Source organism: Prunus dulcis, chromosome 4 (genome assembly GCF_902201215.1).
Source record: "Prunus dulcis chromosome 4, ALMONDv2, whole genome shotgun sequence".
Classification (NCBI taxonomy): domain Eukaryota; kingdom Viridiplantae; phylum Streptophyta; class Magnoliopsida; order Rosales; family Rosaceae; genus Prunus; species Prunus dulcis.
The window spans coordinates 13,973,206-14,034,153 of NC_047653.1; the positions used below are offsets into that span (position 1 = coordinate 13,973,206).

Genomic DNA, 60,948 nt, shown 5'->3' on the forward strand with positions numbered 1-60,948 from the left:
GTGTCCCAGACTCTGACATTTGGTTTTAGTGGATTGTGTGTGCAATATAGCTTTCATCTTTTGATCAAGGTTTAGTAACCCACTTTGATCCATTTCATCAACTCCATCCAAAACTTTGTTAAATTTGATGACGTGGCATGGGCTTTATGGTAATTTCATCCATGTGGCCAAATAAGACCCACTGTTTTGTTCGAGTGGTTGCCACGTCAGTGCCATGTAAAAATCAATAAAATATTTTATTTTAAGAAAAAATAATAATAACTTATCTCTCTCCCTTGTTTTTTTCCTTGATTTTTTATATTTAAACCTCGCACTTCTCTTTGTTTACCCCCTATTCTAAGTTCACACCAACTTCTAATTCAAAATTTCACAATTTCTAAGAAAACCCCACTACTTCCCTAACTACCCCTAAATACACACCTGGCGGGAAAAAAAAAAAAAAATTTCATCAACCTCACACCCCACACCCCATTATATTGCTCTTCACCACTCTAAGTTTACGTCAACCTCACATTATTTAAAAGAGATAAAAACACTTTTGTCAAATGTGTAGCATCATTAATTTTTTTAATTTTTTAATATTTTCTTGTTGAACAAAGCAAACCTATGTGGCAATTTTCAGATTGGGTATTTAGGTCTAATGGTCCCCAAATTTTGACATGATTCGCATTTTGGTCTCTCAATTTCCAAAATCATTCCTGTGATCCTTCAACTTCAGTTTCGTTAGGACAAATGGTCCAGCCGTCAATTTTGCTAACTTTTTATGTTAAATGCAAGGTCAAAATGGTATTTTTGTATTTTAAAAAAAACCATATTAAGTCAAAATTTTATTTGAGCTCTTACATCCTTGTTATGGCAAGATATCACACACTTTGATGTCAGAGAAGGGCTCTCTTAACAACAAAGGAAATCGGGGAAAGGGGAGGAGGGGTTCTGGGTTCGTTGGGGGTTGGATGTAACGACCCGATCCTAAATAAATTTTTAATTATTAATTTATTCAGATAAAAGACCATTTTGCCCCTAGAATATTTTATTAGGTTTAAAGTTGACTTTTTAATCGGGAAGGAATTTGGGAATTTCAACTGTATCGTTGCATAGAGCACGGTGAGATGAGTCTGTAAACACGAAGTGAGCTAGAATCGGAGTTGTAACGAAAAAGATACGATCAAAATACTGTTAGTGGCATAACCGTAATTTTTACAAAAAAAGGTTTGATAAAAATAAGAAAAACCCTCATTTCTCTCTCTCTCTCTCTCTCTCTCTCTCTCTCTCTCTCTCTCCTTCCTGTCGCGAAACACCCCCCACCCCCCGACTGTAGCAGCCATGAGTTCCACCGGCTGCCACCGCCACGTCTGGCCATCAATTGGGCCAAGACCGGTCCCAAAATGACCGGCCAGACTCCGCCGTCCTTCCCCACCTCTTCTCCGACGCCAGCCGCCAGCGACACCACTGGATTTTGCAGAAAACTGAATGGTTTCAGGAGAAAAATTCTAGTCGCTCGTTCTCCCTCCTCCGGCCACATTTTCAGGTGAGTGAGGTATGCTTTCTCACCTATTTTTCATGATCTAGCTGTTGGTTGGGTAGGAATCTATCAATTTTGAGCCTAGATAGTTCGATTTTCGAATTGGATTTCGGTCGATTTTGGGATCGCAATTTTGGCCACTTCCGGCCATTTTTCGGGGTATGTCCAAGAACAAAAGTGACTCCAAATGAGGTTTTACACGTAGGGTAGGAAGCTTCGCCGGTAGTTTGAAGATTTTTCGGCCACCGAAAATTACTCAAGGCACCCACACGCTGCCCGCGCGTGGACCAGGTAATGGACCAATATTATGTCCTAAAGTGACCTCCTAGTCTTCACGAGTGCATAGGTACTTCCGGATTCCAATTTAGTTGACATTGGACCCTGAACGGATTTCGCCTATTGTTTGTTGTCTGGGTTGGATAGGTTTAAACCATTGGATTGTTTCGAATTTAATATATGTTAATATAGACATTCTTAGGATCGTGTAGTAATCCACGGATTGAGAATCGGAGCCTCGGATGTTCCGATTCGATAACTTAAAGTTTGTGTTTTACAATAACCGTCCGATTGCGAGCGATCCAACGGTTCAATCTGGACCAAACTTGCAGGACGTGTATCCTAAAACATGTAGAACCCATAGGAATTTTCAGTTCAGAATTTGGAGGTCATGGGCCCGTTTGACCATGTTTGAGTAGTTTGACCCTTGGTTGACCTTGAGTCTTCCGAGGTAGTTTCACCTTTCTAGGAGGATTAAAATGACCTAATTGATAGGTCTTGACCGTTATGTGAGTTATATAAAAGGTCAAGTTATTTGTGATTAAGTCTTGGATGGATTTTTGGGGAAAATTGGGAATTGAATATTACGATTTAGTGTGGGAAGTTATATGATTACATTATGTAAAAGTACACACTTCCCATACGTGAGGTTGGAATTTCCAGCGTATGGGAAGATTATGTGATTATTAGGTCTCACGCGTGGCGTTGGAATTTCCGGCGTGAGAGACACTTCTCATACATGGCGTTGAAATTTCCGGCGTATGAGAAGATTATGTGATTATTAAGTCTCACACATGGCGTTGGAATTTCCTGCTTCTGAGACACTTCCCATATGTAGCTTTGGAATTTTCGGCGTATGGGAATATTATGTGATGATTAGGTCTCACACGTGGCGTTAGAATTCCGGCGTGTGAGACACTTCCCATACGTGGAGTTGGAATTTCTGAATTTTGGGAAGATTATGTAATTATTAGGTCTCACACGTGGCGTTGAAATTTTCAGCGTGTGAGACATTTCCCATACGTGGCTTTGAAATTTCCGGCGTATGGGAAGATTATGTGATTATTAGGTCTCACATATAGCGGTGGAATATTCCGGCATGTGAGACCCTGTAATTTGTTATGAATTATCACACGTGGAGTTGGAGAATTCCGGCGTGTGGTAAAAGAACAGGGAGAGGAAAAAGGGATTATTTTACTAATTTGGGGAAAGATTGATGCTTAACACAATAATGTCTGATGTGTTGATATTTAAGGAAAAAGGGAAAGGAATAATTCTAGAATTTACTATTTTGTATTGCTGTAATGGATGTATGTTATTGGAACTGGGATTTTTGTAGAAAGAACTACGTGTGGCTTGACCCCTCAATAAGGGTACGTAGGTAGCCTGGGGTCCCACTCGGACGCAGCCGTGAACTAAAGTTATTTTGGTCTTTGGATGAGTTTGGTGTCGTGGTTTTAAGACTCGATCGAAAGCGAGGCTTGATTGAATAAATATTTATTATTCCGTTGGACTAAGTGAATGTTGTTAATTTGTAGTTGTGGTCAAGTTAGGTTTGAAACCATTTCGGATTGTTGGACTACTTGGGCTGAGTAGATTCGATTTGTGTTGGTTTGTCAAATATCACATGGATGGACTTTGGGTAGTGGTTTGGTGTTAATTACGGTGGGTATGCATAAATTATTTTGAGTTCATTAAATGCATGGTTTATTTTCATTATTTGACTTAAGAGCTTGGTAGGTGGTTTTGCTTCAGATTATTTGAAGACCGGAGGCCGATTATGTGAATTGCATGCAACTATTTTGTGCATGCTGTTGGTTGGTGATATTAAATATGTTTTAACAGGTTGAGAAGTTTTGGGAAATGTCCATTTTTTAGGGGAGACTCTGCTGAAATTTTGGCAGAAAGTCTTGTACCCTTCTTCTTTATTTTTAGAAAATAGGTTATAGTAATTGAAGTGGGCCGACATCGGGGTGATGTTGGGATTTCCACGGGATTCATTCCGGGTTCTGAGGAATTCGGGGCGAGTCCTGTCATTGGAGGTTGGTGGTCATGGAGGAAAAGAAAATCGAAGGGGGGGGGGGGGGGGGGGGGGAGAAGAAATATGGGAAAGAAATCGTGATAGAGGGAGAGGAGAGAGAGAGAGAGAGATTTAGTTTTAATACAAAAATACCATTTTGCCCCTGCATTTAACAAAAAAGATAACAAAATTGACGACAGGACCATTTGTCCTAATGAAATTGAAGTTGAAGGACCTGGGGAACGATTTTGGAAATTGAGGGACCAAAATGCGAATTGGGTCAAAGTTCAGGAACCATTAAACCTAAAAACTATATATAAATCAAAGGCTTAGGCCGACATTGTTTCTTTGCTACATAGTCACAGTCTAGTTTTTTTTACCTCCAGTTTTGTTTCTTTGATTATGATGATGATGATGATTATTATTATTATTATTATTATTTCTGATTTGTTTGTTTGATTATAATTTGTCGTATTTAAGGTTTGTGAAGAGAAGATGAGAGTGTAGTAGGTTTTTTAGATTGAAAGAGAAGAGTAATATGGCAATAGGGTGTAGATGAGTTTGTGTTTTTCTAAAACTTAATATGAAGAGTGGTTGGGTGTATGGGGTGTGTGTACAGATGTACTAGGGTTAAGTATTAAGTTGGATGACCTTTTTTGTTTTTTTACAGAATAATAAAACTTAAGAGTTTAATGATTTAAGTATTGTGATAAATAAAGAAAAGTGTGGGATTTAAATATAAAAACTATTTTTTCTATGTACCCGACGACCTCCTCCCCATTAACCCACTTGGGGCAGCAATCACTGCCACCGCCCCTGCCCACGAGCTCCTTCCCTGCTTCTAAATGATCCCTCCTTCATCGACAAATAGGTCCAAGCCAACATTGCCCCTACCACCTCCAAACCGAAATCGAAGCAATTTTCATCAACAACAAAGTCTTCGCCGACCCAAACAACAACACCCAATTCCTCCATGAACCTCCACGAAAATGAAATCCAATGCAATAACAGAGCTATATCAACAAGACTTGAGAGCAATTCAGTTGAAAAGATGAGTTGCTCGAGACGCACCTGTAGGGAACGAGGTAAACCTTATCAAAGGCATTGTGCGAAACATCGTCGTTGGAGTGGTCATGGTCGTCGTAGTCGTTTTGGAGGAAAGGGCCTAGAAGTGGAAACTAGGGCGAAAATCGAGGTCTGAGTAGGGGTCATCCATGGCGAAGGAGGAGGATAGGAAGAAGGCTAGGGTTTGAGGCAACCATCTTGTTCGAACTGAAAATGAAAAAAGGCCCATTGAGGGGTTTTTAAGTCTAAATGGGTTTTGGGATGTTCATTTCATAAAAATAAAAACCCAAAGGATGAGACTAAGGTCAAGCATGCACAATATTTCTTACTTTCAAAAAATAAAGTCGTTTGTATTTCAAAATTTATTTTACCCGATTAATGGTGCGATTATCCAAGTTAGAACTTATAGTTGACTTCGACAGCTAGGGAAAGTCAAACGATGAAAGGAAAGGCTGAGCGGCCGCATTAAATGCAAATGGAACCATGAAGCTATTCTACACCAACTCACCGAAGAAAAGCCATGTTGGGACAAGTCACTATCGACTGTGCATAAATAGATGTACTGGTTCACCAGTTTCAATTGCAAAGAAAGCACTTACACAAACTCAACCATCTCTTCACCAAGCGTGCAAATTCAAAAACCAAGGAATCTATAAATAGAGCCAAAGCCCAAAGCTCAAGGGACTGACAATTGACACAACTTTTTTTCTCAGAAAAAGACTTCAAACTTGATCAATCCTTGATCTCGTTGAACTCAACAAACCTCTCTTGAACCGAGATATCTAGTTGACAACTCTTGAGTTATCTTTTTAGTTTATTGCTCTGTCAACACATGGTATCAATTCCTAGTTACTAGGCTTTATTCATTTTTAACATCAATACTTCAATTTATCAGACTTGTTGGTTACATTTAAAGTTTATGAGTGCAATGAACTGAATCGAGAAATCTTTAGTTCTAAATTCTTTTCTGTCATTTTATAAAGCCAAGTTATTTGGGACTTGAATATGGAAATCAGAAGATGAAGAAGGGGGAGAAGATGACGATTTGGACAACACCATGCTGGTGCCAATTTACACTCACAGAATCTCATTCCAGAGGAAAAAAAAAAAAAGAAAAAAAAGAAAAAAGAAAAAAGAAAAAACAAGCTCTATAGGTTGTAGTAGGAATAGAGAGAATCAGGGATTGAATTTTGTATTAATGCTAATCTTTTTTCCTTTTTCTTTTAATTTTTCATTGCAGGGTAGTTATAATACCAAGCAATGTAGATTTTGGTGAGTGAAACTTGTAAGGAAAATGGATACGGCTTAACTGCTTCTTAGTTGGGAGCAGAGACTAAACCCAGTTAAGAAAAAGAAAAAAGAAAAATAAGGAGTAATGATAGCATTCTTTTACTAATATAATCTTTTTAGTACATAAATTTTGGATGCACAAAAGGAATCAAACACTAATTAATTTTCTGCACATCACAAAACATCTGTCTTGCATCATCATGCACACCCTTCAGAACAGAGGAACTCTGCACATCACAATAGTAAAAAGAACACATTAATCTAACAAAATCATAAATATCATAGGGAAATTTGCATAAATATCATCTAAACTTTTAGGCCTGCGCTATTACCCACATGAACTTTTATTTTATTATTTTTAACCACTTGAAATTTGTAAAGTATTGCAATTCACCATCTATATCTAACTTCGTTAAAATTTTCGTTAAGTTAAAGGGTATTTTCGTCTATTCCTTATAACTTAAAATATATGTAAAAAACATATGTTTATATATGTAAGAACCCAAAACAAAATATCTAAAAAAAAAGAAAATATCTAAAAAGTAAGGAAAATATCTTTTAGCAAAAAAGACCAATTTGCCCTCGCATATTTTAATGGAGGAAAATTTGACTTTTTAATCGAGAAAGAATTTGGGAATTCCGCTTACGCCATTGCGTAGAGCGTGGCGAAATGAGTTCGTAGACACGGAGTAGACCCGAATCGGAGCCGTAAAGAAGAAGATATGGTCTAAAAACTGCGAAGGGTAAAATGGTAATTTGGCCAAAAAGTCAGACTTTTTATCTCTCTCTCTCTTCTCCCCCGCCACTTTCTCTCTCTTCCCTCTCTCTCTCTCTCCCTCGCGTCGCACCCAGCCGTGCGCCCGTTCGACTTCCAGGCGACGGCCCGGCCACCACAGGCCGAGCCGATCTCCGCCGTGGGTACCATCTGGTCCGCCTCTGTCTCGCCGTCAAAACCTGACCGATCTCCACCCTGGGGCCACCCTGAGTTGGCCGGAAAACCATGTTTTCCGACGGAGGTTCCTTCGAAGCCACCCGAACTTCCAGCTCAAAATTCTCCTTCGTTTCTCCACCAAATCGATCGAGTAAGGTATGGTTTCTCAGCTATTTACCGTGTTCTAGCTGATGGATATATAGGTTTCGATCGATTTTAGCTCTAAGGGGTTTGATTTTCGACTTGAAATCTGGCTGGAACTTCGGCCGCTCAAAACTACTGTTTCTGGTCACTTTTTGGGGTATGCCCAAGAACAAAAGTGACTCCAAATGGGGTGTTTTACCTAGGGTAGGAGTTTGGAGTCTTGGTTCAGAGATTGTTCGGCCACCCGAAATGGCTTTGGACACCCAAAGCTGCCCGCGCGTGCTGGAGTGCGTGGGTGAGGGTAGTGAGGTAATTCTATGCAGTTTTGTGACCCTCGTGTCGTCACGAGCATGTGGGATTTCGCGGATCTCGATTCGGAGTCCGTTTGAGCCCCGAACGGATTTTCCATATCGTGCGATCCATGGGTGCAGTGTCGTTAAATCGTCGGATCGCGCTGAATTTTGGATATGTCGGTCTACACGATATCAAGATCGTGTAGGATTCGACGGATTGCGAATCGGAGTCCCGGATACTCCAGAATCACGAACCCTGTGGCTAGGGTTTGGATTTTAAGCGATAACGTGATTTTGGCCAATCCGACCGTCCGTTTTGGACCAAACTCGCAGAACATGGTTCCCTCTCTGTAAGGAACCTTCAGGGAAGCCCAGATTGGCCATCGGAGGTCGGGGACCCACGGGGTCCCGGGTCGGCCGATCTGGCAGTTTATCGCTTAGTTAAGCGTCGGACCTTCCAAAACTGGTCCAAGTGTCTGAGAGGGCTAACGTGGGCATAAGAGTAACTGGGAATGAGATGCACGTATTTCTAGGAGCCGGGAGCAGGGTGTTTAGTTGAAATTCTTTTTATTCAACGGTTTATTAATTTAATCTTTATGGGTAATCAGGCACCAGGAGCCCGACAGGACACATAAGAGAACTTCAAGAGGTCCAACTAGCTCGGACCATCAGTGAGTTGACTTCCTTTCATAAATTATTTTATATAAATATGTTATATAGAGGATTTCTATAAGTAAGATTTCATAAGTGATTTTATATAGATTTTATCTAAATGAGTTTTATAAATGAGTTTATTTGAATAAATTTCTTTATTTGATCTTGAGTAAACCTTATTGTGGTTTCGAACATGATTAGTACAGTAATAGTTTTATAAATCTGTGCTGCTTATTTACCAGTTATAGAAACAGAGTTTGAGATTGGAATCAGTTGAAATAGCAGCACAATTTGAGATTTCAGTTATTAATCAGATTTTCTTTTTCTAAAGGAATTTATTTTAAACCCACCTCGTACCCATTTTCTTTGGTGATTACCCACAGGTGGACCGATGTCTACGGACATCCAGTCCGATTTCAGTTTATGTCAGTGCACTCGACTTTGCCTCACGAGTTTCGGGGATGCTCGGACTGTGAGTGCCAGGATTTGCGGCTCGGCAAACTTGGTGTCCCGAGACCTGCCAGGATTGCGGCTCGGCTGACTCTGTGTCCCCGAGACCTGCCAGGATTGCGGATCAGGCTGACTTCGGTCCCCTGCATCCTGCCAGAGCGACTCGAGCTGACTTGGTGTCATCGAGGAATCTGCCGGCGGGACAGGCTGATCATAGTCCCCTGATTTCGCCAGTTTGCGGCTCGGGTAGACTGCGTGGCGCCCGAGACCTGCCAGGGAATTGACGGATATGACAGGGGTACAAATAGGTGGTATTTTCAAAGGATTTTGAGTTTTCTTTTATTCAAGGATGACTTTCAGTTATTTTATATCGGTTTCTTAGTATTTGCACATTTATATCTTTATATCTTTATTCGGTTATACTAGTTCTTTGATTTCTCCAGGCAGTGATGACAGGACCCGACCCAATTTTCACTTTGGAATTCGAGCCAAGTCCTGTGCGTGTCCGACACTTGGCAATGTCGGGCACAAATGACCTTTTTACCCTTCTTGTCTCAAATTCTTTTTAACTTCCCTTAGACTTCTGCCGAAACAATACACGAAACCTTTTTTTCGTATCCTGATCCAGTCATTATCTCTTATTCTACTACAAAAACTGCTACATTCACGCCTTCTGTAGACTTGTGGATAGGACTAACTATCACATCTGGCTCTGAAATACTTGTTCAGTACGAATCAAAGAATTCTAGTATCGTTCTTAACCAAATTCCATCAATTCTCTACTCCTTTGTAAAACAACCAGAACTTCCCAAATCTACTCTTCTCCTTTAATTTAATCCTCTTTTTTTTTTTTTTTTACTCCTCGGTACCACCATTATCCCAATTTATAACTCTCACTCCTTTTTACTTGGTCCACCTATCTCACGGGTGGACTTCTTAGCTATTCAATCTCTATTAAAGTTAAAATTAATGACTTCAAGGTCTAGTATACGTTAGGGTCTCCTTGTTTACTGAGTACAGTAGGTACAACTTCTAACAAGCCTCTAACAAAGGATTTCTCTGCCGGTTCAGATACCGGTGCAATTCCTGTCTGACTTGGAAATTTCATTACCTTACGTAGGGATAACTATCTAATTTTCCTACGGATACCACCACCATTTGGGCCCAACTTGAAAAGAGAACAAGGATGCACAGAGTGCGTAGTCTACAGGAAGTAAAACCTACGCTCTGATACCAAATTGACAGGACCCGACCCAATTTCCACTTTGGAATTCGAGCCAAGTCCTGTGCGTGTCCGACACCTGGCAATGTCGGGCACAAATGACCTTTTTACCCTTCTTGTCTCAAATTCTTTTTAACTTCCCTTAGACTTCTGCCGAAATTTCGGCAGAGTCTCCCCTGTATTTTGACTAATCCCAAAAATTTTCACCTGTTAAACAACCCATAAATTCACACCAACTGCCAGAATGTTTCCAGTAATCAATTTCAACTCTAATCACTAAATTTTCAACTAGATATCAGAGCGTTTTCTAGGTCCTTCAGGGTTGTGAGGATTTCTTACAACATCATACCTGGCTTTGAGGCACGGAAGCTATGAATGGCTCGGTGGTGGATTCCGCATACTTCTACGGCCTGGGGGCGAAAAACAGGTTGAAAATGTGAGTGGACAAAAATAATGTTCTTCAAAACAATTTTCATAAACATAATATCCCCCATGAAAAAAAATAGTTAAATAAAACTGAATACGTACTCTTTTGCATCAAGCATATTCAACTCAAGGCATTCTACATCAGTCATATTCAAGCTCGAAAGTTTCATACAAAACCACTGAAATCAAAGCTTGCATAAAAATGCTGAAATCAAACGTGTATAAAAACTCTGTACTCAAACCTTGCATAACTGAACAAATATAAAGGTATCTATGCCTGAAAAATCAGAAAAGCTGATATAAAATAACTAAAAATCATCATTAAATAAAAGAAACTCAAAATTCTTTGAAAATACCACCAATTTGTACCCCTGTCATATCCGTCAATTCCCTGGCAGGTCTCGGGCGTCACACAGGCTACCCGAGCCGCAAACTGGCGAAATCAGGGGACTATGATCGGCCTGTCCCGCCGGCAGATTCCTCGATGACACCAAGTCAACTCGAGTCGCTCTGGCAGGATGCAGGGGACCGTAGTCAGCCTGATCCGCAATCCTGGCAGGTCTCGGGGACACAGAGTCAGCCGAGCCGCAATCCTGGCAGGTCTCGGGACACCAAGTCTGCCGAGCCGCAAATCCTGGCACTCACGGTCCGAGCGTCCCCGAAACTCGTGAGGCAAAGTCAAGTGCACTGACTGAACTATAATCAGACTGGATGTCCGTAGACATCGGTCCGACTCTGGGTAATCACCATAAAAAAAAAACGGGTACGAGGTGGTTTTAAAATAAATTCCTTTAAAAAGAAATATCTGAATAATAACTGTAAAACTCAAGTCGTGCTGCGGTCTCAACTGATTCGAAACTCAAACTCTGTTTCTATAACTGGTAAATAAGCAGCACCGACTTATAGAACTATTACTGTAATAATCGTGTTCGGAACCATAATAAAACGTACTCAAGATCAAATAAGGAAATTTATTCGAATAAACTCATTTATAAAAACTCATTTATATAAAATCAAAATAAAATCACTTATAAAATCTTATTTATGGAAATCCTCTATATAACTCATTTATAAAATAATTTACAAAAGAAAGTCCACTCACAGATGGTCCGAGCTAAATCGACCCTTTGAAGGTTTCTCCTGCTAGTCGGCTGGACCTCTGATGCCTTGCTCGATCGATTTGGTGGAGAAACGAAGGAGAATTTCGAGCTGGAAGTTCGGGTGGTTTCGAAGGAACCTCCGCCGGAAAACATGGTTTTCCGGCCATCTCAAGGCGGCCCCGGGGTTGAGGTCGGTCAGGTTGTGACGGCGACACGGAGGCGGACCCGTAGGTACCCACGGCGGAGATCGGCTCGGCCTGTGGTGGCCGGGCCGTCGCTTGGAAGCTGAACGGTCGCAAGGCAGGGGTGCGACGCGAGGGAGAGAGAGGGAAGAGAGAGAAAGTGACGGGGAGAAGAGAGAGGGTATAAAATCTGACTTTTTGGCCAAATTACCATTTTACTCTTCGCGGTTTTTAGACCATAACTTCTTCGTTACGGCTCTGATTCGGATCTACTCCGTGTCTACGAGCTCCTTTCGTCGCGCTCTACGCAATGCCTTAAGCGGAATTCCCAAATTCTTTCTCGATCAAAAAGTCAAAATTTCCCCCATTAAAATATGCAAGGGCAATTTGGTCTTTTTGCTAAAAGATATTTTCCTTACTTTTTAGATATTTTCTTTCTTTTTAGATATTTTGTTTTGAGTTCTTACAAGTGATGTCTTTATATATTTGATCGATTATGTAAGTTTATTCATCAGCATACTGATTCATGCTTATAGAATTTCTTATATTGAAATATAGTTAAATTATCGATATCTATATATATATCCTTAGTTATTTCAAAACGGGGGTATTATATTCTGGCTTGTTTTTAAGAATTTTATTTTGTCCACTCACAGTTTAAAACTTGTTTTTCGCCCCCAGGTCGTAGAAGTGCACAGGATCCACCACCGGGCCACTCATAGCCTCCGCGCTTCAAAGTCAGGTAGAGTTTGTAGAAAAATCCCTGAAAACCCCATGAACTTTAGAAAATTGCTCTGATATCGAGTTTTAGTGGAAAAACTGAAACTGGCAAATATTGGTTTATCCTATTCTGGCAGTTGGTGTGGATTTGTTGAATGTTTAACAGGTGAAAAGTTTTGGGATTGGTCAAAATACAGGAGAGACTCTGCCGAAGTTTCGGCAGAAGTCTAAAGGAATTTTAAAGGGAAGTTGACGTAAGAAGGGTAAAAAGGTCCCTTGTGCCCGACATTCGCCAGGTGTCGGACACGCACAGGACTTGGCTCGAATTCCAAAGTGGAAATTGGGTCGGGTCCTGTCAATATATATAAAGTTAACCTAATTATACCACACCTTCCCTAACCCCTACCCTACCGTACTCTATATTTCTTTGTCTCTTGGAATCTTGACGTGGGTTGTTGAAATTGAATTGCAAATACAATTATAGACCAACCACGCTCTAGCTTGCTAATGGAATCACAACAATTTTTCTATGACAACCCACATAACAAGGAAATTTAGGCTTAAGTCTCCAGCTAAGATGACAAAGACTTATAGATCATAAAAAGCTTAACTGCTTGGTTATTTTTATGTTTTTTTTTAATTAACTTGCAGTTTATTATAGGCATGTCCATTATAAGGACCGCACTTATTTTAGAACTTGTTTGCCAATGGCAGGTGTTTATGAACTTTTTGGGATATTTAGCAGAACTAGTATGTGTTAGGAAGAAAACTGATTCCTTCCCAAAACTGTGATGAAGTTATAAAATTCATAGGGGAAGAGAGAGTAATTGCAATTTAAAATTATTTTTTTTCATAATGAAAACCTTCATAGGATTGAACGACAAACCAAGAAATGCAGGAAGGCAAAAGATTTAATTGATAGGACCATGGCAATTTGATATTCAGTGGAAGAGAAGTGTTTAAATTTTCTATCTTATAAATTCTACATCATCATACATTGTTTAAGTATATCCATATTATTTTGTGTAAAAAAAATAATAATAAAGAAGAAGGCAGTGGCGAAGCCAAAAACTTTATATAGAAGGAAGACCTTAAATATTGAAATGATATTTGTAATATGGAATTTCTTAGGTGCCATTTATAATAGAGTAGATAGTCATTTCAATACAGAAACTTTTATAATAGATATTGATTCTTAGGTGACATTTATAATAGAGTAGATAGTCATTTCAATACAGAAACTTCCTACTCATCATTAATACTAGCAAAAAGATATTGATTCAAATTACATGTACTTTGTTAAATACACACTAAGAAATTTCAATTGTAATTTATTACTACAAAATTTAGAGTCAAAATAAGACAAAAGGAGATATAAAAAGGATAGTAATAAAATAGTGAAAAGAGAGATAAGAAAAACATAAAAAGGTCCTCAATAAAATTTGATAAAAGATTGGTCATTGTGTTAAGAAAACAAAGGCCTCAATAAAATTGAGAGGGGGCATAGGAGCCCCTGGGCCTTAGCTCCCTCCACCCCTGGAAGAAGGTATATTCTTATTATTATGCAAATAATAAAGGAGAATCATACATTATGGAATGAGAGGGGGTGGCTGCTGGTGACGTGTTCCAAAATAAATTTTGCTTGAACACTAATACATAGGGTGGATTAGCGGTAATGACATATTTCTTTCCTTTTTCTAAATTTTATTTTTGGTTATACGGAACATACGAAAATACCTTGAAACTTAACGGAAACTTTAAGGGGATTAGACATAGATGGTGGATTGCAATACTTTACAAAATTCAGGTGGTTAAAAATAAAAATAAAAAGTTGAAGTAGTAATGGCGCACTTACCTAAAAGTTGAGATGATATTTATGTAAATTTCCCTATCATATGAACCAAAATCTACGTGATATTTGTAGATACATAAATAAGAGAGAGAGAGAGAGAGAGAGAGAGTTTAGATTCCCAATTTTAGTTTAGAAGCTGATGTACAGATTAGATTCAAGGGTCAACTGCAACCATCGTAAGTGATTACGTCAGCATCTTGGTCCACTCGTTTGTTTCTAAGCATGCTGATTGCGAAAAGGTTGTATACCACATTTCTAATAGCGGTGGAATCCACCAATACAATGAAGTCCATCTCTATTAGAGACGTAATACATAATGTAGTATAAAAATGTGGTAAATTTAGCATTTTTCTTGCTAAAAATGCTCATGACTGACGTGTACTAAATTCTATTGGTTGGTGATGACGTCAAAAAATTTCAAGTGTAACCGGTTGTATATAATTAATCTTAGGATACATTCCTTATCATATATAATCACGTAATAAAAAAAATAAACTCATAATCTCACACACATTATCAAAATGTTATAAGGATAGATCCCATTTGCGATAAACTCGTAATTGTACAGACGACGAGTGATGATCGCCAGTTTTCTCCAGCGGTAGACAACAGACAATCCGAGCCACGAAGTTATTTTGCTTGCAAATTGCAATGTATTATATGCTTACCGACCAAAGCACAAAACGCATGTGATACTGTATAATTAATGGAGTTGAAAAATTGACTCTCTCCAACTTAATGAGTCAAAAGTACAATTTGTCTCTTCCGGGGTAAATGGTCAGAGGTATAATAAATATTAAACAAAGACTAAGATGAATTAGTCTACGTAAAACGTTGAAATTAAAAAACCAAGTCTCTAACACACGCCTGTTTCGCGTCTTTCCTCCTGTAGCTCCTTCTGTATAAATCTGAATCAAATTCTCATCCATCTCACTCACTAAAACACCTTCAATCTGAATTCTGAAGTTCGAAACAAATTTGCAGCAGTTGTTCATGAACCATGGCTACTCTTCAAGCTTCATTTTGCTCTTCTTCTTTTTCTTCAGCTTCATTTAAAAAAACCAAAACCACTTTCCACACCCCAAAATTCCAAAAATCATCCCATCTCTCAGTTCCTAGGCTGGATGAACTGAGTCAACCCAATGGGTTACTAAATCTAACAGCAACTTCAACTCATATAGAAATGAACCCAAATTTTAAAAACACTAGGAGATCAAAGGGTAGTGAAGCAATTTCAGATTCAAAGTTGGTGCAAGAGCTATATGCAATAAAGGAAATTGTCTCTGACAGAGTAGAAATGCACAAGAACATTTGTGCCCAGAGGGACAATTGGAATGGCCTGCTTCTCAACTCTCTGAATGGAATGACAGCCACTGCTGCAATCATGGCTGGACTTGCAGCTGTGAGTGGATCTGGAGGAGCACCCATTTTGGCTCTCAAGCTCTCTTCCAGTCTCCTATACATGGCTGTCACTGGGATTTTGCTGGTGATGAATAAGATCCAGCCTTCTCAGCTAGCAGAGGAGCAGAGAAATGCTTCAAGGCTTTTTAAGAGGCTTCATGAAGAGATCAAAACCACTCTGGCTTTAAAAACCCCAACTTCAAATGATGTGAAGGTTGCAATGGAAAAGGTTTTGGCTTTAGATAAGGCCTACCCACTGCCCTTGCTTGGGACCATGATTGAGAAATTTCCCTCCCTTGTGAAGCCTGCTGTGTGGTGGCCAGAAGAATCCAAGCCTCAACATGAAGAGACGAGTGAGACGGTTGAGAGGAATGGGTGGGATGAGAAGCTGGAAGAGGAAATGAAGGAGATTTTGGGTGTGGTGAGAGGAAAAGATGCTGCAGAATATGTGAGGCTAAGCAATGTGGTGTTGAAGGTTAACAAAATACTAGCATTCTGTGGCCCTTTGCTCACTGGTTTTGCTGCAGCTGGGGCAGGGCTTGTTGGGTTGACTGGTTTTGGTTCATGGGGTGCAGTTTTGGCTGTGGTGTTTGGGGCTTTGGCCAGCGTGGTCAATACTTTGGAGCATGGTGGGCAAGTGGGAATGGTGTTTGAGATGTATAGGAGTTCTGCAGGGTTTTTTAAGCTCATGGAGGAGACCATAGAATCAACTCTCAAGGAAGGAGAGGTTGGAGAGAGAGAGAATGGGGAGCTGTTTGAAGTGAAAGTGGCTCTTCAGCTTGGCAGGAGCCTTGCAGAACTCAGAGACCTTGCAAGTTCTTCATCTTTGTCTTCAAGATTTAAACAGGCTAAAGAAGAATTTGCAAGCAAGCTTTTTTGATTGATTTCCCTTGGGTCTCCTGACTTTGTTAGATATATTCTTCTTCTTCTTCTTTGTCTTTTGTTTTGTTTTTGTATATTTAAGTAGAAGAAATCTGGACAAACTAGTCTTTTGAATAATACGCAATTCAATTAAGATTTTAAAAGAGTTAAATGAAGTTATAAAGTTTATAGAGTTTAATGTATTTCAACTGATTTCTATAAACTCCACATAGAGTTTGATTGAATTCCTAGATTGATTTTAATGGTGTTTGGTAGATTTTAACTGAGGCTCACGTGGTCGTGGGTTCGATTCCTACAGACGGCGTCAAACTGTTGATGCTCAAAATGGCCCGGCCAATATTGAGTCCAACTTAGTGATGGGATATGTGGGGTCTTCAGCAGGGAAGAGGACTGAGGCCCTTGGTGAAATAGGCTGGTGGGAGACCTGCATAAGACAAAATGGTAGAAGCAATCGTTAAGCTTCGAATACCGGTGTGGTGCCGGCCGAAGACTCTCCGATGCCTAAGTCAGCTACAAGTGGTAACTTTGGCAGAGTAACAGTAAAAGTGAGAGAGTAGTTACCCTTTTTACTTGGGTACTGTTCCCTATTTATAGGGAGGTGAAAGTAGGAGGTTTGCATAAAGTTTCAATGTGGGACTTTGTGCAAGTCGTCGTGGTGGCGACACGTGTCCTAGGGATTAGGTTTGGCAGTTGGGAGCTTCGGCAGGTGTCTGGCACCTCGGAAGTGTGTCTTCCTTCGGCAGGGGAGAAGGCGTGGCTGCCTTGGTGCTAGTCGCTTTGATGCTGGGTCTGCTCGGTTCACTATGGTGTAAACAGATTTTAAAAGAGTTAATTAGAGTTCTAATTAGTTCATAAGAATATATATATATATATATATATATATATATATGAAGATAATTTTTTCCTTTTTGTTTTGGCATGGACTAGATATGTACAGATATTGTACATTAATAAAGATAAAGAAGGAAAACGCAGAACCAAAAAAAAAAGGATGACAATAGATCGATGAAGAAGGCTATCATATATAATATGATGTACAGGAACAAAACAAAAATTAACAACAACAAAAATAAAATAATAATAATCACAGCAACCAAAAAAAGAAAAGAAGGAAAGGTTGAAAAAACGTAGAAAACTAAAACTTGTTTGATGTACAGTAATATTTACAGCAACAAATATGTTGGTGTTCATCTATAAATGATGATGGCAACAACAACAACTATTCAAGCAGCAACTATTCATATTATGATGTACATCAATATATATGCTACTGTTCATCGATATATGGTGATGGACAACAACAACAACTATTCAAACACATGATGAAAGATCATACATATATGAAAACGTAGAAAAAGAGAAGAGATTTTCTACCTCCAATTGACAAGCACACACGTTCAAGGACTGGAAAGCGTAGAGCACGTTCAAAGTTTCTAGGGTTGACATAAGATTTGTTAGGGCCTTTTGTATTTATACTTACCACTTTAATTTCTAACGAAATTGGGCAACTCATTAATTCTTTCAAAATAAATTACTTTTTGAATATACCTAAATTTTGTTTGACTTTTAAAAAGTAATTATTGAATACACTTGTATTTTTTAAATGTCAATTGAAATCTGAATTGAATACACCCAAACTTTTACAAACTCTTTTAAAATGTGTATTCAATTATTGAATACACCTGTATTTTTTAAATGTCAATTGAAATCTGAATTGAATACGCCCAAACTTTTACAAATTAAAATGTGTATTCAATTATTGAATACACCTGTATTTTTTAAATGTCAATTGAAATCTGAATTGAATACGCCCAAACTTTTACAAATTAAAATGTGTATTCAATTATTGAATACACCTGTATTTTTTAAATGTCAATTGAAATCTGAATTGAATACGCCCAAACTTTTACAAACTCTTTTAAAATCTGAATTGAATACACCTAAACTTTTAAACTCTCTTAAAAACTTTTAAAATCTTAATTGAATATACCCCCCCTAAATCAAAACTGAGTTTACTTGACCTACTTTTTAATGACATCATCAATTTTAGGATGGAAAAGTAAATGAAGGGTTTCCTACAAACCATCTGAAACCTGAGAAGGTATTAGAGTAATTTCCGAAACCTTTGAGGTATTATGAAAACACAAAAAACTTCAGTATAAATCGAAAACAAATCACCAATTCTGCAAGCATTACAGAATGTGGGGAAAAAGCTGTAGGATAGGTTGTGTAATAACCCAAAACAAAATATCTAAAAAGTAGGATTAATATCTTCTAGCAAAAAGACAATTTTGCCCTCACATAATTTAATAGAGAAAAAGTTGACTTTTTGATCGAGAAAAAATTTGGGAATTCCGCTTGCGCCGTTGCGTAGAGCACGGCGAAACGAGTCCGTAGACATGGAGTAGACCCAAATCGGAATTGTAACGAAAGAGTTATGGTCAAAATAGTCTCAGTGGCATAACCGCAAATATTTCAAAGTTGCATCTATAAAACCCAGCAGCTCCCTCTCTCTGCACGAAAACGGGCAGCCGCCTTCCAGAGATTACTGGCACCGCCTCCGAGCACCAATGGCCGCGGGACCGGTGGCGTTGGAACCGCCATCGAGTCCCCTACCTTTTCCGACCGACCTCCACCCTTGGGCCGCCCGGAGCTGGTCGGAAAGTCATGATTTCCGACGGATGTTCACCCAAGTTTCACCGATTTTCCAGCTCGATTTTCTCCTTCGTTTCTCCACCAAATCATTCGAGTGAGGCACCAGAGGTCCAGTCGACCCGCAGGAGGGACCTTCGAATGGTCCAATTAGCTCGGACCATCTGTGAGTGGACTTTCTTTTATAAATGATTTTATCTAAATGAGTTATATAAATGATTTATATAACTGAGTTTACTTAATGATTTTATCGTGATTTTATATAAATAAGTTTTATAAATGAGTTTATCTGAATAAGTTTTGTTATGTTTCCGAGCATGATTAGTACATAAATAATTCCATAGTTTTGTGCTGCTTACTTACACATGCTAAAGAGTTATAGAAAACAGAGTTTGAGGTTTATGGCAGATGAAATAGCAGCACAATTTGAGATTTCAGTTATTAATCAGATTTTTCTAAAGGAATTTATTTTAAAACCACCTAGTACCCATTTTCTTTGGTGATTACCCACAGTTGGACCGATGTCTGCGGACATCCAGTCCGATTTCAGTTTATGTCAGTGCACTTGACTTTGCCTCACGAGTTTCGGGGACGCTCGGACCGTGAGTGCCAGAATTTGCGGCTCGACAGACTTGGTGTCCCGAGACCTGCCAGGATTGCGGCTCGGCTGACTCTGTGTCCCCGAGACCTGCCAGGATTGCGGATCAGGCTGACTCTGTGCGCCCGAGGCCTGCCAGGGGAATTGACGGATATGACAGGGGTACAAATAAGTGGTATTTTCAAAGGATTTTGAGTTTTCTCTTATTTAATTATGACTTTCAGTTATTTTATACCAGCTTATCTGATTTCTCAGGCATTGATATCTTTATATTTGATCAGTTATGCAAGTATATTCATCAGCATACTTATTCATGCTTATTGAATTTCTTATATTGGAATATAGTTAAATTATCGATTTATATCCTTAGCTATTTCAAAAAGGGGGTTATTATGTTCTAACTTGTTTCTAAGAACTGTATTTTTGTCCACTCACAATTTTAAACTTGTTTTTCGCCCCTAGGCCGTAGATGAGAGCAGGCACCCACCACCGGGCCATCCCTAGCTTCCGCGCCACCAAATAAGGTAAAGTTTTGCGAAAAAATCCCTGAAACTTTGTGAACCTTAGAAAATGCTCTGATATCTAGTTTTAGTGGAAAACTGGAATTGAGACCTATAATTTGAGATATTCTGGCAGTTGGTGTGAATTTATTTGATTGTTTGACAGGTGGAAAAATTTAGGTTTGGTCAAAATACAGGGGAGACTCTGCCGAATTTTCGGCAGAAGTCGAAGGGAAAATTAGAAAAAAGAATTTGAAACAAGAAGGGTAAAAAGGTCCTTTGTGCCCGACATTCGCCAGGTGTCGGACACGCACAGGACTTAGCTCGAATTTCAAAGTGGAAATTGGGTCGGGTCCTGTCAGGTTGGGTGTAAGTGAAGAGTTGTTTCAGGGTGTTTAAGTCGATGCCCATCAGTTTTTGGCTAGGGATATACGAAACCAAACTTTCCCTAATTCTATGGCCCCGTTTGGTTCATGGGAAAGGAGGCGTGGGAATGAGAATTCAATTGCTTTCCCATGTTTGGTAATTTCAGGCATGGGAAATGGTTGTCTGGCACATGGGAAAGTAAGGGGGGAAAGTGAAGCCCTCCTCTTAACTTCAGTTTTGTTTTCCCTCCTTATGGGAAAGTTTGGAAAAATAAGCCAACATTCAATGCACAATTTTCATGACTATTTTGTCCCTATGAACAATTTATAATTACAATGTATCATTAAATGCATCCTTTTTTTTAATTTGATTTAATATGGATTTAATTGAAAAATTATACAAACTTTGTTTTCCATTCCTACTCAAAACAAACATGGGAAAGAAAACAAAGTGAAATCTCCCAATTACTTTCTCGACATTACCGAACGTGGGAAATGAATCTTTCATTCCCATTCCTTGAGAAATGACATGGGAAATAATTTTCCCTCAAATCCATTCCGTGAACCAAACGGGACCTAAAGGTTTTGAAGTGCATTAAAAAAGGAGTAGTTTTCAAAATTTCCCTCATTCTGAAACACGCATGATATGGATTTGCTTTCTTTACCAGTATTTCTACCACTTGTGCTGCAATAAATCACGAGTTACCGTACTTTTGAGTGTTCTGAACCTTTAGTACGATGTAAGCAACAACCCAAACAGTACAACTGGTTAATAGAGGACTCCGGTTAACTGGGGGTGGTGGTTCGGTGTTTGCGCTAGAAAATGCTCCACCGAGGGCTACGGTTCAGTGTGCGGTTTGGGCTCAAACCCAAACCAAGCGACACCAAGCCCACCCCTACCTCTAGGTATTTGTTAAGCATGAGAATATTTGCCGCTAACTCCTTCCCAATATCGGCTCAAATGATATGACACTAGGCAGCTTGATCATGATTCATTACACATCTTAAAATGCTCAAAAGATAATCAATTACACAGGAAAGCTTTTGCCATCGGATGTAATGGTATAGGATGGAAAATTGGCAAGAAATTATTATCTAGGTTGAACCAACTAAATGTGAAAATCCCAGTTGCCAAGCAATATGTTACATCATACTGTCAAATATAGGAAAGCAAACAACTGCATTCTATAAGTTCTGCCTAGGGCGATAAATTTTAAGGTTCTCCCGTTTAGATAACTTGAAATAATTTTAGAATCATTTTTTGCCACAAAATCAATGCGATTCAACAGTACTGAACTGATGAATTTAACGGCTCTCACAACCTTTTCTTTTCGATATAAAAAAGTCTCTCTTGGCTTACAAGTTGGAAAGCTTTTGGAGCAACTGATGTGTTCAGATTCTGACTTCTATGCCTTCATTTAACAAGTGCTCCTTTACAGATTGTATAGGCACCTGCAACCATTATAATCAGGGTATTAATTAATAAGATAATGATAATCAGCACTGAGATGCTCACAAGTTTTATAAAAGGTTCTCAAGTTGTACCTCCTTCCGATGGAAAATGCCCGCAGCAAGGGCAGCAGATGCATTTGTTTTCCTAAACACCTCTGAGAAGTGTTCAGCAGAACCAGCACCACTACTAGCAATCACAGGAATGCTCACAGCATCTGAGATCAGCTTTATTAAATCTATATCAAATCCCTTCTTTTGACCTGAAAAGCATCAAGGAGTCGGCATCAGCATGAGAAGCCAATAGAAACAACAAACCAGTTTGAGAATGAATTTTTTAAAAATGCAAATAGATAACTCCAAACATTCTTGCGTTTTTCTCTGAATGCCATGTTAGTTTGAGAAACTAACACTTACAGGGGGAATAACTTAGCATTCATTGTAAATATCATTAACTTTATGTATTCTCTTCCCAAAAAAGAGCTATGCTCAAAAGAGAAATTGACTTGTAATGGGTGAGGAACACCAAAGTATTCTTTACCATCACAATCAATGCAGTTTAGCAGTATTTCTCCAGCTCCAAGCTCCTCAACTGCTTTTGCAAGCTCATAAGCTCCAATTGGTCGGCCTTCTCGGCCACCGCTAACCTTCAGAACAAACAACAGACAGTTTCAAGATACAATAGGGAAAATCTTCTTTCCTAAAAAAAAGGGGGGGAAATCTTCTAATGATGTAACCGGTCAAAGAAAGGATCTTTAGTTGGTGCATCTGACAAACAAGTCGATCCCATCATCCTACAAATTATTTATTTCAACATACAATTGAAGCACAGAAATATCTTACAGGAGTATGATAAATTGATAATGAGTTAAATTTGAAAAAGAACGAATTCACAAGCACACACAGATATAGCTCTCTTTGTATGTGTGTGTGTGTGGTAAGATGACATAAGTCTCTAAGCTCCTTTCTCTCTTATGAAAAAACTGAAACTCTACCCACATGAAATGTTATCTTAAATTAACAATATATAATCCTAATTATGTCTTTAGATCTGATAGTTAATGCCAGGCTAAGGAACTACCCAGACATGGAGGTTCAGGGAATTCTTATTACTATTTTATTTTCTGCGGGCAAATTAAATGAAGCAAATCCATGTAATATGCATGCTTCAGAATATATATCATGTTTTAACTTTGAATGGTAGTGCACAGGTAAAGAAAGCAAAAGAAAAGAATGCTTACTGTACACTGATACCATGCAAATTCTTCTCCGTTTGGACCTGAATTCAATAATAAACATTTTTTGACCTTTCTACAAAATTTTAACATGAAACATGAAGATGAACGAATTATCCAAGCAAGAAAAAGAAGCAAAAACTGAAGTTATGCCCCCTTTACCTGGGTTTGTTACCCTAATAGTCTTGAACCCTGCATCCTCTGGATTTTTAAGGTACACTCTGCAAGGATCAATGCTTACAACCACAGCCTGCAACATATATATTAAATAAACTAAATAAGGAACTTGAAAAACTGAGACACAATAGCAGACTGGATTACAGCCGTCCAGGACTCCAGGCAGAAAAAGACCATGATCAATTAATCAGTCAAGACAATAGTCCTAAACCCTCAACAAATTCAGAACACGTAACAGCAAAAACAACAGTTGTTTGCAAATTCAAAACCACAGTTAAGCAGGAGAAAAGCCTCTTTATTTAATTCTAGTTTCCAACTTTATGCTACTACAAGAACTATAATGAATTCTCGTCAGTCAAAATAAATACTACAGAAACTAGAAGCTGGGACAATATAAAAAAAAAAAAGAAGCACAAGAATGCAATGTCAACGATTAATTAGAACCATAAGAATGTATACTAAGACTTTGTATAATATGTCTTGAAATTGTGCAAATCAACTCAAAAGAATGTAATGGATGAAACTACTGGACAAGTTATTACCTGATTTCCATAAACTCTAGATATCTGCTCTAAGCTACTATTTCCACTTTTTACCTAAAAGATCAGTAGAAGAACCATTAGAGAGGCATACACAGAGTCATGTGCATTGCACAGATCTGAATTTGAAACAATGAAAATTATTGCATACTCCAGTTCTTAAATATTCTTCTGCAGCATAAACTGCATCACTCCCAATGGAAATCTTATCAGCCCCACATCTGAAATATTCTGAAGCAACTTCCAAACTAGAATACTTCCTGAAAAACAAAATGAACTTAAATCCATGTCCATACTCCTACACTTAATCAACGCACATAATATGAGTGGAAGCTATTGAATTCAATTTCTATAGGGAAAAATATAAGAAGGAAAGTTGAAACATGTAAAGAAAAGACAATATTGGCTCATCAAAATAGAACACCCAAGAGTATACCTGCCATTAGCATCTGTAAAATCTCTAATGCCACCTCCAACTGTTAATGGTACAAAAACATTTTCTGATGTGTATCTCAGTACCTACAAAGCATGGAAAGTAAACAAGAATTAAGAAATTAGTTAAAATATAACAACGCAAGTATTTATTTTTTTTGGTCGAAACAACACCACAAATTCAAAATAGGAAAACTCACTATTTTGTCAAAATTGACAGATTTAAGTGTAACAGTTCTATCACAAACCTGTAACATGGGCAAGTCGCCCAAAGGGAAGTCGCGGAAACCGGTAATATTTAAAAAACTGACCTGAAAATTCAAGATCAAGACTTTAAGCAGATTATCACAGCACTTTGATGATGCATAAGCAGTGAAATTTGTTCAAACTTAAGGAGGCATACCTCATCCGCCCCATCTTTGTAATACTGTCGAGCCAGCTCCACAGGCTTGCCAAGTTCTCTCACCTACCAAAGTTTCTGATTAGTAGACATAGAAGCAATTTTATGCCATAATGAAAAGAATTTGGACCATCATCAAGATTACAAAAATATGTCACACATTATTTTGAATAGGAATGATACATACATTATTTTGAATAGGAATGATACATAGATACCACGATAAATAGAAAAAGTAAACCTTTTCATTAAGTGACAACATTAATCCGCCAAGACAAAGATACACTTTCTCCTGGTGCTCTTATGATCCTTTTACAAGAAGGTCGCTTACTCAAATTGGAAAAAATCACCAAAATCACGGAAGGCAGGAGTCAAGAATTATAGAAATACCTCATTCTCTTTTGTATGCTCTCTTACATCGTATTGGTCGCCTTTGGTTACAACAAGATCTCCTTTGTCATTCGTCCTCACATCAAGACAAGCAATCACCTAAGTAATAGAAATTATGGTGAACCTTCGCAGTCAGCATATGAAAGACAATGAGATAAGTACTGATCAGACCCACAATATTGTAAGTTGGACGAATGTGTTAAGCAGGTTAAAATTCAATCCCTCTCCTTCCACCCAAAAACACAAAAAAGAAGGTAAATATAAAAATAAGTGAATAGGAATTACCCTCTTTGCAAGTTTCAAAGCCTTCCTTTCAGTGGGCTTCTGTCTTCACAAGAACATCTCAGATTGTTAGATGGTTGAACAGAGTAGTCAACATATGAGAAGCATATTTCTCAGAGGTCAGAGGTTACCTTTGTCAACTGTGCCTTTGGATACAAAAATCTTCTCAATATTGAAAGACCAACATCTAAACATTCATTTTCAGATAATATTTTGTCAGTAACAGGGCTTTAATATAAAAAATAAAAGAAAACAGAGCGCCAAAAATTACACACAAAAGCAGGTTGGAAAAGAACCACTGCATAAACCTTAAACAAAATTTTTACCCTCTTCACTCTAGTAAATAATGGGGGAAAGGAGAGGAGAACTTTTAAAATGCCACAGAAAGGAAGCTCATTTCTGAAATTTTCAACAGTTAAGTTTCATTTCTCATTACTTTAGAGAGTTGAGTGATTTTGCATTTAATATTTGGTTTGCTGCTTCAGTTCCTTGCTATAGGGGTTTACAAATTCAAAATGTCAGAAGGAACTCCAAGGTCAAGTCATGTGAGATAAAATCTGCTTCCTTCTTACCAAAAGAAACAAGACATGGAAGTTTACTGCAATTCCTGTACACTTTCAGCTACCATTAAAAATCTACAAACAGACAGGAGAGAGCAAATGGTATCTTACCTCCACTCTTTTCCGGGTGAAATTGAACTGCATGCACATTTCCCCTTCTAACGGACGCAATAAAATTGTCACCATAGTTGCAAGTAGATGAAACCCATTCTTTGTTTTCATCTGACTGAAAATTGGATAGAAATATGTCAACCCAATAAACATACAGAATCACCGTATTTTAGTGAAAGTAAGCAGCAGATAAATGAACTTCAAATTACTTTCTGTAATAGAGGAAAATAAGACATACTGGCATGGCTCTGTAAGAATGAACAAAATAGACATGATTGCTTCCAACATCATCCAAAATTAATGAGTCTTTTCTAATCTGCAAAGCATTCCATCCAATGTGTGGAACTTGGAAACCATTTGATGAATCAAAACGCCCAACCACTCCGGGTATCAAGCCAAGACCTTTCACTGAGACATATATAACGTCAGAAATAACATAAATTTGTTTAAGCACACCGATACTATCTCCTCTCCTCTCTCTCTCTCTCTCTCTCTCTCTCTCTCTCTCTCTCTCTCTCTCTCATTATAATTATAATAACAATAACAACTTCACAAATGGATTGCTGCACCCTCAGTAGTTGCTAAAAGAAATACTTTTATATGGGAAGAGTGATTTCTATTCTAGGGATTTTAGTTACTATTATATAATTAAATTTCTTAAACGTACTATTACAATACATAATACTTATATTTGCATGGGAAGAAAGAATAAACACATGGATGTCAAACGAATCATTGTATATAGTCATTGCAAATCCATCTCAAATATATTGTATAAGTTATTTCAAATCCTTTTCAATACGTGATATTTAGTAATTTTATACTAATCTAGCCTTATTGTCAAATCCAATTCCTTTCTTTTCAATCATTCAATCCAAATTGTTACAGGTGAATACTCCATGACTGAGATCCATGCAGATTATGATGAGTTACCAAATCCCAACAAAAAGAATTAATGACAAAATGAGGCATCAAGCACTGACCTGGTCCTTTCTCTTCACTGGATTCAAAAAGGAGCTGAAGTCCCAGACAAATGCCTAGAAATGGTCGGTCCTTCTCAATATATGAACAGAGTGCTTCAGCCATCCTGAAAAACATTAAAGGGCTGAAAATTCTCCACAATATAAAAAAGTAAATAATTGGAATTACATTGGTAATATTATAAGATTAGTTAACAAAGGAGAAATATTCAAATCCATCTTATATTCGGATTTGATATTCAAGCCCGCTACCAATCATTGTTGCGATTAACTTTACTTAACCACATTTCGGCATTCTCTGAATAGGCACTCCTTATCACCAATATCCCTTCTTTGTCACTAATCTATTTTAATGGAACAAACATGCAATTGATCCTTATAGAATCTGATATAAAAGAAAAGAGACACACACCCATTCTTATTCAGCACATCCATGGCCGCAGCAAAAGCCCCCACTCCAGGAAAAACTAGGCGGTTGGCGTTGAGAATGTCTTCTGGAGTTTGAACCTACATTTTGAATTTGTGTTAAAACTTTATTCATTGATTTACCAAATTTTATATGAATCGATTTTCTACATCTTTCTTTTCTTTTTTCATAAAATCTGTAACATATAAAAATTAAAATTTAAAATTTAAAAAAACAGCAAAATTTACCCATCATTACAAAGAAACCACTTAGAAGTATAAAACTTTGGAACAAAGCACAAATGAGGCATAGCAGAATGGAAACAATTCAAAATATATATGGAATTGTTAGCGAAGGAATTGAATGGTTAAGTATGAGAAGCTCAATGTAAGGAACTATGAGAATGAATTCAAATAAAAAGAAAGCAAAGCATAGATAGATAGATATATATTGAGAAAAGAAAAGAAAAAGAATTACATCTTTAACGTCGAAGCCGAGGTGGCGAATGGCATTCCTCACACTACGAACATTGCCGGCACCGTAGTCAAGCAGAGTCACCACTGATTGAATATCAAAAACAAAATCATTTGAAATTTATCATTAAATAAATAAATTTAACAGGAAAATAGCGAGAGAGAGAGAGAGAGAGATATATACCGGAGTCTCCGGCAGAGGAGGCACGGACGTAGAAGTTTCTGGAAGGTCGGAAATTGAGGCGATTTTTGCGAAGAAAAAGAAGAGACGAGGGGGACGATGATCGAAACGACAGCGTTTTGGTAGTAGAAGCAAATGGCGTCGCCTCCATTGCAGGCTCTGGGAAGTGAGAAAAACAGCTTTCCCCGCCTCAGCCTGAGTGACTCCAAAGTCCAAACTGCAGCTGTGAGAGAGAGAGAGAGAGAGAGAGTCTTTTCAGTGTATAACTTTACCTAGAGGCTGAATTTACAGTCTTGCTCGTGGTTTGTGGCGAGTGTCTTAAAAGAGACAAAACGCACCGCATTGGGGAATTCATTATTTATTTTAGAGTGCTGCTAAACGAAACTACTGCCAAAGTATTTATTGAATTACTAATTTATCATAATATAAAATAACCAAAAAGGATATATGAAATTGTAAAACAAATATAATTTTAATAAGTACATCCTACTTATTATATTCAATCCTAATCAAACGTAGAGAAATTTTCTTATAATTTTAAGGGTCTTTGATGCTTCAAAGGCTTAGAGCTTCCTTACAAACACGGCGAAAGACAAGTGTCAGAGTTTCTCCATGTACTTAATTCTTCCTGATGCGAAAGATGGGCAGCCATATTTGGATGAAGAAGTTTGTTCCAGTCTGACTTCTTAGCTCAACATCATCCATACAATAAAGTTGAAGTGGATGACTTAAAAATCCCAGGGTTTAAACTTTTCTTCTAACTTGGAAGCATCCAAAATTCTCAAGGATTTCAGACTGATGATGATGCATTTCACTAGTAATTTGATAGAGATGTTTGAGTCTCCCTCCACATATTTTGAAGAAAATCACAAGGATTTACAAGAATCAAGCTTTGAATTGAATGAGCTAGCGAATCTACTCCCACAATAACTTATGAAATTAAAGATTTTGATGCGAAACCAAAATCTGAAAAGATGGCATGAATTCATGTAAAAAGTGAAACCTGGTTTATGATTGGCACTAGAGTGTTGTGTGATAGAGTGTATTAGGGTGTACCAGAGGTATTTTTGGTAATTAAATAAGGTGTAATTAGTTAATTTTACATTTTGATTAAAATATTAGGGTGTACTCAGATCATAAAGTGTACTCAGTTAGTTTTAGGGTTCTTTTAGCGGCACTCTTTATTTTATTTTATTACTTATCAGGAATTGGTATCAAAACAATTCTAAGGCCATCTCCAATGTTAACAGGGCTAAATCTAAATTTTCACCCTTCAAAATACAACTATTCATGTATTATCCGGACTCAAACAATTTTTTCCCCAAACTTCCGGACTCAAATTTTGAGTCCATACCCTTATTAAATTGTTAAAAAATAGTTTAACTCTAATAGGTCCACAAAACTGACTTTGCACATGGGGGCAGTGGTTGTGTGAGTGGGCCCTAACAAATTTCAATTCATGTAAAACGTAGACTAGGGATGGCAACGGGAACGATAAGGGCAGGGTATGATAATATCATCCCCGTCCCTGCTCTCTGTCCCCGCCCCCATCGCCGAACCCATCTCCGTTTAATAGGTTTCGGGGAATTTCCGTCCCCGTTCTCTTCGAGGGACTATCCCTTTTACCCATCCTGAATTTCTGAATTTTTTTGCATAAAAAATATTTATCATACATTTTAACATTATATTCATATTAAATTATCATTCAACACATCCAAATTAACTATAAAGTTCAACTCAACTATTCAAAATCACATCAATATGAAATTCTAGAGAAGATTAGGAAGAATTAGGAGAGGGAGGTTAACTTAGGGTTAAACATAAATATTATAATTATATATATATATATTTATTTAAATATAAACATATATATTTTCGGGTCGGGTACGAGGATGGAGATGCCAATACCATCCCCTCCCCATACCCGTCGGGGATTTTTTAAGTTCAGGGATCCCCGTACCCTATACCCGTTTGGCCCCGAAATCTTCTCCCGTTAGGGTTAGGGACCCACCCCTGCGGGGATTTTTTTTCCATCCTTAACGTAGGCTGCTATTCCACTCAAGATATTGACTGGATTGATATTTTGCTTGGCCCTATACATGCCTTGGGCGCTCCATCGAGGCTATATTGCCAAATTTTAACATTTGGCCCTCTCAATTGGAGATGGCCTAATTCCTTATGTGGATTAGATGTTAAAATTCGTAATCAAATACCTCAAAATTAGGAATGGAATCAACTAGGGGAGTAATTGATCCAATTACAATTCCATAATTTCCCTATCTAAGTTCCTCAATTTTATGGCTTTGCCTGTTTTTAATAAGTAAACATTTTAGTTGGTTCAGAAATTCTTTGTGCATGATGTCTGGTCTTATTAAAGATTGGATTGTTTATCGATGTTGATGAAAATATATTGATAACATATCAGTACGTTTTGTTAGCAACAATAACATTGACAAATATACTCACTGAAAAATATGGTGCATACATTTCAGTTAGTTCTTACCATTTTATCATCATGATATTAATTAACATTGTCATTAATTAAGAGTAATTTTAGGGTTTTTCGATGTTTCACCATTTGAGATCTCTGTTTTATATGTTGAGTATAAATATGGTTCTTCCTAAGTTGGAGGAAGTACCAAATTTGATTAAAAACAATATTTAAAAAATAGAGAACAAATTTAGTGTAGTGCTTTTGGATGGGGAAAATAAACTTAGGATTTGGATAAAAGTTAGAATTTCTAAATTGACATATACCAATTTCCGTATTTGGATTTTAAAAAAAACATAGAAATTTAGAAATTGTACGTGGAAAAAAAAAATGGAATTTGGAGGTTATGAATCTCAACTTTAAATTCTATATAAATAGTTGTCATTTCTAAAATTCCAAGAGTGTGGAAGTTTTAAAATGTTAAATTTCATGTTTAAATCCATTAGCCAAACAATAAACTTTAAAATTTCTAGAACATTAATTGTCATCATTTTAAATTCCACCGTTTATGAATTCCTTAGAACATCTCCAAGGGAGATGTCAAATATCACACATTAAATTTGAATTTGATGGCTTATGTGGTAATTTGACATATAAGTTTTGAATTCCACCCAACATATCAAAATAAAGTTTATTTTATGAGTAACGCTACGGGCACCAACTTATTTACCAACTTTTGGATACCAACACATGTGGCACATGACATGGTAACCTATGTCATCTGCCACCTCATTTATTTTAATTACATAATTTATTATATAAATAAAAGAATTTTTTTTCTTTTTCTTTCTTCTTTTTTCTTTTTTCTTTTTTCTTTTTTCTTTTTTCTTTTTTCTTTTTTCGGTGTGAAATTCTTTTATTTATATAACAAATTATGTAATTAAAATAAATGAGGTGGCAAATGACATAGGTTGCCATGTCATGTGCCACATGTGTTGGTATTCAAAAGTTGGTAAACAAGTTGGTGCCCGTAGCGTTATTGTTATTTTATTACATAGTGTTTATTGGTTTATTATTTTCTAGGCACATTAATTGAAAAGTAATATGAAATAACATCACAAAGTCAAACAACTAAAGTTAACAGGAGAGAGAATTATTCCACGTAGGATTTAACATTTCGATTAAGTGAGTCTCAATTATTTTTTTCTACATGCTTTCACGTTGGATTTAACGTCTCCCCATCTCCCTTGGAGACGTTCTTAGTAGTTTTAAATTGAGTGCTTTTATTTCTATCCTCTTGTCATATTTCCTCATCCACCTTGTCTTCAAAATTTTAAAGATAAATTCACCCATTTTAAAATGACTTCTAAGGACTTAGGAAAAAACCTCAACTCCCATAACCCACTTATTCATTAAAAATCATTTAAAATTTAAAACCAAAATAAAAAATATCGTAGCCCAGCAACCCCTCTCTCCGTCTCTCACCCCAAGCTCCTTCTCTGACCCACCCCACATATCCGCCCTTCCCCGACCTATATCTGTTTCACTCTTGCTCAATGCATTGAGATGGTAGGTCATATTACGTGTGTACCTGCTGGATTAAGTTGTAAACCATATATTCCTATTTGGAAGCATACTACCAATGGCTCTTTCAGTGTTAAATCAGCATATATGGCTAATTGTCTGGAGTCGTCGAATATGGATGTTAGCTAGCCTTTTATATGGAACATTAAGGTTCCCCCCAAAATTAAATATTTCCTTTGGTTGCTGCACCAAGATAAACTCTTAACAAATGATCAAAGAGTTAAAAGGAAGATGACCATGACTGCCAATTGTGATATTTGTGGTGCCCCAATGGAGAATGCAGCTCATATTGTACAAAATTGCCAGTGGCAATTTCAGTTTAGCATTAGTCCCTTATGCCTATGAATCTGAGTTTGCTGCAGGCTATTGATCTTCATACTTGGGTTACTAAAAATTTACACAACTCTACAATTTTGGCTTATGGAGTGGAGTGGTCAACCATGTTTGCTTTCACTTGCTGGTTTCCTTGGAAATGGAGGAACAAAAATATTTTTGATCATGGGTTTGTGTTTCCCAACAACCCCAGACACATCATTCTTATGGCTGCTGCAGATTGGACACATGCCAATATTGGAAAAACTAGAAAACCCACCCGCTCTTTCACTGCGCTCTCTTGGCAATATCCGAATGAATGAGTGATTAAAATCAATACCGACGGGTGCAGAAAAGGTGTGGATGGACGCATTTGCTGCTGGAGGTGTACTAAGAGATAGTTCTGGGCAGTGGATGAGAGGCTTTGCTGTCAATCTTGGTGTAGGACAAGTCTTGGAAGCTGAGTTATGGGGCATCTATCTTGGACTGAAACTTGCTTGGGATATAGGTTGCAGTGCAGTTGTGCTCGAGTCTAACTCAGCGACCGCGGTACATCTGCTTAACAAAATGTGGAAGACTTTCATCCTCTTGCTACTATGTTGTGGGGATGCAAGGCCTATATAAACAAAAACTGGGTTTGTTCTATTCATCATGTATATCGTGAGTGCAACATGGTAGCGAATAAACTAGCTGAATTGGATTCACGTCTTGAGTTGGGTCTGTCAACTTTCCAGGACCCTCCTGATAGTATTAGGTCCTGTCATAGTGAAGTTTTACTTGGAGTCTGTAGGCCTCGAGCCATTGTTTAATTTCTTTGTTGGGCGTTAGCCTCGTTTCTTCACCCAAAAAAAAAGCTTATACAAAGAGAAAAGAGAGATTCGTCTCTAGGATCTCACACCAAAGGTATATTGGAATCACTCCAATAGAAATTTGAAAAGTTCAGGCTTCCCATCCGACTTTGGTTCACACCAAATGCCCAGTCACCCATCCTTCAGACATGACCACGAAATCACAAGAACTTTCATTATTAACGATTTTTATAGTAAAATTAATATTAAAAGAGGTGAAGACACGGTTCAAAGAAGGCTTCCGTATTCCTGCTTGTCTCCTCAATGGTGTATCCTATTAAAGAAGAATTTGGAAACAGATGATCATAAGTTCATTGCTCGGTGACCTTGGGTCTATAGTTGAATTTGTGCAGGGAGATGGGCATTAGCTGGGCAATTCCAAGGGCATGAATTTTAATGGACTGGTAAGAAGGCCAAAGTTATGTGAGGTTGCATGATCATGGCTGTGTTATGGGTGGTATCGATGGAGAGAAACAGAAGGATTCTGAAGATTATGCAGGGGCACGCTTTGAGGAGTTATGAGACAGAATTCATTTTTGGTATGCGCTATGGGATATTTTAAGAATAATAGTGGGTGGAAAGATAGTATTATGTTTTTTCAAATTTAAATTGTTGGTATTTGAGATCCGCTCCGGTAATTGTAGCATCAATGTCATTGATATCAATTATCTCATGCTAATTTTCTATTCTCACTCGAAGTGAATCTGTTGCTGTCCCTATTTTGTGTCCCTTAGTTTTCCTTCTCTGTAATGTTGACACCTGTCTTTTGATTTAATACATTATTTATTCAGATTTCATCATTCCGATTTTACTTTTCTCATTAGTTTTATTTTTTATAATAACCAAAAATTGAATAAAGTACAACAATTAGGGCTCGTTTGTTACATAGGACTGTCTTGGCATGGACTATGCTTAGGAATTGGCTTGGCTTGGCTTAGTCTAAGTTGGATAACACTTATCTTGCGTTTGGTGTATACTTGGATTAGGACTAGAATTTTTTTATTTTTTCAAAAATATCTATATATATATGTATATATGTATTTTATAATATATATATATAATATATATGTATATATACATACATATAATATATATATATATATAACATATATGTGTATATACATGTATATAAGTATATTATAATAATATTATATATTTTAAACAATATAAATGTACATATATATATATTATAAGAATATACATATATACATGTATATATATGTGTATATAGGTGTATATCTGTATATTATAATATACATGGTTATAATACATATACATGTATATATATATATGTATATACATGTATATATATATGTATATTATAATATATATACATATAGTATAAATATATAATGTATATGTGTATATACGTGTGTATATGTATATTATAATACATACATGGGTATAATATATATACACATATATGTATATATACTTATATATATATGTATTATAATATATAATATAATATATGTATATATTACATATATACATGTATGCTATTATTATAATATTAATATGTATGTGTATATGGGTATATTATAATAGTAATATACGTGTATATATCTATATGCATTTATATATTATATATGTATATATGTGTTTATATATATTCACGTGTATATACGTGTATATATGTACATTAATATATAATATAATATATATTACATATATACATGTATACATGTATGCTATTATTATAATATTAATATGTATGTGTATATGAGTATATTATAATAATAATATATGTGTATATATCTATATGTATTTATATATATTATATATGTATATATGTGTTTATATATATATATATATACATGTATATATGTACATTATAGTATATGTGTATGTAATAATAGTAATAATAATCGTAATAATAGTAATATATGTACATTATAATAATATAATATATGCATCTTATACATTGGTGAAAATAGGACTAGCTAATCATCCCTTTCAACAAGGGCTTAGTAGTCCCCTCTTAAGGAGGTGTTTTTGGTGGGCCCGGTATTAGCAATCCCATCTAAGACTAGAATTAAATGAAACAAACATGATACTAAATTTAGTCCATGCCAGTCCAAGCCAAACCTATGTACCAAAAGACCATTGGTCTACAATCTCCAAATACCTTTGTCGTGTTTCCAACTCATTTTACACCATGAACGATCCCAGATCTCTCATTTACCCCTTACCTCACCCACAAGTGGCGGCCATGCCTATTGCTCAGCACACATGAATTTCATCTTGGGTGAAATAAAATAAGAGTTTTTTTTATTTAAACCTCGCACTTCTCTTTGTTCACCCCATATTCTATGTTCACCCTAACTTTTAATTCAAATTTCATAATTTTTAAGAAAACCCCACTATCTTCCCAAACTAACTCTAAATACACACCCAGCAGAAAAAATAAATAGATAATAAACTCATCAACCTCACAGCCCACACATCGCTATCTTGCCCCTCACCATTCTAAGTTCACTTCAACCTCACATTACTTAAAGGCCCCGTTTGGTTCATAGAAAAGGAGACTTGGGGATGAAAAATCAATTGTTTTCCCATGTATGGTAAGTCCAGGCATGATAAATCATTGCCTGGCCCATGGGAAAGTAGGGGGAATGTGAAGCCATTCTCCCAACTTGTGTTTTGTTTTCCATTCTCATTGGAAAGTTTGGGAAAATAAGCCAATATTAAATAAATATTTTTTATGACCATTGTGTCCCCATTAACAATTTAGAATTACAATATATTATTAAATGCATTCTTTTTTTATTTGATTTAATATGGGTATAATTGAAAATTTATACAAACTTTGTTTTCCATTCTTACTCAAAACAAACATGAAAAATGAAATAAAGTGATATTTTCCGGTTACTTTCCCAGCATTACAAAATGTGGCCAAAGAGATAAAAACAATGTTGTCAAATGTGTAGCAATATTATTATTATTATTATTATTTAAGGTTTGTGAAAAGAAGATGATAGTGTACTGTGTAGTAGGTTTCTTGAATTGAAAGCGAAGAGTAATTTGGTAATAGGATGTAGAGGAGTTTGTGTTTTTTTAAAAATTAATTTGAAGAGTGGTAGAGTGTGTGTATAGATGTACATGTTAAGTATTAGTTTACGGAAGAAGAGGTTTAGGAAATGGTTAATTTAGTGTTTAAAATAATAACTTAACTTGGAATGAAAAACTTTTGAAAAAATAACAAAGTAGTTTTATTTTATTGATTGAAGTAGGAAAAGTACGAGGCTTTGGATAGTTGAGTTGGCTGATTACTTGAGTCAGACAGCTGTAGTTTTCAGCTTCTAGCTTACCTTTTTGAGATATTTAGTGATATACCCATTTCTAGCACTAATATTATAAATAAACCCTACACAATTGAATTCCTATAAACAAACCCAAAAAAAACCCAAAAAATGATAGCTAGCTTTATTGAATTTAATATTAATTATTAAATTACTTTGATGCCCTATTGAGTGCTTTGGGTATTTTTATGAGATTTTGGGGTTGGGCTTGTTTTAAGAAATTGATGGCAGTTTTGTAATTTATAAGAAGTTAAAAGCTTTTTTGTTATGTTGTAAATGGGTTTTGGGTGTGTTTTTAAAGTCCATTTTATATAGGGTATTTTTATAATTTAGGCCCCCATATTGGGTATAATAATGAATCTCCCTACATTTTTGTCAAGGAAACAAGCCTATATATAGGAGCACTAACTCACATAAGCTTAGTCGGTGACTGTAGTACTTTGAATATTTTATATTAAAGCACATTTTGATCTCATATTTTTTTGTATTCACCGACTTTGCTAAGTCGGTTTGCACATTCATCAATATTCTAGACTTTTTTATATTATTTAAGTGTGCATTACTTTTTAATATTAAAGAGTTTAATTATTTAAATATTTAAGTGAATAAAGAAAAGTGTGAAGTTTAAATAAAAAAACTCTAAAATAAATTATAAAAAAATAAAAATAAATCAAAGAAGCCCAATTTGACCATTCAAAGTAGCATCCTTTTGATAAACCATATCAACTCGCATTTGCTATAGAAGTATATGTCGAAGTGGCGGCATGAAAGGAACTGACAATTATCGTTAGGGCACACAACCTTAGCAACTCTGGTCCAAGATGAAACACATGTGAAGAAAAGGGAGAGTGGAGAGACATGTCGGATCTGCCATGGGTGAGGATCAAAACGGCAGAATTGGGAATGGGCCCTTTTCTTTAATTATTTTTGTAATAATTGTTTTAAGATGAGAAGGGTAAAATCGGGATGATAAAATGTGAATAAATGATGTGTTAAATCATAGGACAGGTGCCAACACGAAAGAGAAGGGACACACAAAATGAGGACATCAAATCCGCTCCCTACAATTACCGATTAGAAATATAATTATGTGCTAGAAAAAGGAGAAATTAGCATAACACCCCAAATGGAACTCCAAAATAAAAAGGTAAAAAGAATATGAAAAAACAAAAAAAACAAAAAACACACACACACACATTTCCTAACCAACAAGGTGCCTAAGGGGCATGGTGAAGCTATTCCATCCCTGCATCACAAGGTCATGGAAAGTATGATTCTTTGGTTAAACTATAAGTCTAGAATAATAAGCAAGCAAGCCTTTGAACCATAAAATCTTAGAAGAACAAAAAGTACAAAATTGAACCATTGGTTTACATCTTCAACACATCGCTCAAGTCATTTCGATAATACCTTTGGGGAAAAAAAAAAAAAAAAAAACCTTTCTTGCCAGCTTGAAACAATGATTCAAATTTTGTTTGCACTTGTGTTGGCCGAAATGGCATTGATTCTGAGTCTTCTGTTCAGAACCCCTCTAAGGACGTTGGTGATCGTAGGGTTAGATCGATCGAAGCAAGGACGGGGGCCATTGGTGGCAAAGAGCGTGGGAGGAACTGTCCTCGTCTTCTTTAGCTCTACCCTATATGGTGTGTTCAGTGTTCAGAAACGTTTAACAGAGGCAGGCTTTGTCAATCCAACTGATGAGGTTTTAATGGCACATCGACTCTTAGAAGCATCTCTTATAGGTAACTACATTCATAATTTAGCCCTTTCTGAAAAGTTTATGGAAAGAAAAAATGAACTATATGTTGAAGTTAACCTTGACAGGGTAGGTTGTAGGCTTACTGGTTTTGAGAGCTATAAGAATCTTATACTTTATGAGCTTTTTCTTTTTCAATCACGGCGCAGGGTTTTCTTTATTCCTTGTACTGATTATAGATAGACTACACTGTTATATCAAAGAGCTCAATCTGCTCAGAAAATTCAATGAAGAAGTTAAGAATGTGAAAAATGATTCTGAGCAAAGGAAGAATGCTGATGCAGAAATGAAGACAACAGAGATTAAGCAACCGAAACTCCAAAAGCTGAAATCGGAAGAATAGGTTGGTGTGCATACATCATTTACATGGACTTGCAAAGTTTATATTATTTCATACAAGAAAATAATGGGATCTCTTGTAAATAACATTAACACACATATGTATATATACAACGGTTAATTGGATGTGTTGGGTTTTTACTCGTTTTATCTTGAATTTAAATCCATAAAAAGAATCTTCGTTCAAGTAAATATATATATAGTTCACTTTTATTAAGGGATCCGTCAAATAATTTTATTTGAGGAATACCCATTAGGGTCCCCTATGAAATTTTTTTCAACGATCCAAACCATTTATTTTTCACATCTTCATTCAGAGATCATCCTTGCAAAAAATCATGCAAATTGAAAATCATTAAGACATCTAATTCAGACCAACAACATCAATGAACACGGTGCTTAAAGAAAGTACTTAAATTTCAATAATTTAATTGAGTCGTCAAATGATATTGGTTTCAAGTGATTTTGTGTAGAGATGATCTTTGAATGAAATCTACAAAATAGACTTTTGGGTTAATGAAACACAATGCAGAGTGGGTCTTACAAGAGTGTCTCTCAAATAAGTTTTTTAGAGGGAGCCCTCAATAGAATCAAATAAGTTTTTTTAGGGATCCCTCAATAGAAGCTATTTAAAGAGTATAGCCACGCTGCTATACTTTTTAAATATTAAAAAAAAACCCACGTATAGCAAGGTGGCTATACTCTTTAAATACCAATTTTTTTTTCCATGATTTCCCAAAGTATAGCCGCATGGCTATCTTTTTTTGGTTATGTTATCAAGATAGTATAGCCGTTCGGCCATACTATTTATTTAAAAAATAAAAATCACTCTTATAGCCGCTCGGCTATACTGTCAGAAAATATTATATTTAACGAGCACCTCCGCGTGGCTTTACTATTTATTTAAAAAAAATAAAAAAAACCCAAGTATCTCTGCGCGGCTATATTGTGGGAAAATATTATATTTAATGAGTATCGCCGCTCGGCTATACTGTTTATTTAAAACAATAAAAAAACTCGAGTATAGCCGTGCGGCTATTCTCTTAAATACCCCTTTTTTCTTTTAATTCCGTGGTTTTTGCTTATCAATATGAGTAGTTTAGAGCATTATCAATTACTATTGGGCCATTATCCGAGTCCCTATTATCCCTCTTTTAGGTTTTACTTTCTAGTGTTTTTCCCCGTATAAAGGATTGAGTATTTTATGTCCAAAAAACCCTAGCCGCACTCTGATCCCCTTGCTTCTTGCTGACAACCAACCGCGAGGAAGCTAAGGTTTCGTTGGGAAAGGTGACTTTCGTCGGGAGATGTCAAATCCGGCAAAAGTTTGCCGGCATAAACTTCTGCCGACGCTATTTCGTCGGGAGAGGTTTTCTTCTTATTAACAAATTATGATATTTCAAATCCAATGGCTTTAAATAGACTGTACTGTCACGTGATAGGAAGAACCAAAATGAAGTTTTTCTCAAAAGGAGAGATTCAATTCAATCTAGGGCTTGACACAATTTCAAAATCAACCTGATCAAACCAATTGACCCAATCACAATATGGTTGGGTTTGTTTGGGTTGGCCTAATAATGAGTGTGTCTTAGGTTCAAGAAATCATAAATCACTATGCATGGGTTGGGTTGCTGATTGGGAAAAAAAAAATCTAAACCAAACTGCCTAACCTGATCACAAAAGGGTTGGGTTTGTTTGAGTTTGTCTAATAACAAGCAAGTCTTAGATTCAAGAAATCATAAACCGGTATGTTTGAGTTGAGTTGTGAATTGCGATCAAAATTGACTCAACCCAACCTAATCCATACCCAGCCCTAATTCAACTATTATTAGTCATTTTAAATTAAGCGTAACTTTTGAGACCCAAAATCAAAATTGACCCTAAGCCCAACCTGGGCTTAACCCGGTGCATAGAGGTTCGCTCCATGTTTGGCCCGTAAGGAATTCGGTCCGACCTGGCTCACTATACAAAAATTTGCCGTCAACTTCTTCTACCATAAATTATTATAATTTATACTTCACTGGGAGGAAACCACGTGAAAAGCGGCTTAGTAAGGTCATGTGCTTCTTGTGTGTTAGATCCGAATTCCTAACTGTACGGATATTGTTTAACAAAAATAAACAATAGGAAAGAAAAGCAATAAATTTATCAAAATAGATAAAGTTAAAAAATAAAAATAAAAAGTTATTGTACTTCTTGGCCGTGAGAGTTTTAGCCTAATCACATATGGATGCTAGTTCCAAACAAGCGAACTATCAATATTAGGTAAAATTAGAGAGTGGAGTAATTACGGCCGGTCCATTAATTTTAGAGGCCCTATATAGAAATAAAAGTAGTTATTTTTAACACTTAAGCTCATTTTGAATAAAAATTAAAATAAAAGTTCCAAGCTTAGGTGTTAAGTTAGTTTAAGTAAAAGTTCTCAAAATAAAGAGAAAACATATAAAATTGTCTTTTTTTACTACTATAATTCTTGGGCTAAAAGGTTTTATAGGACGCCCTGTGTTGCAGCCCAACCCGTACATCCTGTGAGTCGGACATGGGAGTAATCCATCATGGAGTGGTTAAACTTTAGCATTTCGCAATAGAGGGAGAAAAACTTAACAAATGAAGTGTATAATACATTCTCTCTATCTCTTCGTGTAACAAGAAAGATAGAGAAAGAGATATACACCTCACTATATGTAAGTTTTTCTTCTTTCAATGGTGTTCAAATAGCTGGTGCTGAATTGAAAGGGTAGAAGTAGCTAGAAGCTGCAATGGCCAAACTTTATGGGATATATACAAGAAACCTTTGAATACAAATTTTTTGATGATTCACAATTACGTTAGGATGATGGCATCCTTTTTGTTTGTCAAAAGGCTATAGTAACAAGTCTTTTAGGTGACCTTTCAATAACAAGAAGAGGAAAAAAAAAAAAAAAGAGGCAAAAATGAAAAACCCAACGTGTTGACTCTTCCAGTTACCTCTTCCTTGTCTTCTTCTGGTTTAAGATTCATTCATGCAATGGAGATAAGTTGACGTTTTAAAATTAGTTGACTTTGTTTAAAGTCTCTCTGCCCTTCCCATTTTAAAAGACGACGACTCTTCAAATCCCTTCCCTTCCCTTGCGGATCAGACCACATTCGTTTCACCGCCGCTTCTCTACATGCCAAAGAAATTAGGTCACACCAATTCAATAATATACTAAAGTTGCTAAAGTAATTCTTCAATTTCAGTCACCACATCCACATGACAATATGTTATCCATTAGAAGTAAATACGATTCAACCTGGAAAATGAATGAATGGAAAATTATTAAGTTTATAAGCACACAGTTTATGATCACTTTCATTATTGTAACCTGAAATCATATATGTATTGGTCAGTTTCGATTGTTGATACTATGAAGGAGGTTTAGGTTCTATCCCAAAACTAATTGTTAATGTTGGAGAGTAGCTCAACTCTTTATAAACCCAAATTAGGTCTCTTAACTTTTCAGTGTGAGAAAAAGACTCTCAATAGTACTTGTATCAGGCATCACATTTTGCTATATTTTTATTTTGGATCTTATAGTTTGGATAAAAGACGATGGTCCTAATTGATTGTCCCCCATTCTAATTGTTGATGTTATGTTGGTTTCTTAAATGCAAGTTATCATTGTAAAAAAGAAAACAATCCCTAAGATTGTTCTATTTGAATATAATTTGGGAGATTCACTATTATACCCCATATAGGGGCCGAGATGACAAGTACATATCAATTATTAAAGTGATGATCATAGTAACTGATATGAAAAGTACACATCAATTAATCTGAACAGAAGTACTCGCATCTACCAGTTGTGTGCATGCACCTACCCAAGATTGACTTCGCAGAGAGGCAACAAAGTTGATGACCCTCCAAGTTGCCTAACAAAAGTCTCTCTTGTTCACAAAGGAAGCTTCATCAGAGGGCAAAGAAAGATTAAACCCTCTCAATTATCTGAATTGACTTTGGTAAATAATCTCCCCTAGCCTGCGGTCCAAGTAGGCCATTGCCCCTACTGGATAAAGGGAAAGGAACAAAGTTGAAAAGGCTCCTAAAACAAAATGAGAACACAGAGCACAATATTTCACAGACTGTAAATGGATGGAGGCCAATGCATTTAACCCTTCATTCACATGCATATCAGTGAAACCCTAATGCCCACATGATATTGTCGTCATGAGCAGAAAATATTGGGAAAAAGGAAAAATATGCAACCACACGATTTATTTAATTGAAGCACATATGTTGGCAATGATGCAAACAAAAAGGCTGGCCTAGCTTGCAAAACTTTGGTGCAAATAAAATAATGCAAAGCTCTCTAAGATAAATGAGTGGGGTTGTAAACAAAACAAAAAATCAAAATCAAAACCAAAAACAAGAAAAAAGCTCGCAGCATACGAAGAATATGCACAGGAGACTTGAGAGACAGCTGGTTTTCTTTCTCCTTTTGGCTAACACAAGAGACAGCTCCCCTCGGTTTGCGTATAGAGACAGCATAAGAGGCCAAAAGGGGTGAATATAAAAATGCAATTAACCTAGGATGTATAATTAGAATAGCAATTAACCACAATTTCGGTGTCAACAGGGAAAAGAGTCCTGGCTTCCAAATTAGTGATCTTAAGTTGAATCCTGACACATTGATAAGGTATGTGTGTGTAAGAAAACTCTCCTCGTTCCTAACTTTGGCAAATTGGCAAAGAAACAAAAAACCACAGTTTTGGTACCCGATAGAGAGATTGATATGTCATATAAACCTTGTTTAATTAATTCAAAAGTTGCAGCCCTTGGTACAAAAACAAACACAAAATAGAAAACAAATGACAGAAACTTAACCTCCACTGGTTCTACTTGGCCGACAAAATTAAAACATGAATGACAACAATGGGAGTGAATAAAGTGAAAATTCTGATTATCTGATTCAATTTCAAGATTGTTTGGTACAAAAGAATCTTCTGTCAAACTAAATGCCATAAAAAAACTTCTCTCATCATCCTCATCACACAATGAATTGTCAAGCTCTTCATGATAAGTTAAAGCCACATTCGGTGAAGCCGCAGCCACAGGTTCATCAACTGAGATGACATTGTTGCTTGTCCCTGAGTTTTGGCTTTCCTCAATGCCATTGCATCTAACAGTGGACCAATTTTCATCAAATTCCCAATTGGGTGCATTTGAAAATGCAGAACAAGTGCCTCCAATCAACCTCTTGATCCTTTCCAGTGGAGAATTCAAACAAACACCTTCAACAACAGATTGTTCCTTTGGACTTTCAAAGGCTTCATGTGAATCCCAAAGGCCTTGATCCAACACGCTAATAGGAGACCTCATAGTGAAGTTGAATTCCTTTACTTGTTCTGTTTTAGACCCCAAGCACTCTTCAAGAAATGGATGTTCAAGAAGTTGCTTAGCTGTCCACCTCTCTCTTGGGTCTCTTCTCAAACACTTGTTCAAGAAATCCTTACCCTTGTTCGAAAGCCGGGTTGGAATCTCCGGCAAGTCACCGGAGAATCCAATCCGATAAAGAGCTGAAACTGGGTCGTTAAGCTCCGGCCAAGGGCCATCACCAGTGGCCATTTCAATGATTGTGCATCCAAGAGCCCATATGTCTGCTTCAAACCCCTGCTCTTCTCCACGTGCAACCTCTGGCGCCATGAACACCGGTGTGCCTGAAATTATAGTACTTGAGGTGGCAGAGTCTTCATCCCCTGCAACTATTTGTACCGATTTAGCACAACCCAGATCAGCAATTTTGACACACTCTTCAGCTACCAAAATGTTTTGGCTCTTAATGTCACAATGTACCAATCCATTCACATGAAGATACTCCAAGCCTCGCACAATCTGATGTGTGTATAATTGAATCGCGGGCTCCTCTAGCCGCCCTCCATGCCTTCGAATTGTATCGAAAAGCGTGCCCCCGGGCACGTACTCCATGAGAAGATTGTACATAGGCCTATTGTTTTCAGTGCTAACATTGCAGCCCAAGTACTTAACTATATTTGGACAGCTCAGCTTGGACAAAAAACATTGTTCTTTCTGCAAGAAAGATGAGCAAGAGAGTTCGGTGGACTTTACAGCGAATAGTTCCCCGGAGAGGGCGGCGGTGGCAAGGGAGATGGTGGCGGTGGAGCCACGGCCAATGGTCGGTCCTCTGGTCCAGTGCTCCATGGCATAGAGCACAAAGAAGAAAAATATGAGAGAGGTTGGTGGGGTTTGGGTTTTTGGAATGGTGCTACGAAATGTACAATATTTATATGTGACTTGGAGGCCAGTTGGGTTGATTTTTATGGCGTTCCAAAAAAGTAAAACCAAAGTATAAAATAAGATTCTTAATTTCCTGTTCAATGTTACCTGTTAATCCTCTTTAAATCGAGCCGCGTGGCAAAAGGAGAGAGAGTTTGACAGCTCTGGCCGTCTAGGAGCGCAGTTACTTAGGCTTCTAATAAAGCCACCCACATGGCGACACATGAAGCCACATGCCCAAGATTGTGGGCTTTAAATTTAAGAGGAGATTATGGGGAATATGCCTTGCATTTGGAGAAGTGATTTTGCGGCGCCAAAAAGCACTTTGAAATCTAGAAGATTGATCATAGATGCATTGTCCTTCAACGCGGTTTTTGAATATTTATTCATTGGTGTGAATAGAACTGTTTTTTTGTACTAAACTTACTAAATGGGAGAATGAGTTCACACTTTACACGGCAAATAAAGTATAATCAGATGGACTTTTCTTAGGCTTGTGATTAGTAAATTAAATCTATCAGTTTTCTCCCGTTGTTTATGTGCGCAAACAATTCTCGATCGATGTAGATTAAAAATTTGTTTAACTCTACGATTTGATGTTAGCGTTGGTCTAAATGTGTAAAATTTCTGTAATAATTTCTACAAAGAGGAACTAGAGAGAGTTGCTTTCTTGAATGGTGTTGGTTATGACCCTAATTCAACGCTAACAATGTTTTTTTTTTTTGGACCTTGTGGAAACGTGAGAGTGAAATCAGCACCATACTTGCCAATGTGAAATTCAAGATTCATATACTACAACAGTTCTAGGTTCATTTCGTTCATCAATAAAATGTGCATGATAAAAGAATTTTAGGTCAAGCCAACTAAAGTAGAAATTCTAATCTAACCAAACTATAAATTTTAAATTTAACTTAATTTTATTTTTTTAATGATCTTTTGGGTTAATACTAGATAAAAATTGTCAATATTTCAATCTTATCATTCACTCATATTATAAATTACGTGAACAAATTATACCAGATGATCATACTCTAGTACCATTACAATAGGGTGATTTTACTTTGCATTTTCAACACTCTCAATCTTGAATTAATTTTTCTTGGTGGAACAAAAGTGAAGAAAGGAAATCAAAGAATTGAATACAAAATTCTAGGGTGGAGGTGATTGACCCATTGCGTCGGTGAACAGACAACTCTGGCTGCAAGCTGAGGCCAATCATTGAACACTTACTCCTTTACAGCTATGAGCACACACACATACAGTCTAGAGAGACCCACATACCAAACCAAGCCTTACCCATTTACGATTTACCTGTCTCCTTCCCCTTTTATCTAAATCAGTTTTGTTTGTGGAAAAAGGACCAACTGCCCAACCCACATATTGGAGATCAGCCCCACTTTGCTCATTTGAATCTTGAATACAGGTCAACTAGGCAAAATGTAAAGGTTCAATAAAGAAGCTTCTGATATTTGAATTTTTGTGCTTAGGATGTAGTTTATCAATTGTTGCAATTTAAGACAATAACATACTCTCTTTTTCTTTTCTTTTTTCAAAATTTTCACGAAATTTAGCGCGTTAGGGGCACATTTGAGGAGGTGTCTTGCAGTCCAATTCACTCTCACATAAGCCATCCGCGTGCTAAGTTTATTGAAAAATTCGAAATTAGAGACCCACATGCCAACCTAAGCCTTCCCCATTTACCTGTCTCCTTTCCCTTTTTCTCTATCACTTTTGTTTGTCTAGAGGACCAACCGTCCAAACACATATTGGATATCGGTGGGCACTTTGCTCATTGGAATCATGAAAGACAGCTAATTAGGCAAAATGTAAAATGCTCAAAGCTGCATTCACATTCAGCATTTCCACCCCATCTCATTCTTTTAAGTCAATGAAAGAGTTCCTTTTTTTATATTATATAATAATCAAATAAGAGAGTGCATCTTTAGTCACATTTTTGCGTGGTCTAGAAGCAACCAAATCACTTTGTAGCTAGCAATAACGCTTCCTTTGCCAAAATGTGTGTACCAAGCTTACCATGAGTCTTGTGATGTCAGACTTCACCACTACAAATGAATGCTACCAGATGTGCAAGAAGTACAGCAATGTCTTGCTGTATAGCCTTGATTACATACTCCTGGAAATTCAGACAGCCCATGTGAAAAACTAACTCCGCACAATGATTTGCGAGCATAAATTTTTAGGGAAATACGAGAGAGGCGCAGAGTTATCCCAACTTTTATCTCAACTCTTTCATATAATTCGAGTCCTATAAATTAAAAAAATTATGTACAACCGATGTACGGCCCACCCTATGTGAGAGTTTGGATAAGAGTTGGAAGAACCCTTGGTTTTACACAAATTTTGATGAACTGGCATCTTTACGATATTAACAAATCGGCATCTTCAATTTCTTGTAACAAACTCAATCATCTTGTTCTTGTGTAAGTTGGCTTCCAATCTCTGCTCTGTCAAGCCATGAAATTTATGCTCTCATAACTTTTCTACGTCCCTACCCACTATTCAAATTTGGCTTTCATTACCTAACCATCACAACCTCCCCAAATTCGTTATTGAGTCTTTTTTTAAAATATAAATTATAACAAAAATTCGGTCCGTAATTCCTAAACCCTTTTCTCTTTTGTTTTCTTTTGCATGGAAATCTTTAGTCAGCTCAGCGGCAAAACAAGAATAAACAGAACACCAAATCAATAACCATTAAAAACAATACGGCCACATTTGGTGTAATAATCACCCGCAGAAAATGACAGGATATCAATACCTTATAACTTATCCCTTCTTAATCCTCAAAATAAAAAATCATTCACATTTGTCTTCATTTCCTCCTTCAATATACTAACTTATCCAATCTAATCCAATCCTAAGCACCAAACGAGTAATTGGATTGGAGCGGATAACCTACAAGACCGGTCACCCACTGAACTAAACACATGGAGGGTTAAATATTTGCGTGCAGTTAGCATATGTCCACCTTCAATATACCACCTTCAATCACCCCAACAAAATGACATGATATCAATACCTTATAACTTATCCCTTTTTAATCCTCAAAATAAAAAATCATTCACATTTACTTTCATTTCCTCCTTCAATATACTAACTTATCCAATCTAATCCAATCCTAGGCTTCAATATACTAACTTATCCAATCTAATCCAATCCTAGGCACCAAACGAGTAATTAAATTAGAGCGGATAACTTACAAGACCGGTCACCCACTGAACTAAACACATGGAGGGTTAAGTATTTGCGCGCAGTTAGCATATGTCCTCAATACGTTATATGTCCACCTTAAGCACACAATCAAACATTTTAAAAGACCAAACAAACTAACGCTGCACCAAAGTACATAAGGCATTTGAATTTGAATTCATAGCAGGCTGAGACACACTGTCCGAAAGGATCCATTTTCTTAACTAAAGTGCAATGTTGAAAATACATTGGATAAAAAGCAGGACATAGATATGTACATACAAACATCATTCACAGGAGCTTACTTCCAGTACTAGATAGGATAGTTTCAAACTCGGCAACGTAAAAAAACAAGCACAAACAGAACATTAGAAGCTAATATCTACTATCTATGCAGCTTCTGCAAACCCAATTCTCTCGTTGCCATAGTCGAACACGGTATGGTAGCGACCCATGAATACGTCCCCCAGGATCCTGTTGGAAAAACAAATATTAGCAAGGGCTTTCAAATTTCTCTCTCTTGCCAACAAGAAAAGTAATCAACAGACGTCACCAATGCCATTGGAGAAACAAAAGATCTACCACCACAATTATCTTGACACCAACAAAACCGAAAGCAAAAAGATGGAAAAAATTGAAGGAAAATTATACCAGAGAGGTCCACGGGGTGGTGGGACATCCAAAGCAGTAAATCCACTAATGCATTGTGCAGCATCTCCCTCACCTACTTTGAGCACATACTGATTTCCAACAAACAAGAAAAAAGAAAGAAAAATATCAGTAATGCAATAAACTAAATCTCCGGTAAAGACAGAAGAACGTGACCATGCTCATAACTTGAAATACCACAATATGAAAAGGATAAATTTTCAAATATTGTGCACATGCAGAAACTGAAAAATTTATGTGGAACTCTTAGCATCAGGCGGGTTGAATGCACGAGTAAAAAGCTAAAGCTCTAGCATCCTTTAGTGACTGGGAGAGATAACACAAGACACATAGTCAAACGTAAACCATAAGTGTCAGACCAACATAAGCATATCTAAACATTATACTTCACCTGCTCAGGGGTAAGATCAAATGTTCTTCCACCAATAGTAAAGGAAACACTAGGCATGGAAGACAAACCACTACAATCAACTGCAGATTCTCCCATTGGGCTAGGCAGCCGCTCACAGAGCTGCAATAAGAACCCAGAGCATGAGCAAGGCATTTAAGTGCAACCTATAGAAACATATCAGATGTAAGTATTACTTCACCTGATTCACATATTCAAGAATTCGTTCCTGTGTCTGATTCTGCTTGAGCTGGTTTTGCATCCATACAACCGTCATCTCACAAGCAGAGCACGATGCATCAGATAAGCCCCCAGATACCTTGTGAGTATTCTCTTCCACAACACTCTTGATTTCGGTACTGACCAGTCATATTTGCAAAAATTAAATAAAAAGAGTGCACAAATAATACAAATAATAAATATGTATGATAAATAATAAATATGTATGATAAATTGATTGCAGAAACAAATAAATAATAAAAGAAATACATGTATAAGAAAGTTAGCCAAACACAATTCAATCATATGCCTCAACAAGCAAATTGAGTCCAACCTTACACCATGAGTACCATCAAATGTGCACAAACCAATCTGAGAGCATATTTTCTGTGGTTGATCCTGCCACAATTAAAAAAATAATAATATCATAACATGTAGGAATAAAAATCTGTTCAGTTGTTCTAAAACCAAATGGTTTATTGACCTTACATAAAAATGGGAGGTCATGAAATTATACCTTGGCTAAAATCCTCTCAATTATGGTCTCTCCATATTGTGCGACTACAGTCTTGCATTCTTGACTTACAATCCCAGAGGCTCCAATGGCATGATTGAGTTCAGTAATAATAGTCTGTAAATAAGATACAAAGCACAACCAATCAAAAACAAACAATAAATATGTGCATATGCCCATGCTGAGGCAACATGAACCTTCAAACCAGGAATATAATCCAAGTTAAAACCAAAGGTTAATGAAAACTAATTCATTTTCCCCTTCCCAAAAAAAATGATCGATCAATAGGAAATTCAAAACCAAGGATCACATATGTTTCCATTACAAAACAGAATAAGCAGCATCATATGGAAGTTGTATGGACAAAGAAAAGGAATGCATCTCTAATGTATGACATGCAAAAAAATAACAGTAGGAAAATTAATAAAGTTCATTTCATAGGAACAGGCATCAAGCTTACCCTTAACAAATTCTGGAGTCATCTACTTAAGAGTAATAAACAGAGAACGTTTAGCGTATACAATCACCACATCATTTTATTAATTACTGATTAATCTTCCCTTAATTCTTTTCTCAATCAATCCAAAACCAATGATCAATCTATAATTTTATTCATACTAAGAAATTAGTAATAAACTTGAAGTTACTTAGGAAGAGGACAGTGAAGAGAAAGTCCCTGGTTCTGGAATTTTGTTCAAAACAATTCAAAGTGAGCGTTCTGCAGAATTGAAAATAACCACACAGACACATAGATACACACCGTTGGGCCAACTAACAAAGAGGTTCCAGAATCAGCAATTGCTGAACAGCCACCAGCACAAAATCCTGAAATAGGTATGCTAAAGTCAGAATGGAAGTTGATAAAATTGTACTAAACAAGATACCATGTGAAAGAAAAAGGAAAGAAAACGTAACAATTTTTCGCTTACCAGTTGTTTTACCATCAATCATAACATCACCCATGTCAAACTGCCAACAAGAGCAACAGTGTACACAATAATATAAATTTTTCATGAGCACATAAGTAATTATGGATTTTCAGAGAGCAAAGAATGTTCAGAATACCAACCTGCCAATAGCCTTTCTGCGTAACAGGAACGTAAGTGTGCTCTCCCTTATAATGATTAGGATCCACTCCACCAAATACAATTTCACCTCCTTCTTCTTCATCAGCATTACGATTAAACCAGAATGAGAAAACTGGTTCCTTCAGGAGACCCTGATTGACCATGTTGTACCTGCAGAATTCCTAAAATTAGAACCATCGGAAGATGAACTCTCTGAAGTTCCTATAGAATACACAACCTATAAGACTCAAACCGAGCAGGAACTCATAATCTCATAATAACAACACAGAAGAAAAAAAAAATTACCACACAGGCACAGCATTTCCAACTGATATCTCTTGAAATCCAAGTCCAAGTATGCCATCAAATTTGGCTACCAAAAATGTGACTCCAGGCTCCTTGGTTGCCTCAATAAATTCCTGAAACAGACTACCTGTATTATTAAAGGGAAACCACCACTAAGAAGCATAATTTGTATGACCAAGATGTTAAACTTACCTGATCTTTGACCACGAGATCACCAATAGTTACATGGTCTTCACTGAAGAACCCAGAAATAGCTCCAGTTCCATAGTGGATTGCTGCAGGCTTACCTGCACAATGGAGGAAACCAGAATATCCTCTCTTGTCATCAATGGAAATGCTACTCCAACGGATACATCAATATGCACACGCACTAAAAAGGTAAAATGATATAAACAATCATAAAGACAGAAACATACCATTTTTGTTGTAGGTGCTCGAACTGCTTGACTTGTATTTTGGGTGTAAATAGCAGGCAATCTGTACTCATACACAAAATAGTTAAATTGTCTCCTATCTAACAACATGAAGAGATGCAATTCAATTATAAATACCATATAAATAATAGAGAAATTAAAGAAAAGAAACTCACCGAGAAATAACACTTAGCTGAAGGAACCCACAAATTTGAACTACCAGTATCAAATATCACAGTGAACTTCTGAGGGGGAGTGCCAATACCAATCTCACCAAAGTATTGAGCATCCATGTAATTCTTGAGAGATACAATATCAGTGTCCTGGGAATCAGCCAAATTTCCACGCAGACGATATTTAAGGAGAGAAGCTCTCAGAGCTTCTCCTTCCTTGGATTCAATCTGGGCAGCAACCCGGTTATTTTGATCAAATTTCCTCTTCTTGAGCCCAACCCGGACCAACCCATCATTGGATTCAGAAAAAACCAACGGAAACAAGAGGAAGCACAGAAAGAGCGTCGCTGTAACGGACTTAAGTTTGGTTTCCATGTTAACTGCATGCAGAAGAATCCATTTTCTTAATTGGAGCATGATAGAAAAACCTCATCAAAATCATTAAACTTATAATCGGAATAGTACTCCACCACAGTGACAGTTGAGTTTCCACACACACAGAGAGAGCACCGATAATCATAAATACATATTACATACATACACATGCACTGAACTCTTAAACGTATCTTCAAGCAAGTATATATTATAATTTTGAAAATTAATCAGGCACACACCAAAAAAGTCAACCAAAAAAAAAAAAAAATCTTGGGCTGAAGCAGATCAGCACCGAATAACACTAGCACTTTCCTCTTCAATTTCTTTCTCTAACATTCAGAAAAAAAGGGGGCAAAATCATAGTTCCAAATATTCAGGCCAGCTCAACTAACTAAGCCGATGATCCTAATCGAACATATAAATTAAATTACATAGACTATACATAGCATCAATTCTACAGGGTTCCAAAGTTCACAAGAACAAATTATAACGGAAAAAAAAAAAGCCCCAAAAACAATCTAAGATACCTGTCAATAAAAAACAATTGGAGCTCTGGTTGAGACGAAGCTAGGGCTTCGGATTGAAAGCCAAAGAAATAAATTGACAATAACAATAAGAACAATGAAATTGAAAAGTAGAAAAGATGAAAATGACTCACAGTAGGCAGGAAGACGATGAATATAGATATGCGTGATTCCCAACTAACTGATACGAAGCCAGATATTTATACATCGCTTTGGTTTCCAAAGTGGACAACTTTCGATCCTTGCCGCACACGTGTACTTGATGACTGATCAATACTATCGAAAAAATAGAATTTATATTCTTTGCGTACAGAAGAAGGATAGAGACAAATGAGCTGTGCTGTTATGCGGTTAGAATAATCACTTCTAGTAAAAGCGCTTTTATTATAAAAATTTGTTCTGTGCTTATTTAAAAAGTGCTTTTATGACCCAAAAATACTTTTAAATTTTGCTGCCAAATGCTGTTAGAAGTATTTTCTGCCAAATACTATTAGAAGTATTTTTAGCCCTTTCAAAAGCACTCTAAATGGGCTAAAAAAATTATAACTCTCAATCTCACCCATAATTGTAACAATTTTCCGATGAATTCGTATGCCTATTTTTTTTATTTTTTTAATACAATAAAATTTTATTGTTTTGTTTCGTTGTTTTTGTCTATTAGGGGCATATATTATGCGTAAATCAAGTTACATAAACCACAATACCTCATCGCTGTCATGTAAAAACAGGATTTCGTTGTAAATTAGTCCAAATTTAGTTGAAGTTGTGCAATTTATTAGGAAATTCTGAATTAGATTTCGTTTTAAATCCTGGATTAGTCCAAATTAATTGAATTCAAGTTTACAAGTCATAACATTTGTTTAAGGTCAAAGAATAGAAAACATGCCAGCAACAAGCAGCTCAAAATTTTCTTGAAAATAAATAGCTGAGGGTAACAATATTGAAGAATTAAAGATTGATGTTCAAAGAACCGAATTTGTGCAGGTATAAGAAGCTTGGACAAAGGGACAATCAACGAAGAGGTGGTCTCTATAGGTTTCCAGTTTATTAGCCAAAAAAACACAGGAAGAGTACTAGGAGGTATTAAAATGGAATATGCGGTCTTTAGTTCTTCTACAAAGCAACAAAGAAAGAAGGACTTGTAGCTCAAGTGGTTAAGAACATTCACTCCTACATCCGTTGTCCAAAATTTGATTACCTTCACGCCCCAATATCACTTCCAACAAAGAAGTATTTTCTTACTATTACTCGCAATCCATCTAATCTTTTTTTAAGCAGGGATCAATAGAGTTGAACAAAGAGCATTGATTTAAGTTGCTGGTACTTAAAAAGTCTCAAAGGGTATGGATATATAGGCGTGCTCTGTGTATCCATAGCAATGGCAGATTAACTAATGTCTTAAGGAATTGTATTGAAGTAATAGCTAATAGCTATAGCTGACCAAATTCTTACGATAAAAAGAGGTGATATAGTAGTAGCTAGTTTACTTGCCAACTTCTTATATCTTGGCTGTATCATGAGAACAGGAGATATATAAATTAAATGAGGTCACATACGAAAGTTGCGAAAACCTCTCTATCCATATCACAAATGGTTCATTAGGTTCTGATGATATAGACTCTGGTGTTGAAAATGATGAGGATTGTGGCATTGATGATATTGATTCCTTAGCTTCTTCTGCTATTGATGGGGTGTTTACAAATGACAAGATGGACCTTGCTGAAGGTAAAATGAGTTGTTCCAATGGGAATTTAGCCAGTAATGCCTTCAATTTTGTTCAAAATTAAATGAGGTGACTTTTTCATTGCTTGCTATATTTATGAATATTTTATGTTGGAATGCTAGAGGTATGTTGGAATGCTAGAGGTGTTGCAAGCACCAAGTTCATAACTAATATGCTGGATTTAATTTGTTCGCAGCATTTGGATATTGTTTTTGTTTGTGAGCCTCGGATTAGTGGCGTGAAAGCTAGCTCTATTGTGAAATCCTTGAGTTTGCCTTGTTTTGAGATTGTGGACCCTATGGGTTTTTGTGGATGGTTGTGGTTGTTATGGAATGATCAGAAAGTGCATGTGGAAATTATTGGTACTCATGATCAAGTCATTACTGCTTGTGTGTCTTGGCCTGGTATGGATCCATGGTTGTTCTCTGCGGTTTATGCTAAGCCTTGTGGGGTTAAAAGTGAGAAGTTGTGGGAGTATTTAGGTTTTGTGGTTGACTGCCATTTTTTACCTTGGCTGATTGTGGGAGATTTTAATAAAATGTTACAAATTGAAGATAAAATTGAAGAGGTGGCTGCTTGTAGGCTTAAGGGTTTTAAGAAGTGGTTTGATGATCATGCTATGGTAGATTTGGGTTTCTCATGACCTAAATTTACTTGGCATAATAAGAGGACTTTTGAGAGAATTGATAGAGCTATGTGTAATTTGGCTTGAGAGCTCAATTTGCAGAGGCTAATGTGAAGCATTTGCTAAGAACCAAATCTGATCATTGTCCTATTACGATATGTTTATCTTTTTGTTTTCATGCTTCTCCTTTGCATAGGCCTTTTCGTTTTGAAGCCATGTGGTTAAAGCACGAGGATTTTCATGATTTTATTCTTTAGAATTTGGGGCAGTGTGCTGGTTATGCTCTTGATAAGTCTTACTCTTTGGTGGTTCCTCTTAAGCAGTGGAATCTTAAAGTTTTTGGGTATTCAAGACTGTGGAAAGCTAAGCTATTAGCTCGTCTTACTGGCATTCAGAAAGCTTTATGTAGAGGTCCTAATATATTCCTTAGTGAGCTGGAATTCTCTTTGATTGATGAATTTAATGCTTTATTGGACCAAGAGGCTCTTTTCTGTATAAAAAATCTAGGGTACAATGTAGGGGTGGGTACGGTTCGGTTCGGTCCAATTTTCACCTCAAACTGAAACTGGAATTGATACTTTTTAACCAGTCCGATTCGTTTTGGTTTTTGTGAATTTTTTTTAAAAACTGGGCGATTCGATTTGGAACCGGATTATTAATTTTTTATATATTATTTTTTCAAAAAAAATATTTTTAAAGAATACAAATTCTAACAAAAAAATTCATTTTTTTGGCTTGAAAATTAACAAATGATCCAATTCATACAAAGAGAGATGTTTTGAAGTTGAACTTGGAAAAATATTAGTTATAAAATAAAAAATGTAGCATTGATTTTAAATAATTTTGTTTAAAAAAAATATACACAACTGATCTGGTTCGGTTTGGTCCAGTTTGATGCGGTGTGAAATCAAAATTGAAACCGGTTAGAACCAATCCGATCCTGTTTGGTGCCGATTTGTTGACTTTTTTGGTCAACCAATTTTTTCCTCTTATTTTTATCCGGTCTGGTTTGATTTTTCAGTCCCGATGCCCACCCCTAATTCAATGGTTGCAAGAGAGAGATCGTAATACTAAATTCTTTCATATGACTACTGTCATTAGAAGAAGAAGAAATAAAATTGAGAGACTAAATAATGAGGAAGGTGTTTAGGTTGAAGAAGCGGATGGTGCAAAGCACTCGCTGTAAGGTATTTTTTCAACATTTTTACTCAAGCACATGTGTGTCCTAATCAAGTGATTCTGCCTAGTTATTTCCATAATATGGATGTTGAGGTTGTTAGTTATTTGTTGAGAAATGTGGACATTGTTGAAGTCAAGGATTGCCTCCTTCATTTTGGTAGTCTTAAGGCTCCTGGTGTGGATGGTTTTCCAGGCTTTCCAGACTTATAATGTGTCTGGCTTAATTTTACTTTGATAGCTTTAGTTCATCCCCAATCCATGGTTTTGGACCTATTAGCCTTTGCTGCATTTTGTACAAGATTATCTCAAAGATAATTGTTGCTAGGCTAAGGCCTATCATGGCTAAGGTGATAAGTCCTAACTAGGTTTGCTTTATTCCTAGGAGGCATATAAATGATAATATTATCATAGTTTAGGAGTTTATGCATAAATTTATAACTTCTAAGCCAAGAAAGGATTTTTTTTCTTAGAAGATTGATTTATCCAAGGCTTATGATAGATTAGATTGAAATTTTATTAAGGTTGTGCTATTTGAAGTTGGGTTCCTTTCTAGACTTGTATAGTTGATCATAGAGTGTATTTCCTCTGTTAAGTATCAAGTCTGTGTTAATGGTAAGTTAACTGAAGCCTTTACTCCTACTAATGGTATTCGACAAGGAGAGACAAGGAGATCCCCTTTTTTCTTATATATTTGTCTTATGTATAGAGAAGCTCATCTCAATCTAACCCATTTCTTTCTCATCTTTTCTTTGTTGATGATCTGGTTTTGTTGCTGAAGCTAGTGCCTCTCAAGCTCGAATTATGAAGACTTGTTTGGATTGGTTTTATCAAGCCTCTAGTCAGAGTGTTAAGTTTGACAAATCTGATATGTATTACTCTCCCAATACTAGTAAGGAATTGGCAAGAGAAATTAGTTGTATATGTGGTTCTCCTCTAACTTACAATTTGGGGAAGTACTTGGGAATGCATTTATTGCATAATAGAGCCAACAAATTTACTTTCACTAGTTTGGTGGATAAAGTGCATAAAAGATTGGTATCTTGGAAAAGTAAAATGCTTTCCTATGCTGGTAGAGCTACTTTGGTGCAAGTTGTAACCTCTACAATTAATGTTAAGATTGGTTGGAGGCTACATTCTAAGGATCAAGGTTTACAGGCCAGGATTTTTGAGGAAAAATATTTGAAAGGTCGCTCAATTATGGATCCTTCTTCGAAACATGATTGTTCCTCAACTTGGTGAGGTATTATGTATGGGTCTGAGTTGTTGTTATGGATCCTTCTTCGAAACATGATTGTTCCTCAACTTGGTGAGGTATTATGTATGGGGTCTAAGTTGTTGGGGAGGGGTTTGCAGTGGAGGATTGGTAATGGGGACAATGTTAGATTCTGGAAGGATTCTTGGTGTAATGATACTCCTTTGTTGCAGCAAACAAATCTTGATGGCATTGAGGATGTTAGTTGTACTGTTTCTGCATATTCTAAGCATGGTTGGTGGGAAATTGAAAAGCTTAGAGGTGTTTTAAGTGATGAGTTTATTCAACACATTATTAATGTGCCAGTAGGTTGCCAGATGCTCAAGTTTGGAAGCCATCTGCTAATGGTATCTTTATAGTCAAGTCTGCTTATCATTTACTTTTTCCAAGTGAGGATTGGGTTGATCTTTTTTGGAAGATTTGGTGGAAGCTGAAGATCCCTCATAAACTGCAGATGTTTCTTTGGTTAGTTTACCAAGGTAAGGTGCTTTCCAATTATGAAAGAGCTAAGAGACAATTAACTATTGATGCTTCTTGTAAGTCTTGTGGTTGAGTTCTGGGTAGCTAGGAAGAAGTTTGGGGATGATGGAGATAGCCGCCCAAAGCCGAAGCAATTTTGCTTCCATTTCATCTGTGCAGTTCAGTTTTGAAACTTGATTGCTATAGGTGAAAAGAGGAAACTTCTAGAGTGCAGCAAGCTAGATATTTGTAATACCCACATTTTGTGGACTTTGTTTTTTGTTTTTAGTTTATATAAAATTAGTTTGTCTAGTTTAATATTTGCAATTAAGTAACATCTTAGCCTTATTTAATTGGCCTTCTAAAACTGCCCTTCATATTCTTAGGCCATCCCCAATGGTTGAGGCTATAAATATGGTGGATAGAGCTCATTTAGAGTTTCAATGGAATCTTTGGGGCTCTAAAGGCATCTCTCTAACAATGGGAGGCCATATATCCATGGCGAGCTCTATATATTTTTATGATGTAATTTGATTTACATGTTTTTTTTTTGGGTTAGCTATTTTACTTTTATGTTTGTTCATGTTATGTTAATTTTTTTTTTTCGTGATCATTTCAATTAAAACAAAAAAATTTGGACAAGATTTGGAAACCAACATTTTATTTAGTCAATTTTTAGGAATGGTATGTAAAAATTGATAAAGATGTTGTGGTGTGGAAAAATTATGAGAGATATGACAGGTATTTATAGGAAGAATTGAGTTACAAATCTATAAAATTAAAAAAAAATTAAAAAAACTGAATATAGCCGTTTATAGTTGTATATTTTACAAAACAAAAACAAATCAACAATGGAACTAGCTGATGGTTCATTGTAGCCGTTGGTCAATTTGTAGGAATGGTCAAAGTTTTCAACAAGTTTTAAAAAGTGGCAGCAGCAAATATATCAAATAGCAAGTATGCTATTCCTCAGCCGCAAAGCAAGTGAGAGACACAACAATTGGGCTGTCAACTTTTTTTTCCATGCTTGCCTTATTGAGTTTCAAGGGCTTCAACCAAGCACACATATTTGGCTTCAGCTCCGATTGGGCTCAACCTTTCAGGGCCTTGAATTTGCATAGTTTAGCTTATATACAATTGTAAGGACTGAAGGCTTAGGTAACTAACAGCCATGCTTAACAGATGATACTCTAACAATACTAAACTAACTTGAGCTGATGTGTTCATCTATCAAGATCTTGGAAGCTGAATTATGGGGGTTATTTTTTGGGCTCATGATGGTTGTGGCTAAGAGTGTTTCTCACCTTATTATTGAAATCGACTATGCCATTGCTATCTAACTTATTCAAATGGATAGAATTGACGAGTTCCTTCCTCTTGCTGGTTTGATTGCTAGTTGCTGGGACTTTATGAAGAAGGTTGATAATTTTTTTTTTTGTAGCATATTTATAGAGAAAAGAATTATGTGGCTGACAGGTGGAGGAGTGATGTGGATTTGGGGTTATATGTGTTTGAGTCTGCTCCAGTTTGGATGGCTTCTCTTTTGGTTGATCATGTGCTAGGGGTTACTAGACCTCGTCCAGTTTGTGCTGCTGTAGCTGAGGTTTTTTTGTTGTCTGGGGCTTTGCCTCCCTTCATCATCAAAAAAAGTATCTACATCTTAAACTAAGCATACTAAACAAACACTCCGCCTTTCTTTTTTTTCTTTTTTTTCTAGACTCCGCCTTTCTTTCGTTATCACCTAATTATTTTTTAATGAAAATTATCATCTAAATATTTAGAAACTTTAGGTTTAAATCAAGAAAATCTTTTGTGATTAGCATAGGAAGATTTTATTGGCACCCCATTATTTGCTCTTTACACCCCATACTAATTTTAAACATGAATAACCTATTTTACCCTTGTACATAATTATCGTTAAGGACAAAAAAATTCAAAATTAAAATTAAAATTAAAATTGCTCACTACACCCCACATATGTTCCTGCAACCCTACTTTGACTTTTTTCTGAAACTATCATGTTCCTAAACCATAAACCCAAGATTTATACGTTTATATCGGTGAAAAAATATTTTGTCTTTATTCATGAACGGTGAGATTGAAGTTAGAAAGACTTCGAATGAGGTACGAGTTTATTTTTTGGCGTTTTTCAAGTTTAGTGTTTCATAATGGTTGCTGGTTGCGTTCAACACATCAGTACCGAAGGAGATAGGAAAATTCGGTGGGATGGCACTGAAACATTGCATCTTTTTCGGTTGGGTTTGACCGGTCATGAACTTAATATTCAGTGGAGATCCATCGTAACATGGAACGTAGTTCAGTGGTTCACTACTGAACTTTTACCTGCATTTCAATGGCATCGAACCAAAATTTATTTATTTTTTCAGTAACTTATTGCTGACCACAAATTTAATGCAAGCTATTTTAGTCGATGACCTCAAATAGGTAAGTATTTTAGTCAACTTTTGATATGTTAATTTGAAATTTTATTTTGCTTCAGGAAAATTTATTATTGTTATCAACAGAGCGGAAAGTGCACATGCAAAGTTGAAGCGACAACTCCGCTCGAGCTAACTTCAATTTGAGAGATCATGGGTAACTATACACTCATTGTTAGAGCTGGAGCACACATAAATTAAAGCAACTTTTGAAAAGAGTCGATGTTTTATTCAACATAGGTTCAGGCATCCGGAGTTGAGAGAGCTAGTAGGTTTTGTTTCTATAAGGTTTTGAGTGTAATTGTTTGCTAGTCAGAAAGGTAAATTCAGCTTACTTATTGCATGTACATATATGGTTTACATAGTTAACTTTGTAATTCTTTTGCAAACAGGTTAGAGACAGATGGGGTAGATACTTTATCATGTGGT

General features: G+C 36.5%; 5 protein-coding genes across 7 annotated transcripts; 2 read left to right on the forward strand and 3 right to left on the reverse strand.

The window, feature by feature from the left end:
* The first annotated feature begins 15,023 nt into the window (after nt 1–15,023).
* LOC117625107 (probable F-box protein At4g22030) lies at nt 15,024–16,544 on the forward strand. Its single transcript, XM_034356698.1, has one exon. It carries the CDS (start codon nt 15,148–15,150, stop codon nt 16,426–16,428), a length of 1,281 nt encoding a protein of 426 aa, XP_034212589.1. The 5' UTR covers nt 15,024–15,147; the 3' UTR covers nt 16,429–16,544.
* A 5,066-nt stretch (nt 16,545–21,610) lies between these two features.
* LOC117626510 (imidazole glycerol phosphate synthase hisHF, chloroplastic) lies at nt 21,611–28,425 on the reverse strand. Its single transcript, XM_034358231.1, has 19 exons — nt 28,164–28,425; nt 27,984–28,066; nt 27,513–27,607; nt 27,104–27,207; nt 26,359–26,528; nt 26,121–26,235; nt 25,581–25,636; nt 25,453–25,491; nt 25,168–25,266; nt 24,781–24,843; nt 24,626–24,688; nt 24,382–24,464; nt 24,097–24,205; nt 23,949–24,002; nt 23,392–23,479; nt 23,236–23,273; nt 22,536–22,641; nt 22,091–22,257; nt 21,611–21,997 (listed from the first exon to the last, which is right to left on the reverse strand). Exons 1-19 carry the CDS (start codon nt 28,309–28,311, stop codon nt 21,938–21,940), a joined length of 1,740 nt encoding a protein of 579 aa, XP_034214122.1. The 5' UTR covers nt 28,312–28,425; the 3' UTR covers nt 21,611–21,937.
* A 9,451-nt stretch (nt 28,426–37,876) lies between these two features.
* On the forward strand, nt 37,877–38,840 carry LOC117626107. Of its 2 annotated transcripts, none has more exons than XM_034357759.1 (2): nt 37,877–38,379; nt 38,543–38,840. In XM_034357759.1, the coding sequence occupies exons 1-2, from the start codon at nt 38,097–38,099 to the stop codon at nt 38,734–38,736; spliced, it is 477 nt and encodes a 158-aa protein (XP_034213650.1). In that variant the 5' UTR covers nt 37,877–38,096; the 3' UTR covers nt 38,737–38,840. The 2 variants fall into 2 exon arrangements, with proteins under 2 accessions (XP_034213650.1, XP_034213651.1); XM_034357760.1 differs by having other exon boundaries at nt 38,597–38,840.
* Nucleotides 38,841–42,678: 3,838 nt separating this feature from the next.
* On the reverse strand, nt 42,679–44,977 carry LOC117625435 (mitogen-activated protein kinase kinase kinase 18-like). The gene is made up of 2 exons (XM_034356988.1): nt 43,544–44,977; nt 42,679–42,793 (listed from the first exon to the last, which is right to left on the reverse strand). The coding sequence occupies exons 1-2, from the start codon at nt 44,908–44,910 to the stop codon at nt 42,679–42,681; spliced, it is 1,482 nt and encodes a 493-aa protein (XP_034212879.1). The 5' UTR covers nt 44,911–44,977.
* Nucleotides 44,978–48,349: 3,372 nt separating this feature from the next.
* LOC117624068 (aspartic proteinase A1-like) lies at nt 48,350–53,047 on the reverse strand. Of its 2 annotated transcripts, none has more exons than XM_034355194.1 (14): nt 52,847–53,000; nt 51,948–52,324; nt 51,775–51,835; nt 51,551–51,645; nt 51,359–51,471; nt 51,055–51,223; nt 50,915–50,954; nt 50,746–50,810; nt 49,989–50,102; nt 49,806–49,870; nt 49,455–49,611; nt 49,256–49,375; nt 48,847–48,935; nt 48,350–48,669 (listed from the first exon to the last, which is right to left on the reverse strand). In XM_034355194.1, exons 2-14 carry the CDS (start codon nt 52,317–52,319, stop codon nt 48,585–48,587), a joined length of 1,545 nt encoding a protein of 514 aa, XP_034211085.1. In that variant the 5' UTR covers nt 52,320–52,324; nt 52,847–53,000; the 3' UTR covers nt 48,350–48,584. The 2 variants fall into 2 exon arrangements, with proteins under 2 accessions (XP_034211085.1, XP_034211084.1); XM_034355193.1 differs by having other exon boundaries at nt 48,385–48,669; nt 52,978–53,047.
* Between the last annotated feature and the right edge of the window lie 7,901 nt (nt 53,048–60,948).

What these genes read in the sequence shown, in the direction of transcription:
- LOC117625107 (XM_034356698.1), top strand. Translation starts at nt 15,148, where the DNA reads ATGGCTACTCTTCAAGCTTCATTTTGCTCTTCTTCTTTTTCTTCAGCT.
- LOC117626510 (XM_034358231.1), bottom strand. Translation starts at nt 28,311, where the DNA reads ATGGAGGCGACGCCATTTGCTTCTACTACCAAAACGCTGTCGTTTCGA. An exon ending in TTTACAGATGCTAATGGCAG is followed by an intron (nt 24,206 to 24,381) that starts GTATACTCTTGG and finishes TTTGTTTTTCAG; the next exon opens with GAAGTATTCTAGTTTGGAAG. An exon ending in CTAGAGTTTATGGAAATCAG is followed by an intron (nt 23,480 to 23,948) that starts GTAATAACTTGT and finishes TATATGTTGCAG; the next exon opens with GCTGTGGTTGTAAGCATTGA.
- LOC117626107 (XM_034357759.1), top strand. Translation starts at nt 38,097, where the DNA reads ATGATTCAAATTTTGTTTGCACTTGTGTTGGCCGAAATGGCATTGATT. An exon ending in CTTAGAAGCATCTCTTATAG is followed by an intron (nt 38,380 to 38,542) that starts GTAACTACATTC and finishes ATCACGGCGCAG; the next exon opens with GGTTTTCTTTATTCCTTGTA.
- LOC117625435 (XM_034356988.1), bottom strand. Translation starts at nt 44,910, where the DNA reads ATGGAGCACTGGACCAGAGGACCGACCATTGGCCGTGGCTCCACCGCC. An exon ending in TCATTTGTTTTCTATTTTGT is followed by an intron (nt 42,794 to 43,543) that starts GTTTGTTTTTGT and finishes ATTTTGTTTTAG; the next exon opens with GAGCCTTTTCAACTTTGTTC.
- LOC117624068 (XM_034355194.1), bottom strand. Translation starts at nt 52,319, where the DNA reads ATGGAAACCAAACTTAAGTCCGTTACAGCGACGCTCTTTCTGTGCTTC. An exon ending in ATCTCGTGGTCAAAGATCAG is followed by an intron (nt 51,472 to 51,550) that starts GTAAGTTTAACA and finishes AGTCTGTTTCAG; the next exon opens with GAATTTATTGAGGCAACCAA. An exon ending in TTGATCTTACCCCTGAGCAG is followed by an intron (nt 48,936 to 49,255) that starts GTGAAGTATAAT and finishes GTTGGAAATCAG; the next exon opens with TATGTGCTCAAAGTAGGTGA.